This window comes from Gobio gobio (genome assembly GCF_949357685.1).
Source record: "Gobio gobio genome assembly, chromosome: 18".
Classification (NCBI taxonomy): domain Eukaryota; kingdom Metazoa; phylum Chordata; class Actinopteri; order Cypriniformes; family Gobionidae; genus Gobio; species Gobio gobio.
In genome coordinates this window covers 1534479-1595962 of record NC_137111.1, presented here as the reverse complement: position 1 = coordinate 1595962, position 61484 = coordinate 1534479, and the positions used below count along the sequence as shown (strand labels likewise).

The window sequence follows — 61484 nt, the reverse complement described above, 5'->3', positions numbered from 1 at the left end:
AATGAATCATAACATCTTTCCCCTCATAAATTTATAAAAATGAAACTGAAAATATTATTCCAAAATATATTTTTATTATTCAGGAAATGAATGCACTACATTTCAAAGGAAACTATTTATGAAACGTTTCTGCAAGTTCGAATATACTTCAATACTATACTTATTGAATATACTTCATGTTAATGCCATGCATATTGTAAACTTTAGTGAATTAAATGCATTTTAAAAATGTACAGGCTTAACACAATGTAAAAATACAAAATGAGTGCTTAACTAATTAGATGTCATACTGGTTAATTGTTTCATTCTTTTTTATAAGGCAAAAACAGTCAGAAAACAGGAGATATGAAGAGCTTAATAATAATTGTCATTATAATGATTAAACTTCACTCTTACCCATCATCAATCATTTAAGCTCATGTTGTGAAATTTGTCTCAATTGTTTTACTGCACAGTTACCATGGTCCTGCATTAAAATATATTGTACCTTGTTTGCTTCTAATAAAGAAGATTTCTTTCATTTAAATTAAATATTATCTTCGTAATAACTACTTTAGTGTGGCAAATGTTACATTTTCTTTTAACATCTTTCTTCCAAGCAGCATCACTACAGTGTTGTTGTGCTTTCATTCAGCAAAAAGAGCAGATAGTGTCACTCACAAATATGCTCACAGTATACATATTTATAAACAAACAAACAAACAAACAAACAAACAAAAACAGCTGTTATATGCCATCTAATTTTCTGGTGGTGCTTAAACAAGAACTCGAGGCACATTATCTCTTACATTTGCATGAGATTTATGGATGCTGATGAAGGTTCAAATATTTTCAGTGTCAAAATGTATTTTGCTGACAGTCTGAACCATCGATAAAATATTGCATATATAAGTGGATTCATACAGGAATTCATGCATACAATCCAATCCATTACATTAATTATAAGAGATTAATTTTCATTATGCCCAACGGAAAGAGAAGTTAAATAGTATGGCATCCAGCAAAGAAGATAAACCAGTACTACAATCCCTAAGGTTCTTGCAGCCTTTCTTTCTGATTTGGCCTTTTTGTCTGTGACTGAATTTAAACGCTTAGCTTGATAGTTTGCTACAAAGCAGATTTTCACATTTAAAGGAATAATTATAGAACAAGGTACAACTAAACAAACAAAGTAATCTAGTATTATATTTTCAGAATTAAAAGAAAGTATGCATTCTCCAATACATGTGTGGTTCCTCTCTGGATACAGTATAAACTCATTCAACAGATAAACAATATAAATGAAGGATAATACCCAGTTCACAACAATAGAAACAATAGCTCTGTTATTATTGACTTTCATTGGATATCGCAAAGGGTCATTCACAGCAATGTATCGATCCACAGATATAATAATCATATTACCAAGAGCTGCTGTTACAACCACATAAAGAATAAGAAGAAATATAGAGCAAAATATTTCTCCAAAGTACCAGCATGGCTCAATCAGTTTCATTCCCTGCACGGGCATGAGAATCAGTCCTGCGATCAGATCAGCCACTGCCAGAGAGAGGATCAGCACATTGGTGGGAGTGTGGAGCTGCTTGAAGTGCGAGATGGAGATGATCACCAACAGGTTCAGAAACACGGTGAACACTGATGATACAGCGATGAAAATGTACACAATGATGTACTCCGCTTCAGGTCGGATACTTCTGCTACAAGACAAATTGTTGTTTGGAAAGCAGTATTGGATTGTTTGATTGTCCATGTGTGTCACTCCCCAGTTAGACATTTCCATGATTGATCTATCTTGGAGAGTAGACTCTGTGTGAGGATGCCACTGATTTGACTCAGTTTTATACTTACAGAAGCTCAGCGACCACCTCATTTTACCATGGTGTTTGAATATTCAAATCAGCCAACCCACTAGTTCAATATTCATAGACCTATCAAGTCAAGTCAAGTCAAGTCAACTTTATTTATATAGCGCTTTTCACAAAGTAGATTGTTTCAAAGCAGCTTTACAGTGTTAAACAGGAAAATAATGCAGCATAATTTTATTCAGCCGCATAGCCACTCCGGAAAAAACGTTGATGTCATCAGCCCATCTCAACCATCACACAGCGACAGTGTGTGCTTTAGATCAATAATTCGATCAGTAATTTAGTTTAAATGGTTAATTTAGTTTATTATTTAGATTTATTTCAATGTTTATTTGAAAAATTTAGTGTCCCCAACTGAGCACGCCAAGCCAGAGGCAACAGTGGCAAGGAAACCAAAACCCCATCAGGTGACCTAATGGAGAAAAAAAAACCTTGGGAGAAACCAGGCTCAGTCGGGGTGCCAGTTCTCCTCTGGCCAATTAACAAACAGTGTATGATTATTATTATTATTCTGGCAGCTTTACAGCTCAGAGGTCATAATAGATCAGAATATTCGAGGGACCGGGGGCAACATGCTGGAGACGGGTTTATTGAGGATGATGTTGATTAAATAATTATTAAAGTGCAATATTCGAATGATCTGAGTCAACACGCCGGAGACGGGTTTACTGAGGATGCCGTGTCGATGAGGCAGTTGCAGGGGGAGTCTAATCACGGTCTCTCAGACACTTCGGGGGCCTGTGTTGGTCTTCTCTGGGCGCAGGTCCACCATCTGATCTGGATACGGCCCGGATCCGGCTGACTGCAGTAAACCTCGGGGTAAAACAGAGAGACTATCATTAGCGTAGATGCCATTCTTCTGATGATGTAACGAGTACATCAGGTGTTATGGGAAGTGTTCCTGGTTCCGGCTGACCTAGTTAATGCAGCCTAACAATCATTTCATTGAAAAAGTGTTTTATGTTTATGCCACATTAAAGAGATGTGTTTTTAGTCTAGATTTAAACTGACAGAGTGTGTCTGCTTCCCGAACAATGTTAGGAAGACTGTTCCAGAGTTTTGGAGCTAAATAGGAAAAGGATCGACCGCCTGCAGTTGATTTGGATATTCTCGGTATTATCAACTGGCCAGAATTTTGAGACCACAGTAGACGTGATGGAGTATAATATGTTAAGAGCTCGCTCAAGTATTGGGGAGCTAAACCATTTAGTGCTTTGTAAGTAATAAGTAAGATTTTAAAATGTATGCAATGTTTAATAGGCAGCCAGTGCAGTGTTGACAGAACTGGGCTAATATGGTCACACTTCCTGGTTCTAGTAAGAACTCAAGCTGCTGCGTTTTGGACCAGCTGGAGTTTATTTATTAAGCGAGCAGGGCAACCACCCAGTAGAGCATTACAATAATCTAGCCTTGAGGTCATGAACGCATGAACTAACTGTTCAGCATTTTGCATTGAGAGCATGTGCCGTAATTTAGATATATTTTTAAGATGGTAGAAAGCAGTTTTACAGATGCTAGAAACGTGGCTTTCAAACGAAAGATTGGTATCAAAGAGCACACCCAGGTTCCTCACTGACGACGAGGACTTGACAGAACAGCCATCAAGTGTTAGACAGTATTCTAGGCTACTACTTGTGGAGCTTTTTTGTCCAATAATTAAAAATTCATTTTTTTCTGAATTGAATTATCAGATCTACATTCTAATAAACCTTTCATAAAATACATTTTCATAAAAAATAAAAAAAAGCTTTCACATGCTTAATACCAATTCAAGATGGAAGTTTTTTTTTTTTTTTTAATATAATACCAGTATAAAACTATATTAGTATACCGACACATTGGAAGCACTGTATCTAATCCACAAAGTCACAGCCGGTTCATTGAGTGATGTAACTCTGTGAAACGTCGTGCAACAGACGATTTACTGTCAGCTCTATCAATGACACTTCTATCTTTGTAAATCTAGAATCTGAGCTGACGGTTGTTTTTTGTTATTGAAGAGATAGGAAGGTAAATATAACCAGTTTTGGTGAGGGTTACTCTTAAAAGCAATGTTGTGTTTCACCCAAAAAATAATTCATTACATTACTTAGTGATTAAGTAAACCCCCCCTGTTTAACGATTAAACTGAAGAAAACTGAGGTGAGGACTCATGTGCAGTGAAGAAAATTTAATAAAACAAATATAACAGGAAACAAAAACACATAAATAAACACATAATAAACACATAATAAGAATAACAGAATACAACCTTAAACAAACCAACAGGAATCACAGGGAAACAATACAACGACAATAAACAATACAATGATCCAACGAAGACTGAACACAGAAAGGAACTTATAAAGGGGACAAATCAAGCAGGGAAATGAGGGAACACAGGTGGGGCAAATAAAACCAATAACGAGATAACATGGGGGTAGGATCTAGACAAAGACAGGAAAATTACAAAACACAACATGTGCTACACGAGACAGGACAGGCATGTGACATTACCCCCTCCTTAAGGAGCGACTACCAGACGCTCCACTAGGGACTGGAGGGACAGACCAGGGAGGAACGGGAGGGATGGGAGGGACAGACCAGGGAGGGACAGGGGAAACAAAAAGTTCAGGTGGCTAGGGCGGCACGCAGAGTTCAGGCGGCCAGGGCGGTGCGGGCAGAGCAGGGCGCCAGGGCGGCGGGGGCAGAGCAGGGTCCACCGGAACAGGGTCCACCGGAACTGGGACCACCGGAACTGGGACCACCGGAACTGGGACCACCGGAACTGGGACCACCGGAACAGGGACCAGAACAGGGACCACCGGAACAGGGACCACCTGAACGGTCGCAGAGGGAGTCTTTTTCCTCTTCCTCTGCCAAACTCGGGACAAGGGGGAGTCCACCAGAACAGGGTCCACCAGAACTGGGTCCGTCCACTGGAACGGGGTTCGTCCACCGGATCGGTCGCAGAGGGAGTAATTTTTCCTCTTCCTCCGCTTCAAAACTGCCGAACTCAAGACCACCAGAACAGGGTCTACCGGAACAGGGTCCACCGGAACTGGGACCCCCGGACTCAATGCCCTGGCCAACCATTGTAAGGCAATCACCTCCAGAATGGTCTCTGGGCTTGGGACCACCAAAGTCGAGTCCTTCCTCTGCTGAGTCCACATAAGGTCAGATCGTTATGTCACGTATCACTTAGAGAAACTTAGATGAGGACTCATGTGCAGAGGAAATGGGGATTTATATAGAAAATAAAGAGAAATACAAAGTAACAGAATCAAACTCAAACATACCAAACTTGAAATCACAGGGAGACGGAGACGAGACAAGACAAGACAAGACAAGACAAGACAACGATCCGAACACAGACTGCAAACACAAAGGAACTTATAAAGGGGACAAATCAGGCAGGTAATAAGGGAACAACAGGTGGGGCAAATGAAACCAATAATGAGATAACAAGGGGGAGGGATCGGACAGAGACACGAGCACATGGCCCAAAAACAACACACCATATGTGCTCCACAAGACAGGACAGACATGTGACAAGTCCTCATTAGGCTTGTTCGACTTCACCTAGCAATGCGCAGACCGATCAGCGGCTGACTTGAAGCAGTGCATGCTGGTTAGAAATTAGGTCCGACTTTCGGCTGCGCCGACGCCACGGGACAGTGACGTATGTCAACAAAGTGCCGCGAAAGCGATTCGAGAGCAGCCGGCTAACACAGCCGGTGCAGTTTCTACAGAACAGCTGCATAAGGCTGCACGGACTCTGATGACGACACAGCTGTTCCCCGATCGGCCAGATTTACCGCATGACAGCGATCACGTGTGTTTCGTGTTTATTCTAAAACCTTCATCTCCACTAATGCACACCCGGGCCCTTAAAACAGCAGCCAGAAAAAGGGAGCGCAGCTGGAAGAAAACAAAATTAGAGGTATTTCGTAATTCGTGGAAAGAGCACATGATCACATACAGAAAGGCCGTAAAAACTGCTAGATCTGCTTATTTTTCAACTCTCTTGGAAGAAAACAAACACAACCCAAGGTATTTATTCGATACAGTGGCTAAATTAACCAAAAATAAAGCTTCAACTTCTGATGATTGTAAACGGCACAGCAGTAATGACTTTATGAACTTCTTCACATGTAAGATTGATAATATTAGGAAAAAAATGTTAACCATGCAGCCGTCTACTACAGTATCACATCAGACAGAGCATTGTAGTGTCACTGAGGAAAAATTACACTCATTCACTGCTATAGGAGAAGAAGAATTGGCTAAACTCGTTAAATCATCAAAATCGACAACATGTATGCTCGACCCTATACTGACTAGGCTATTAAAAGAGATGCTACCAGAGGTCATAGATCCTCTTCTTAATATAATTAATTCATCTTTGTCATTAGGATATGTACGAAAACTTTTAAGTTGGCTATTATTAAACCACTTATTAAAAAAACGCAACTTGATCCTACAGAATTAGTCAATTATAGACCAATCTCAAATCTACCCTTCCTGTCAAAAATACTTGAAAAGGCAGTGTCTTCACAATTATGTTCCTTTTTAGAAATAAATGGTATCTGTGAGGATTTCCAGTCAGGATTTAGACCGTGTCATAGCACTGAGACTGCTCTCATCAGAGTTACAAATGATTTACTCTTATCATCCGATCGTGGCTGTATCTCTCTATTAGTGTTACTCGATCTTAGCGCTGCATTTGATACTATCGACCACAACATTCTTTTGAATAGACTCGAAAATAATGTAGGTATTAATGGAATTGCTTTATCATGGTTTAAATCATACCTATGCGACCGTTATCAGTTTGGAGTAGTAAATGAAGATATGTCACACCGATCACAAGTTCAGTATGGAGTACCACAAGGCTCAGTGCTAGGACCGCTACTCTTCACCCCGTACATGCTACCACTGGGAGATATCATTAGGAAGCATGGTGTTAGTTTTCATTGTTATGCTGACGATACTCAGCTCTATATTTCTTCACGCTCTGAAGAAACTTACCAATTCACAAGATTAACGGAATGCATAGCTGATATAAAACATTGGATGACTGGTAATTTCCTGCAACTCAATTCAGAAAAAACAGAATTTTTAATTATTGGACAAAAAAGCTCCACAAGTAGTAGCCTAGAATACTGTCTAACACTTGATGGCTGTTCTGTCAAGTCCTCGTCGTCAGTGAGGAACCTGGGTGTGCTCTTTGATACCAATCTTTCGTTTGAAAGCCACGTTTCTAGCATCTGTAAAACTGCTTTCTACCATCTTAAAAATATATCTAAATTACGGCACATGCTCTCAATGCAAAATGCTGAACAGTTAGTTCATGCGTTCATGACCTCAAGGTTAGATTATTGTAATGCTCTACTGGGTGGTTGCCCTGCTCGCTTAATAAATAAACTCCAGCTGGTCCAAAACGCAGCAGCTCGAGTTCTTACTAGAACCAGGAAGTATGACCATTTTAGCCCAGTTCTGTCAACACTGCACTGGCTGCCTATTAAACATCGCATACATTTTAAAATCTTACTTATTACTTACAAAGCACTAAATGGTTTAGCTCCCCAATACTTGAGCGAGCTCTTAACATATTATACTCCATCACGTCTACTGCGGTCTCAAAATTCTGGCCAGTTGATAATACCTAGAATATCCAAATCAACTGCAGGTGGTCGATCCTTTTCCTATTTAGCTCCGAAACTCTGGAACAGTCTTCCTAACATTGTTCGGGAAGCAGACACACTCTGTCAGTTTAAATCTAGACTAAAAACACATCTCTTTACTGTGGCATACACATAAAACACTTTTTCAATGAAATTATTGTTAGGCTGCAATAACTAGGTCAGCTGGAACCGGGAACACTTCCCATAACACCTGATGTACTCGTTACATCATCAGAAGAATGGCATCTACGCTAATGATAGTCTCTCTGTTTTACCCCGAGGTTTACTGCAGTCAGCCGGATCCGGGCCGTATCCAGTTCAGATGGTGGACCTGCGCCCAGAGAAGACCAACACAGGACCCCGAAGTGTCTGCAGAGACCGTGATTAGACTCCCCCTGCAACTGCCTCATCGACACGGCATCTCAATAAACCCGTCTCCGGCATGTACAATTAAATAATACTTAAATCGATATGTCATCCTCAATAAACCCGTCTCCAGCGTGTTGCCTCCGATCATTCGAATATTGCACTTTAATAATTATTTAATCAACATCATCCTCAATAAACCCGTCTCCAGCATGTTGCCCCCGGTCCCTCGAATATTCCGATCTATTATGACCTCTGAGCTGTAAAGCTGCCAGAATAATAATAATAATACGCTGTTTGTTAATTGGCCAGAGGAGAACTGGCACCCCGACTGAGCCTGGTTTCTCCCAAGGTTTATTTTTCTCCATTAGGTCACCTAATGGGGTTTTGGTTTCCTTGCCACTGTTGCCTCTGGCTTGGCGTGCTCAGTTGGGGACACTCAAATTTTCAACTAAACATTGAAATAAATCTAATTAATAAACTAAATTAACCATTTAAACTAAATTACTGATCGAATTATTGATCTAAAGCCCACACTGTCACTGTATGATAATTGAAATGAACTGATGACATCAGCGTTTTTTCCAGAATGGCTATACAGCTGAATAAAATTATGCTGCATTATTTTCCTGTTTAACACTGTAAAGCTGCTTTGAAACAATCTACATTGTTAAAAGCGCTATATAAATAAAGTTGACTTGACTTGACTTGACTAATGCGCACAAATCTGTTTTTTATAACAGTAAAACCTCCTTTCATGTAGTCGCGATGTCATATTGTCATGTTTATCAAAATAAAACTGATTAAAAATGTAGACCCCACTTCATTGATAGTGTAGGCTTATATGTTGAACTTTATTCTTGTACAAACAGACGCTGTATTAAGCAGTACATAAAGTATTACATGACAATAATGTCTCTGAAACATCTGTGTATTGCCAAATATTGCATTTATTTCACTTCAGCTGATAAAGTATGCAAACACAGCGCAAGCGTCACTGCGGGAAGCAGAAAGTGTCCAACTTCACGTCTCCGTTTGCAGCTCCTCCCCCCCTTCACGCGGCTACTCTCGCCGATCAGTTGCATCCAGCCGCAGCCGATGTCGAACACACCTATTGTGAGATTTGGAGTCTGTTTCAAGGTCAGGTGATGGGGGCTTGTCATGGATGACATTGTTAATGGTGGTTGAGACTTCAGATGACCATCACCTGTATATAGACAACTCCAACTCCTGCGAGGACTTCAGATGACGCAGCTCTAAATCAACATGTTCCTTTTGCAACATGCATTTCTTTTTCTATATATCCTAATCATTCTTAACAACATGTATTCTTTACTTCAATGAGCCCATTGTTTCTGCCTTAAACAATACATTGTGCATTAATATATTGTTAGCTAACTGTAGGATTTGTATTTGTACATTTCTGAAATTCATAAATTTGACACAATCTTCTCTGATAACAAATCATGTAGATTAATGCATTTTCTGTAAAGCTGCTTTGAAACTATATGCATTGTGAAAAGCGCTATACAAATAAATGTGAATTGAATTTAATTGAAAGGGTACTGTCCAAGTAACAGTTCTTTTCAGAGAGTGCAAAAACTCAGTATTTCACTATGCATATAGAAATTTAGCTGACCCTTGATGTGATCATGGGCAGCAACATAAAGTTGTTTCTCGACTAATTTGATCTAATACAAACCCGATTCCAAAAGAGTTGGGACACTGTACAAATTGTGAATAAAAAAGAATGCAATCATTTACAGTGAGACATTTTGAAATGTCAAGCCAAATATTGGCTCATTTTGGATTGCAGGTAGCAATAAGAGGCCGGAAAATGTAAATGTACATATAAGGAACAGTTGGAGGACCAGTTTGCAACTTATAAGGTCAATTGGCAAAATTATTGGGTATAAAAAGAGTGGCAGTGTCTCTCAGAAGTCAAGATGGTCAGAGGATCACCAATTCCCCCAATGCTGCGGCGGAAAATAGTGAAGCAATATCCGAAAGGAGTTTCTCAGAGAAAAATTGCAGAAGAGTTTGAAGTTATCATCATCTACAGTGCATAATATCATCCAAGATTCAGAGAATCTGGAACAATCTCTGTGCGTAAGGGTCAAGGCCGGAAAACCATACTGGATGCCTGTGATCTTCGGGCCCTTAGACGGCACTGCATCACATACAGGAATGCTACTGTAATGGAAATCACAACATGGGCTCAGGAATACTTCCAGAAATCATTGTCGGTGAACACAATCCACCATGGCATTCGCCGTTGCCGGCTAAAACTCTATAGGTCAAAAAAGAAGCCATATCTAAGCATGATCCAGAAGCGCAGGTGTTTTCTCTGGGCCAAGGCTCATTTCAAATGGACTGTTGAAAACTGTTCTGTGGTCAGACGAATCAAAATTTGAAGTTCTTTTTGGAAAAGTTGGACGCCATGTCACCCGGACTAAAGAGGACAAGGACAACCCAAGATGTTATCAGAGCTCAGTTCAGAAGCCAGCATCTCTGATGGAATGGGGTTGCATGAGTGCGTGTGGCATGTGCAGCTTACACATCTGGAAAGGCACCATCAATGCTGAAAGGTATATCCAAGTTCTAGAACAACATATGCTCCCATCCAGACGTCATCTCTTTCAGGGAAGACCTTGCATTTTCCAACTTGACAATGCCAGACCACATACTGCATCAATTACAACATCATGGCTGCGTAGAAGAAGGATCCGGGTACTGAAATGGCCAGCCTGCAGTCCAGTTCCCTTTCGAAAGGGTACTCGCGCTGCGTCAGAATGACGGTACGGGGAACGCCTCCAGCATGACAGGTGTCTGAACTACTATCGAATCACGGCAATCCTATTGACCGGTGACAGCCTATGATGTCACCAAGGTGTGACCAGAAAGTATATAAGGGTGCCTTGCAAATATGACACCGCTTTTTCGTCTTCAGGGACTGTTCTGTCTGAATGCTTCGATTATAAGTTAATCCAAATTCATTATTGTATACACACGAGCCGTGTGTTTTCTGCCTGGGATCAAGAGCATGCACAGTCAGCTCTTATGGACTTGTTTGTTTGTTTGTATAATGTGAGCGTTTGTCAATCCGAGATCGCTCCGCTCTCGTCTGGTTCTCTTCCTGAGGGAAGAGGGTTTGGCATCTGAGACTGATTATGCGGTCCCGCTCATGCTGAGGCTGAGCGCGGACGCACGTCACGGGATTCTCGGATAGAGCTCGGTGATCGTCACGGGAAGGCGTTCTTACCTCAGACGATCTGGCGGCTGACGAGACTTATCTGCAAGTGCTCTAGGGATGGCTGTGAGAAGGGAGATTAATCTTCTTAGCCATCCCGACTGTGTATGCTGAACCGTTGAATGTCCTGAAACGTGCTGCAGGCGGACTGCGGCTGCCATGTTGGCGCGTTAGAGGAGAGATCGTTTGTGTTAGATTAAACGATCAATTTCTCCCCGGCCCTAAATCATCGGTTCAGTTGGGCTATTTAGATCGAGAGGGCATGGAATAACCCAAATTCGGCTCATATTCACTGACATCAGCGGTATAACATCAGCGGTATGTCGCTGATGGCGGGAGGATAGGAGAATATTGGTATGTGTCGTCGCCACTGATTAACGGGATGTTTGCAATCTCGCATCTGGGGGGGCAAGGACACTGAGAGCTCCAACCCTGCCCCCTAAACGATGTGTCGCTTTTATGGCAAGGCATACACGGCAGCAGGTCAGCCCAGTGCTACTTACACCATGTCTGTGTTTTATGCGCACCAGGCAGGTTTGCTGAGGGATCTCAATCAGGGGATGTTCTCCTGATGTGGTGGTCGCGCAACAGGCGGAGACTGGGCCCGAGGGCCAGCATCGCTGAGGCGCATCTCAGCGTCTGAGGACCTGCATACCACTGAGATCCGTGTCCCAGGCAGGCGGGAGGCATCACGGTCCCAGGAATGGAGACAGGGCCCGAGGGCCAGCATTGCCTCTTGTGCGTCCCCTTGGTCGAGGGTGGGGCGCAGAGAGGCGGACTCCTGGGAGAAGTAGGAGCTGTGTATCACAAAACGCAGTCAGCGTTGATGATGGGTCTCCTCCCTTAGGGTGAGCTAAGAATTACATTGACCCTTCACTCCTCTTCTTCATCATCTCCCCAGGCACTTCTGACATCCGGCCCGTGATGATGATATTCTAGGGCACGCCTGGCTGGTCCGTGAGTAGGCCCCCTCAGGCCCGATGTAGTGGTGCACCTAAACATACATATTGTGATTTAAGCTTCTGGGTGGATATCATGGCGCGCCGCAGGCGAGCGGGTAAGTCCCCTATAAGAGGGAAAATATTAATATATTTTTTTACTTATGCTCCCTGTAGAGGGATTCGGGGATCGCTGTGACGTTGGATATTTCTGTAGGGCCTGTAGTTCCCCTGTTAGGTGGCTAGAACAATCATTACACACACTAGTCGCTTGGGCTCCATGGTGAGCTAGTGTTGCTAGTAGAGAGCCAGCAAGGGAATGAAAGAGCCGTTCTGCTCGCTGTGGGTGAAAAACAGTTTATAGATCTCCCAAGACCTCAAAAATGTGTGAGTAGCTCTGGTAAGGCACCATTCATTCCTGCGCGAAGGTAGCGTATTGCTAGGCGTATATTTTCTCCTAGTTTTAAGCTGGTGACTGGTAGCCACCTCGGGGTAAGGCGGATGGTATCCTCTCTCAGTATACGTTTTTCGAGAATGCAGGTTCAGACTACGCTAGAACTACAGTTAGATCTAGAGCCAGCTCTAGTATATGACAGGCACTTCTGCCCGAGTGCCTTCGTGCTGGTTAAAAGTTGCCCTCTCGGGCCTCGGGTATAGATCTATATTGGGCTAGGCTTTCTAGGGATTACGGAGGCGTCCGCTAAGAGTGCTGGCGCCCCGGGCAACCTTCACTGAGTGAATGTAGTTTTTTAGTATTCCGACTATAACGACTTAGCCAGTGGTAGTGGGGCAGGGTTTAGGCCATCTTTTGTACAAATACAAAGAGATTGTATGCGTAGCTCAACCCCGCCCCCCAGAGCTAGTGTTTTAGAAAAGTCGCCAGCTTTTGGCAGGCTCTGGCCCTACTTATATATCCTGGCTCCTCTGATAGGGCAGGGTAGATTTGAGTACCCCACTGCTAGCTCTGTATCATTCTGCCTCACCCATGGCTCGGGTTGAGCAGCACTTCGCAACCTTTGTTTTATGTGGGTTTGGTAGTAAGCTCCCTTGTAGCCAGAGCATTGCCATGGCTGACGCCCTCGCACGGTATGGTAGGCCGCTATTAAAAGTAGGACCTCCATGGAGGTGGGTGGCGTATGTGGTCCTCCCCCCGTTTAGAGGGTCCAGGGCGCTTTTTGCCGAGTACCCTGCTATGGACAATGTGATTAGGTTGCAGAGCTGGTAGGCGCTGCCGGTAAGACTGCGCCATCATACAATTGGCTCCAGAAAAAGGAGGCCACTGGGGTGGATCAGCCCCAGGTTGGGGCATATTGAAAGCCAGTTGGCTGTGAGCAGCCAGCTTGGGCAGTCTTGGCAGTAGACTCCAGGTCAGGTAGTAGGCCTCAGCAGGCCTCCTTGCAAGCAAGTCCCGACGTTTGGGGAGGTTAACAATTTAATAGCTGCAACCTAGAAAGGTAGTCAGCCTTGGTAGGCCTCTTGCAAATTCGGCCCCATGAGTATTGCGTTATGTATTACTCCCCAACGATGTCGGCTTCAAGTAGCAGAACAATTTCCCAACTAATAACCCTAGTTAGTAGTTGGATGTTACTTTTACCAACAGATAAGCTACTGTCAGCCCAAGGTTATAGCAGCCAGTTTTTCATACCTGCCACCAGGAAGCCGTCCCTGCAGGCCTGCTATAAGGTAGTAGGCCCCACCGGGCCTCCCCGAAGGGGGGCCCCTGGTCGCCAGTCGCTGTGTCAGCTAGCACGGGCTGCTAAGCTGTAGTTGTGTGGTAGGCCTTACCAGGCCTCCCTGAAGACTTGGCATGAGGTAGCAGGCCTTACCAGGCCTCCCCTGAGGGCACGTTCCTGGGCTTCAGTCACTTGGCAGTTAGTATGAGCTATTGGCAGGTAGTAGGCCTCACCAGGCCTCCCTGATGGCCCGCTATCAGGCAGTAGGCCTCACTAGGCCTCCCTGAAGACTTGGCCTGAGGTAGCAGGCCTCACCAGGCCTCCCCTGGAGGCATGTTTTTGGACTTCAGCCACTTGGCAGTTTGCATGAGCTATGGGCAAGTAGTAGGCCTCACTAGGCCTCTCTGGAGACTTGTCATAGGGTAGCAGGCCTCACCAGGCCTCCCCGAGGGCATGTTCCTGGGCTTCAGTCACTTGAGGAACAGTTAGCACGAGTCGCTAGCAGGTAGCAGGCCGCACTAGGCCTCGCTGCAGGCCCGCTATCAGGTGGTAGGGCGAGTTCCTGAGTCAGGATGCTCGGGTAGCTATCATAGCTTGCTATCAGGTAGTAGGCCTCTCCAGGCCTCCCAAAAGGCTTGCTATCAGGTAGTAGGCCTCACTAGGCCTCCCTGAGGGTGAGTTCCCGAGTCAGGATGCTCGGCTAGCTGGCGTAGCTTGACTATCAGGTAGTAGGCCTTCACTAGGCCTCCCTGAGAAAACAAGTTTCTGTTTTCCAGCTACTTTGACAGTTGGCTTCAGCTGTTATCAGGTAGTAGGCCTCACCAGGCCTCCCTTTAGGCGAGTTTCTGAGTTTGGATTCTCGGCTGCTATCAGATAATGGGTCTCACTAGGCCTCCCTAAGGGGTTGGGTTCTCAGTTCGAGAACTTTTAACTGGCATAACACTGACAGCTAGGGGGGACCTGCTATCAGTAATCTGTCCGTTAGCCGGCAGCATCTGAGGACGGTCTTACCCTAGCGAGACTAGTGTCGATTCTGCTACTTGGTCCCCAAGTGAGGGAATTCAGCCTACACCCTGGTTTACCTACCAGGCAGCCTTTTGAGCTCCCCTCTCTTTGAGGGTCATCTGTGAGCCCGAAGCTGCCGGGGTCTGATCAGACGGTCGTAGGCCCCTCGCGAGGCCTCCCGATTAAATCAGCTTGTAGGCTAATCTGGCCTCCTGAGTGTTTCTATAAAGATAAGAGCTCAGTAGATCCTAGGATCGAGCAGATTAACTCCCCTCACTAGCAAGGGTTGAAAGCGCTATGCTGAGTACCGCTCTCCGGGATGCCCGTCTCTGAGATCCGGTCTGAGGAGGACACTGCCAGTTCGCAGTAACTTGGGCTGGATGCCTCTCCAGGAGGCAAGTGTCCAGAGGCTCTGTTCTCAAACAGACAAGGATGGCCCGGCCGAAGTGTCCCACGGAAGCGGCACCAGGCCAGGCCTCCCTGGTGGCATTAGTGGCTGGCTGGGGTGCCCTAGGGCCCCCTAGCCACATTCCCTTGAAGGAGCCCCCTTCTCTTGAATGGGTTGGATCCAGGCCTTGGAGCGGCCTGGGTAGGAATTCTCTAGTGTTTGAAGTTTCCTAAAGGCTTATAGCTTGGGCTATGACCGTAGGGAAAGCTGTCACTGACAGCCTTGTGTGACCAGAGGGGGAGTGGTTCAGGCATTTCACTGGAATTTGCTTGTCCTGACAGTTGTCACTGCCAGTAGGCATGCACTCCCCTTTGCATGGCGGCGTGGGTATATTGTTCCCTGTAGCGTCAGCTGACTCAGCGCAAGTTCCCTTTCGAAAGGGAACGTCTCAGGTTACGTTTGTAACCTCTGTTCCTTGAGAACAGGGAACAAGATGCTGCGTCGCTTTGCCATGCCTCGGGGCCTGCCTGCCAAACAGTCCCTTCAGACAAAAAGTGGTGTCATGTTTGCAAGGCGCCCTTATATACTTCCTGGTCGCACCTTGATGACATCATAGGCTGTCACCAGTCAATAGGATTGCCGTGATTCGATAGTAGTGCAGACACCTGTCACGCTGGAGGCGTTCCCCGTAGCGTCATTCTGACGCAGCGTCTCGTTCCCTGTTCTCAGGGAACCATGGTTACATACGTAACCTAAGACGATCTTTCACCCATAGAAAACATTTGCTGCATCATAGAGGAAGACGCGACAAATAAGACCTAAGACAGTTGAGCAACTAGAAGCCTGTACTAGACAAGAATGGGACAACATTCCTATTCCTAAACTTGAGCAACTTGTCTCCTCAGTCCCCAGACGTTTGCAGACTGTAATAAAAAGAAGAGGGGATGCCACACAGTGGTAAACATGGCCTTGTCTCAACTTTTTTGAGATGTGTTGATGCCATGAATTTTAAACTTATTTTTCCCTTAAAATGAGACATTTTCTCAGTTTAAACATTTGATATGTCATCTATGTTGTATTCTGAATTAAATATTGAAATTTGAAACTTCCACATTGCATTCTGTTTTTATTCACAATTTGTACAGTGTCCCAACTTTTTTGCAATCGGGTTTGTATATTTTTTTCTAATATATCATTTTTCTGAAATGGTTATTTTGAAGTATTAATGTAGATTGTATTATACAGAACTCATTACTTTAACTAAAGTATTTGTTTCAGTAGTAGATGCCTTTTGCCAAGAGTGAGTTAAAAGCTGCAACCTTGCTGCTGGGTACAGGCTGGCTTTCACCCCAGGTACGTTAATCCCAATGGACTAAATATCTGTTGTGTTGTGATTCATGATAACTTATGCTTTGCTCGTATTGCAGCCTATGTATGCTCTCTGATGGAGCACCTGCATATTTGCAGTTCGTCTTCGTCAAATACAGAAAGTTGTGAGTAACTGAACCTGTGCGTTAGTGATCTACTTCCGGGTACGTATATCTAGTCCCTTGACTGTCATGGGGTTGGGTGTTTTTAACTGATTTTATGAACTTGTCTATTTTAGTGGAGAGACTGCTCGTGAGCACTTTGTCACTGTGGACTGCAGGGCAAATGCTCCGTAGACAACGTTAGGACCTGCACTCCTGTTTTTGTTGGACTGCTGTTTTCCCGTGGCTGTTTTCTTTACTGTTTTGTTTTGTTCTGTTTGTTTCACGCTCATCCTGGTGGCCGACGTAAAGGGTGGCTAGTCTGAGCCGTCATGTAGAGTGATATGTACTATTAACAGTGCGCGTTTAACCTTTCTGATTGTTATATTGCCACCAGCTGCGTGTTTTTGTTCGTTTGTCTTTTTGTTTCGTTTAACGTTTTGATTTGAGTATTTAGTGAGCCCCTCCAGGGGGGTATTCCAGAAAGCAGGTTATGTGACATACCCGGGTATGTTTAAGAGTAAGTTAGCGAATAACCTCAACTTTCGGTTCCAAAACGGAGGTTTCAGGGTAACTTTCAGGGTAACTTTCAGGGTAGCCATAGCAACTCACTCTCTGAACATAACCTCATGATCCAGGGTTAGTTTGCTTAAGAGGTATTTAGATGTGTTTTATATAATTAATATACTGTAGTTATTAATATAACCAAATTTGTTTCAGTTATATAATATACAAAATTTGAATAAAAAATTTATTCAAAATAAGTTTTTTCTTAGCATCTGTTTCCATGGTGAATCATTGATTTGTCGCTCTGAGAATTGTCTTGTAAAATAACCAGGAACATACTCTGGGTTGTCTGAACTTACTCCAGGACTTGATTTTGGAACCAACATACCTCGAGGAAGCAAGTTTTGGGTTAGTCAACCGAGAGTTCAAGGTATATGTGATGGTAAGTTAACCTTGCTTTCTGGAATACCCCCTGGTCTGTTACATGTTTGTTTTACAATATTAAATATAGTTTTTTGTTATATATTTCATGTGATTTAATTTGGAGCCCGATTATTTGGTGTTCATTTGTATTGTTTGCTTCATTTTTTCCTTTTGTTGTTTTCTTTAACACATTGCTGATCCATGCTATGTTCAGGTCCATAAGCCTTTTGATGTGAACCTGACTGAGCATCTATACATCCCTGGCTGACCTGTGGCCAGTAAATTGTTAATTGTTGTCCTCCTTCATGGTTTGAACTTATTCCATTGCAAGTTGTGAATTGAATGTGTGTCAGAGTAAGCCTGAAAGTTTCTTGTTTTTTTTCACATGGTCAACAGTTTTATACATTTTTAAGTAATTATTGTTGTGAAATAAAGACATTTTGTATTCATATCCACGTCTCTTGATTATTAGTGGTAACGAACCTGTGTGCCGTATCTTGGGTCTGAATTTTCCCGTTCACAGAAACGGGGTGGCGTAGTCTGCTCTCATTCTAGTTGTACAATAGTGTCAATTCTCGCCCTTCACCGCCCCGCCACACCTGCATCAGTACAGCTTGTATTGTGAGGACCTGACACATCACTTAGAGCTATTAGCCTAAACACATTTGGGATTGATTGACATGACAATGAATCAAAACATCTTTACCCTCATTCATTTATAAAAATGAAAACGTCTCGGTTACGTATGTAACCCTCGTTCCCTGAAGGAGGGAACGGAGAGGCCACGTCGGAGTACCGACGAATAGGAATCTCGCTCGCGAGAGCCAATCTACTTCGAGTGTAACTAAACGAGCCAATGCACATTGGCATGCAATGATTGCACCAGGTGCTCATGCCACGCCGTGCGGGTATAAATGAGACACAGGTGATTGCATCAAATCAGCCTTTTGCTGAGGAGCCGGGTAGGTAGACAGGCACCCCAGCAGGGTACAGAGGACATGGCGACGGGACGTGGCTCCTCCGTTCCCTCCTTCAGGGAACGAGGGTTACATACGTAACCGAGACGTTCCCATTCAGTCGGTCACTCTCGACGCCACGTCGGAGTACCGACAAATAGGAATCCCTACCAAAGCGCCATGGCTTCTGCCCCCATCCAGTGCCCTGTGTGAGCCACCTGAGCTCTCTTACCTGATGAGACGGGGCTCACACCGGGAAGTCCATCACCGCTGTTCCGCATGACCCGCTCAGTGATTATTGGATAACACTGGGAAAGCGTGCCCTAGAGAAGGGAACGCTGCGGAGCCCACATCGTACCCCGAAGGAGTTATGTGGAGTACAATGCTGAGCCGTAGCCCGCCAGGAGAAGGGGGCTCAGTCCCACTGCAGGGAAGGCTCTCCCAAGGGAAAGACACGGGCTTCCCGTAGGAGCGACCGTGGAAGAAAATATGGGATCCCCGCAGGGTCACTCATTTGGCCCAAGCCCAATACCGGTTCTCAAGGATTCAGCGGCAAGGGGCCTGATGCCAGACGTTCCGCCACGTCCGGCACCGAGGGCGGTGGAGGACTCACAGAGTTTGCTTCTGGAGAATATAAGCGCCGTAGCGCAGCAAGCCGACAAGAGCCGGGGCCTCTCAGTGCTTCTACCCGTTTGAGGTGAGAACACAGGAGGAGACCGGCTCTACACGTAGGCTATAGAATCTAGCGAACGTGTTGGGTGTCGCCCAGCCCACAGCTCTACAGATGTCTGACAGCGAGGCGCCACGTGCCAGCGCCCAGGAGGATGCAACACTTCTAGTAGAGTGTGCTCGCACCCTGAGCGGACAGGGCACACCTTGTGCTTGATAAGCCAAGGTGATGGCATCCACTATCCAGTGGGCCATCCTCTGCTTGGAGACAGCTTTTCCCTTCTGCTGGCCTCCGTGACAGACAAAGAGCTGATCTGAGGTTCTGAAGCTTTGAGTTCTATCCACGTAAACCCGCAGAGCGCGGACGGGACAGAGCAAAGCTAGGGCTGGGTCTGCCTCCTCCGGGGGCAGCGCTTGCAGGTTCACCACCTGGTCCCTGAAGGGAGTGGTAGGAACCTTGGGCACATAGCCAGGCCGGGGTCTCAACACCACGTGGGAATCACCCGGCCCGAACTCTAGGTACGATTCGTCGACCGAAAATACCTGCAGGTCCCCTACCCTTTTGATGTAGGCCAATGCAGCCAACAGCAAAGTCTTCATTGACAGAATCTTTAGCTCTGCTGACTGCAAAGGCTCAAATGGGGCATTCTGAAGTGCTCGGAGCACCAGAGCAAGATCCCAAGAGGGTATGGAGGGGGGGCGAGGAGGATTTAACCGTCTCGCCCCCCTAAGGAACCTGACGAAAAGGTTGTGCATCGAACAGCGATCGAACATCTTCGGGGGTCTTCTCGGCGAGAAGAACACCACTCGACGAACAGGTTCCACTTCAAGGCGTAAGACTGTCTTGTAGACGGTGCTCGTGCCGAAGTGATGGTGTTAACTACCTCTTGGGGTAAGTCACCTAGAACCTCCGCGTCCCGTCCAGGGGCCAGACATGAAGCTTCCACAGGTCTGGACGCGGGTGCCAAAGGGTGCCCCGTCTCTGAGTCAGAAGGTCCTTCCTCAGAGGAATCGGCCAAGGAGGGGCTGTCGCAAGGAGCATAAGTTCTGGAAACCAGGTCCGGTTGAGCCAGTACGGCGCCACCAGCAGGACCTGCTCCTCGTCCTCCCTGACCTTGCACAGAGTCTGTGCAAGTAGGCTCACTGGGGGAAACGCATATTTGCGCAGCCCCTGGGGCCAGCTGTGCACCAGGGCATCCGTGCCGAGTGTACCCTCGGTCAGCGAATAGAACCACTGGCAGTGGGACGTTTCTGGGGAGGCAAACAGGTCGACCTGTGCCACCCCGAACTGTCTCCAAATCAGCTGAACCACCTGGGGGTGGAGTCGCCACTCGCCTGGGAGCGCAGCTCGTGAAAGCTCGTCGGCCACACGGTTGTGCACACCAGGGACATGAATGGCCCGAAGCGACCTCAGACACTTCTGACTCCAGAGGAGGAGATGGCGGGCGAGTTGCGACATGCGACGGGAGCGCAGACCACCTTGTCGGTTGATATACGCACCGGTCGCAGTGTTGTCCGTGCGGACCAGTACATCTTTGCCCCGTAACCGCGCTTTGAGGCGGCGCAGAGCAAGATGCACTGCTAGCAACTCGAGGCAATTGATATGCCAATGCAGGTGCGGGCCCGTCCAAACCCCTGACACTGCATGCCCGTTGTACGTGGCTCCCCAACCCATGGCAGAGGCATCCGTGAAAACCACAGCGTGCCTGGACACCTGTTCCAGGGGCACTCCGGCCCGAAGGAACGATGGGTCTGACCATGGACTGAAGGACTGGCGGCAGGCCGGTGTGATGCTCACCCGGTGAGTGCCGCGTTGCCACGCCCATCTCGGGACTCGGCCGTGTAGCCAATGCTGAAGCGGTCTCATATGAAGCAGGCCGAGCGGTGTTACTGCCGCAGCGGCCGCCATATGCCCCAGGAGCCTCTGAAACTGTTTCAGTGGAACCGCCATCCTGCCTTGAAACGTGTTCAGGCAGCTCAGCATCGACTGGACACGCTCCTCCGTGAGGCGCGCTGTCTGTTCGACCGAATCCAAATCCACACCGAGAAAAGAGATCCTCTGCACGGGGGCGAGTTTGCTCTTTTCCCAGTTGACCCGAAGACCCAACTGGCTGAGGTGTCTGAGCACCAGGTCCCTGTGTTCACACAACTGATCCTTGGACTGTGCTAGAATGAGCCAGTCGTCGAGATAGTTGAGGATGCGAACGCCCTGTTCTCTCATGGGCACAAGGGCCCCTCCGTGACTTTCGTGAAGACACGGGGGGACAGGGACAGCCCGAAGGGCAGGACTCTGTACTGATATGCTCGACCCTCGAACGCAAAGCGCAGAAACGGCCTGTGTCGAGGAAGAATCGAGACATGAAAGTACGCGTCCTTCAGGTCGATCGCTGCAAACCAATCTTAGGGACGGATTAGTGCTGGGCGGTATGACCAAAAATGTATATCAAGGTATTTTTCTAAATTATATCGGTTTCACGGTATATGACGGTATTTTTTCCCCCTATGCATGACCAGATGTTAATCACATTTTCTACTGATTGAGAGAGGAAATACTGCAGTAGATTGACTAGAATGCCCTATTTTACTGTCATGACGAGAGAATTGTAGAAGAATTCCACACTAGAGTTAATACAGGTTTGCAAAGCCCCTCAAAATGATGCTGTGGAGAGACAACCAATAAAACACAGACCTGCAACACACTCATTACAGACACATGAATATTAAAATATGACCACGGAGAGAAAATAAACAGAGTTGAGGGCACCTTATGCATTTAAAAAACCTTATCTTGTTGTTATAAAAATCCTATAACAACAAACTGCCAAAACGAGGGAGAAACGCGGATATTTGCAACACATTTAAGCTCTCTGAACAAATGACACATCAGTTTAGCACAGAAAGAATAAAGCAGTTACTTTTTTGCCCATTCTTCTTTGAATTGTCAGTTTATTTATTAACTTACATCATTCATTGTCTTTTGTATAGCAGAATAATCCATCGTGTCATCGCGGTCGTGATCAGATGTATATGGTTCAGTGTAGCCAAATCAGTGCACATTTCATTTGAAGAAGACCTGATGAAATATGTGCGCATACACGCTTCGAGTTCACGTTTAGAGCACTATAGTATATGAAATATGTCCATAAAAAACTTAAATGCGCTCGCTCTGGTCTATATCTAATATATGATCCATGTGGTGAGCGTTGTTAAACCCATTGCGGCGCTCCGTGCAGAAACCGCTCTCTCTCGCGCGCCGCGTGTAGTTTGAATTCTGCACTGTGATCAAGTGCTGAATCCGAAATCGCCCCTTATAACCTCAAATATAGCATTATTTGGAGGGGACAGCGCTTAGTGGTGTCCGAAACCATAGTGGAAGTTATTGAGTGCACTCATTCTATCCCATTGCACCGCAATAACGAGTGTACAGCTGATGTACACACAACGGTTGTCCGACTTCACGCTCTCATTTTCATTCACTCCTTCAAATAAAGTGATAACGTAGGGAATAGTGAATGAGGGTATAGGGGGCGATCTCGGATTCTGTAATGTAATCTCAGCGGTGCTCTGACTGCTCTCACTAGTACAGTGCAACAGTGAAATGCGTCCCCTCTCAAACAATGACGCGCTGCGCCGCGTTCCGAACATTGTTTAAGCGACACACCGGTATTGCGGTATCATCAAAATTCATATCATAACAAAAATAAATACCGGTATTCGGTATGAACCGGTATACCGCCCAGCACTAGGACGGATGCATTCGAAAATGCGTTTCTGCATGAGCATCTTGAACAGTAGCTTGTGGAGGCTCCGATTCAGGACTCGCAGGTCCAAGATTGGCCGTAACCCACCGGTTTTCTTGGGTACAATGAAGTACGGGCTGTAGAAGCCGGTCTTCATATCGGCTGGAGGGACCGGCTCTATCGCATCCTTCGCCAGTAGGACAGCGATTTCCGCACGCAGGACATCGGCATCTGCAGCATTCACCGAGGTGAAGCGGACGCCCTTGAACCTGGGGGGGGGCGCCGGGTGAACTGAATCGCATAGCCGAGCCTGATGGTCCGAATGAGCCAGCGAGACGGACTGGGGAGCTCTAGCCAGGCTCGCAGAGACCGTGCAAGCGGGACCATAGGGACCACCGGCGTACCCACGGTGGGGCAGCAAGGTGGAATGCAGGTACCGGGCTGGGGCGGCTGTCTCGTGGAGGCGGCCCGCAGCGAGGTGAGAGTGTGCTGTGCAACACTTACCTGATTCCACAGGTGGGCAGGAGGAACGTGAGGAGGTCGTCCACTGCTGCCCGCTGGCGAAGGGGGAGGATGAGTGTGGTCCGGCGTTTGACCGGCCACAACTCTCCGAGCCCCCTGAGGACCCAGAGATGGAGGAAACTGCTCTTTTATTGAAAATTTGGGCGGGCGGGCGGAACAGAAACAAAACGGAACACAAAATTCTCCTCCCGGCCCTCCTCCGGGGGATGGAGCGGTGCGGTCACCGTCTCCAGAAGAGCAGTCCTCCCCATCTCCGGGTCGCCCGTCTCAGGGCCGCTTGCCCTTGCCCCTGCCTTTGCCACCTCTCTTGGCAGGAGCCTGGACGGGCTGGGCGGCCTGCTTGCGCCCGGCTCCACGATGTCGCTTGGGTGGAGGCTGCTGCTGCGACGCGGGAGCGGAGGCAGACGCAGGCGGCCGCCCTCGGCGACGAGCAGACTGAGGTGCTGCCGGCGGCGGGGTGGATACAGCAGCTGACCGCCGTGGCAGGATGTGACTGATGGCCTCAGTCTGCTTCTGTGCGGCCGAGAACTGCTGGGCGAAGTTCTGGACCGCGTCGCCGAAGAGGCCGGTCTGGGAGACGGGGGAGTTAAGGAACCTGATCTTGTCGGTCTCCCTCATGTCTGCCAGACACAGCCAGAGATGGCGTTCCTGGACCACCATAGTGGACATCGCACAACCCACGGCCCGCGCCGTAACCTTAGTCGCACGAAGCGCGAGGTCCGTTGCGGTTCTCAGTTCTTGGAGAACTGCGGGATCGTGACCACCCTCGTGCAGGTTCTTCAGTGCCTAGGCCTGATGAACCTGCAACAACGCCATAGCGTGTAAGGCGGAGCCTGCCTCTCCACAAGCCTGGTAGGCCTTTCCGATCAGATCGGACGAGTACCTACAGGCTCGGGAGGGGAGACACGGGTTCCCCCTGGATGTGGAGTTAGGGCACAGTTGCATAGCAACGGCCCGTTCCACGGGAGGAACCTGCGTGTAACCCTTTGCAGGTCCGCCATCGAGGGTGGTGAGGGAGGAGGATCCACTGGGCCGGTTTCGGGCAGTAAAAGGTGCCGTCCACGACCTAGTGAGCTCCTTGTGCACCTCCGGGAAGAAAGGAACCGGGGTGGGGCGCTGAGAACCAGCACGGGCCACCCCGAGAAACCAATCATCCAACCTTGAAGGTTCGGGACACGGTGGAGGGTTCCACACGAGCCCGATCTTCTCGGCGGCCCGGGAAAGCATGGCCATCATCTCCGGATCCGTATCGGGCACAGCGGATCTTCCCGAAGGAGCCCCCTGCGCCGACACGTCATCTCCAGAGAAGTCTAACCCTCCCTCCGATGCAGCGATGGAAGCTCCGACGCAAGCTCTATCTGTGTTTGCTCTTTCAGAAGGACTCTCTCCTTGGTGCTGAAGCACGCAGGGGGCGAGGTCGCGGCGACACAGTCAGGGGGTGTGTGCAGCCTTACGTGCGCGCTCTCTCACACGAAGGCGCTCTCTTACCAGCCGTAAGAACGGCTTTTCAGCGCTCTCCACCTAGCGCACCGAACCAGCTGTGAGAACAGCCTTTGTGATCCGAAAACCATGCGACCGCTGCTGTGCCGTCACACCAACACCGACTGAAGAGATCGCTTCCGAAAGGCGGCTTCCGTCTTCAGTCAGGACTGCGAAGTAGTGAGTGATATCTGGCGTTACCATCTACCACCCGGCTCCGAAGCAAAAGGTTGATTTGATGCAATCACCTGTGTCTCATTTATACCCGCACGGCGTGGCATGAGCACCTGGTGCAATCATTGCATGCCAATGTGCATTGGCTCGTTTAGTTACACTCGAAGTAGATTGGCTCTCGCGAGCGAGATTCCTATTCGTCGGTACTCCGACGTGGCGTCGAGAGTGACCGACTGAATGGGAACTGAGAATATTATTCCAAAATATATTTGTATTATTCAGGAACTGAATGCACTACATTTCAAAGGAAACTATTTATGAAACATTTCAGAAAAAGTTCAAAATTAAATACACTTCATGTTAATGCCATGAATATTTTAAACTTTGGTGAATTAAATGCCTTTTAAAAATGTACAGTCTTAACACATTGTAGAAATACAAAACTAATTATATGTCATACTGGTTAATTGGTTAATTTTTCTAAAGGCAAAAAACAGTCAGAAAACAGGAGATATGAAGAGCTTAATAATAATTGTCATTAAAGTGAATACACATCACTCTTACCCATCATCAATCATTTAAGCTCATGTTGTGAAATTTGTCTCAGTTGTTTTCCTGCAAAGCTACCATGGCCATGTATTAAAGTATATTGTACATTGTTTGCTGCTAATAAAGTAGATTTCTTTATTGTAAATTAAATATTATCTTTGTAATAACTACTTTTGTGTGGCAAATGTTACATTTTCTTTTAACATTTGTCTTCCAAGCAGCATCACTACAGTTTTAAATAGAGCAGATAGTGTCACTCACAAATATGCTCACAGTATACATGTTAGACACCATATTTAAAACAAAAAAACAAAACAGCTGTTATATGCCATCTAATGTTCTGGGGGTGCTTAAACAAGAACTTTTTACAATTTACATTTGCATGAGATTTATGGATGCCGATGAAGGTTCAAATATTTTCAGTGTCAAAATGTATTTTGCTGACAATCTGAACCATCGATAAAACATTGCATATATAAGTGGATTCATACAGGAATTCATGCATACAAACAAGTCCATTACATTAATTATAAGAGTGTCATTTTCATTATTCCCAACAGAAAGAGAAATTAAATAGTATGGCATCCAGCAAAGAAGATAAACCAGTACTACAATCCCTAAGGTTCTTGTGGCCTTTTTTTCTGATTTGGCCTTTTTGTCTGTGACTGAATTTAAACGCTTAGCTTGATAGTTTGCTACAAAACAGATTTTCACATTTAAAGGAATAATTATACAACAAGGTGCAAATAAACAAACAAAGGAATCTATTATTAGATTTTCCAAATACATATGTAAAATTATGCATTCTCCAATACATGTGTGGTTCCTCTCTGGATACAGTATAATCTCATACAACAGATAAACAATATAAATGAAGGATAATACCCAGTTTACAACAATAGAAACAATAGCTCTGTTATGATTGACTTTCATTGGATATCGCAAAGGGTCATTCACAGCAATGTATCGATCCACAGATATAATAATCATATTACCAAGAGATGCCACAAACACTACATAAAGAATAAGAAGAAATATTGAGCAAAATATTTCTCCAAAGTACCAGCATGGCTCAATCAGTTTCATTCCCTGCACGGGCATGAGAATCAGTCCTGCGATCAGATCAGCCACTGCCAGAGAGAGGATCAGCACATTGGTGGGAGTGTGGAGCTGCTTGAAGTGTGAGATGGAGATGATCACCAACAGGTTCAGAAACACGGTGAACACTGATGATACAGCGGTGAAAATGTACACAATGATGTACTCCGCTTCCGGTCGGATACTTCTGCTACAAGACAAATTGTTGTTTGGAAAGCAGTATTGGATTGTTTGATTGTCCATGTGTGTCACTCCCCATTTAGACATTTCCATGATAGATCTATCTTGGAGAGTAGACTCTGTGTGAGGATGCCACTAATATGACTCAGTTTTATACTTACGGAAGCTAAGCCCCCACCTCATTTTACCATGATGTTTGAATATTCAGCTATCACCCAAACAAATCAAAATTCATAGACCTATCAGATCAGATCTGATCTGATCTACATTGTAACCTTTCATAAAAGAAAAATGTTTTTCAAATTATATTTTATAAAAGCTTTTAATGGTTATAAAGATAATACCAATTCAAGACAGATTTAAAAAATATATTATTATTATTTTCACATGGCTGAACCTCACTCTCTTCAAGGCCTTGCAAATATTTAATGCAGTAATGCATTCAATAACATAGCCTTTATAACACACACCTTCATTTCCTTTTTAAAACACATTTAGAATATTATTATATTCAGAGAGCTTATATTATTTCTTGATCCATAGTGTGATTGTCACATGTCTGTTTACACCATAATTGTCTTTTCTGTTCACTACTTAAATTACAAACTCCAGTGATGGCTCAAACCCCTGACCAGAGTCCAGAGAGGGTTCCAGCCTGTGACCGGAGTCCAGAGAGAACTCTGTCTCCTTCCATCCCGAGTACAGAGAGAACTCCGTCTCCTTCCATCCCGAGTTCAGAGAGAACTCTGTCTCCTTCCGTTCCGAGTACAGAGTGAACTCTGTATCCTTCCATCCCAAGTCCAGAGGGGACTCCATCTCCTTTCTTTCCGAGTCCAGAGAGAACATCGTCTCCTTCCATCCCGAGTCCAGAGGGGACTCCGTCACCTTTCTTTCCGAGTACAGAGAGAACTCCGTATCCTTCCATCCCGAGTCCAGAGAGGACTCCGTCTCCTTCCATCCTGAGTCCAGAGAGGACTCCGTCTCCTTCCATCCTGAGTCCAGAGAGGACTCCACCTCCTTCCATCCTGAGTCCAGAGAGGACTCCGTCTCCTTCCATCCTGAGTACAGAGAGAACTCCGTATCCTTCCATCCCGAGTCCAGAGGGGACTCCGTCTCCTTCCATCCTGAGTCCAGAGAGGACTCAGTCTTCTTCCATCCTGAGTCCAGAAAGGGCTCCGTCTCCTTCCATCCTGAGTCCAGAGAGGACTCCGTCTCCTTTCTTTCCGAGTACAGAGAGGACTCCGTCTCCTTCCATCCCGAGTCCAGAGGGGACTCCATCTCCTTTCTTTCCGAGTCCAGAGAGGACTCCGTCTCCTTCCATCCTGAGTCCAGAAAGGGCTCCGTATCCTTCCATCCCGAGTCCAGAGAGGACTCCGTCTTCTTCCATCCTGAGTCCAGAAAGGGCTCCGTATCCTTCCATCCCGAGTCCAGAGAGGACTCCGTCTCCTTTCTTTCCGAGTACAGAGAGGACTCCGTCTCCTTCCATCCCGAGTCCAGAGGGGACTCCATCTCCTTTCTTTCCGAGTCCAGAGAGAACTCCGTCTCCTTCCATCCCGAGTCCAGAGGGGACTCCGTCTCCTTTCTTTCCGAGTACAGAGAGAACTCCGTATCCTTCCATCCCGAGTCCAGAGAGGACTCCGTCTCCTTCCATCCTGAGTCCAGAGAGGACTCCACCTCCTGTCTCCAGTCCAGAGAGGGCTCCGTCTTCTTCCATCCTGAGTCCAGAGAGGACTCCGTCTTCTTCCATTCTGAGTCCAGAGTGGGCTCCGTCTTCTTCCATCCTGAGTCCAGAGAGGGCTCCGTCTTCTTCCATCCTGAGTCCAGAGAGGACTCCGTCTTCTTCCGTTCTGAGTCCAGAGAGGGCTCCGTCTTCTTCCATCCTGAGTCCAGAGAGGACTCCGTCTTCTTCCGTTCTGAGTCCAGAGAGGGCTCCGTCTTCTTCCATCCTGAGTCCAGAGAGGACTCCGTCTTCTTCCGTTCTGAGTCCAGAGAGGACTCTGTCTTCTTCCATCCTGAGTCCGGAGAGGACCATGTCTTCTTCCATTCTGAGTCCAGAGAGGGCTCCGTCTCCTTCCATCCTGAGTCCAGAGAGGACTCCACATCCTGTCTCCAGTCCAGAGAGGCCTCCGTCTTTTTCCATTCCGAGTACAGAGAGGACTCCGTCTTCTTCCGTTCTGAGTCCAGAGAGGGCTCCGTATCCTTCCATCCCAAGTCCAGAGGGGACTCCATCTCCTTTCTTTCTGAGTCCAGAGAGAACTTCGTCTCCTTCCATCCCGAGTCCAGAGGGGACTCCGCCTCCTTTCTTTCCGAGTACAGAGAGAACTCCGCATCCTTCCATCCCGAGTCCAGAGAGGACTCCGTCTCCTTCCATCCTGAGTCTAGAGAGGACTCCACCTCCTGTCTCCAGTCCAGAGAGAGCTCCGTCTTCTTCCATCCTGAGTCCAGAGAGGACTCCGTCTTCTTCCGTTCTGAGTCCAAAGAGAGCTCCGTCTTCTTCCATCCTGAGTCCAGAGAGGGCTCCGTCTTCTTCCATCCTGAGTCCAGAGAGGACTCCGTCTTCTTCCGTTCTGAGTCCAGAGAGGGCTCCGTCTTCTTCCATCCTGAGTCCAGAGAGGACTCCGTCTTCTTCCGTTCTGAGTCCAGAGAGGACTCCGTCTTCTTCCATCCTGAGTCCGGAGAGGACCATGTCTTCTTCCGTTTTGAGTCCAGAGAGGGCTCCGTCTGCTTCCATCCTGAGTCCAGAGAGGACTCCACCTCCTGTCTCCAGTCCAGAGAGGGCTCCGTCTTCTTCCATCCTGAGTCCAGAGAGGACTCCGTCTTCTTCCGGTCTGAGTCCAAAGAGGGCTTCGTCTTCTTCCATCCTGAGTCCAGAGAGGACTCCGTCTTCTTCCGTTCTGAGTCCAAAGAGAGCTCCGTCTTCTTCCATCCTGAGTCCAGAGAGGGCTCCGTCTTCTTCCATCCTGAGTCCAGAGAGGACTCCGTCTTCTTCCGTTCTGAGTTCAGAGAGGACTCCGTCTTCTTCCATCCTGAGTCCGGAGAGGACCATGTCTTCTTCCGTTCTGAGTCCAGAGAGGGCTCCGTCTCCTTCCATCCTGAGTCCAGAGAGGACTCCACCTCCTGTCTCCAGTACAGAGAGGGCTCCGTCTTCTTCCATTCCGAGTACAGAGAGGGCTCCGTATTCTTCCGTTCTGAGTCCAGGGAGGGCTCCATCTTCTTCTGTTCCGAGTCCAGAGGGGACTCCGTCTCCTTCCATCCCGAGTCCAGAGAGGACTCCACCTCCTGTCTCCAGTTCAGAGACGACTCTGTCTCCTTCCATTCCGAGTTCAGAGAGGGCTCTGTCTCCTTCCATCCCAAGTCCAGAGAGGACTCCATCTCCTGTGTCCAGTCCAGAGAGGACTCTGTCTCCTTCTGTTCCTAGTCCAGAGAGGGCTCCATCTTCTTCCATTCCGAGTCCAGAGAGGACTCCACCTCCTGTCTCCAGACCAGAGAGGACTCCGTCTATTTCCGTTCCGGGTACAGAGAGGGCTCTGTCTCCTTCCGTTCCAAGTCCAGAGAGGACTCCACCTCCTGTCTCCAGTCCAGAGAGGACTCCACCTCCTGTCTCAAGTCCAGAGAGGGCTCCGTCTTCTTCCATTCCGAGTACAGAGAGGACTCCGTCTTCTTGCGTTCTGAGTCCAGAGAGGGCTCCGTATCCTTCCATCCCAAGTCCAGAGGGGACTCCATCTCCTTTCTTTCCGAGTCCAGAGAGAACTCCGTCTCCTTCCATCCTGAGTCCAGAGGGGACTCCGCCTCCTTTCTTTCCGAGTACAGAGAGAAATCCGTATCCTTCCATCCCGAGTCCAGAGAGGACTCCGTCTCCTTCCATCCTGAGTCCAGAGAGGACTCCGTCTCCTTCCATCCTGAGTCCAGAGAGGACTCCACCTCCTGTCTCCAGTCCAGAGAGGGCTCCGTCTTCTTCCATCCTGAGTCCAGAGAGGACTTCGTCTTCTTCCGTTCTGAGTTCAGAGAGGGCTCCGTCTTCTTCCATCCTGAGTCCAGAGAGGACTCCGTCTTCTTCCGTTCTGAGTCCAGAGAGGACTCCACCTCCTGTCTCCAGTCCAGAGAGGGCTCCGTCTTCTTCCATCCTGAGTCCAGAGAGGACTTCGTCTTCTTCCGTTCTGAGTTCAGAGAGGGCTCCGTCTTCTTCCATCCTGAGTCCAGAGAGGACTCCGTCTTCTTCCGTTCTGAGTCCAGAGAGGACTCCGTCTTCTTCCATCCTTAGTCCGGAGAGGACCATGTCTTCTTCCATTCTGAGTCCAGAGAGGGCTCCGTCTCCTTCCATCCTGAGTCCAGAGAGGACTCCACCTCCTGTCTCCAGTCCAGAGAGGGCTCCGTCTTCTTCCATTCCGAGTACAGAGAGGGCTCCGTATTCTTCCTTTCTGAGTCCAGGGAGGGCTCCATCTTCTTCTGTTCCGAGTCCAGTGGGGACTCCGTCTCCTTCCATCCCGAGTCCAGAGAGGACTCCACCTCCTGTCTCCAGTCCAGAGACGACTCTGTCTCCTTCCATTCCGAGTTCAGAGAGGACTCCATCTCCTGTGTCCAGTCCAGAGAGGACTCTGTCTCCTTCTGTTCCTAGTCCAGAGAGGGCTCCGTCTTCTTCCGTTCCGAGTCCAGAGAGGACTCCACCTCCTGTCTCCAGACCAGAGAGGACTACGTCTCCTTCCATTCCGGGTACAGAGAGGGCTCTGTCTCCTTCCATTCCAAGTCCAGAGAGGACTCCACCTCCTGTCTCCAGTCCAGAGAGGACTCCGTCTCCTTCCGTTCTGAGTACAGAGAGGACTCCACCTCCTGTCTCCAGTCCAGAGAGGACTCCGTCTCCTTCCGTTCCGGGTACAGAGAGGACTCTGTCTCCTTCAGTTCCAAGTGCAGAGAGGACTCTGCCTCCTGTTGCTTAAGTCCTTGCTCCAGTGTACGTAGTGCCTCCCAGTGGGGGGGGGGGGGGGGTATTGGCTACCCATCCACTGAGGTGGCCCTGAAGGGTCTGAACAGCCATGGCTCCCTGGACCTTTGTCTTGGTTTCCCGACACTTTTGTTCCCATGTACTAGACTAGATGCCTATATAATGTTATTTCCATCTTAGGTGATCACATATGTGTATTCTTCCATGGTATGGCTTCCCTGTTGGCAAGCCTGTTTCTTTCCTTTGGCAGAGTTGTGGCTTTCAGACGAGATACCAATTCGTCAGTCACTGACTTTAATATTTCCATAATTCCAGAGATGGCCGTGTCACAAACTTTAAACATGGTGGCGGGGAGAACTACTGCTGTGGCAGGTGTGGTTTTATTTGTTTTTTCCCCAAAACAGCTAGGTCGTCTTGTCTTGACATTGATGTAGCACATATTTACATGTACGAGTAATCATTTGAAGTGTATTGTATGTTTGATACACTGTAGAATAGCCTGCAGTTTCCAGGGTAAGTGCTGTCATTGGCTGCATTCGTCTAGACAGCTCTTTATCCCAAATTCCAACTACAAGTCGGTTTCTATATGTTAGTTTCGACTTCACAGAATTCACAGTTCTCACTAAGTTCATAGAGGGTTCTGATGTAGCACGGATCTGTATATCTGTATCTTCTTTTCTCAGTTTTGTAGCAGTCCTGTAGTTTGCAAACCTCTGGCGCCACGTTGGCCACTCCGTTGGACGATCATCTGGCAGATTAAATTTTGACATATTTCTCTTCAGTTGCCTTTATACTTCTGACACCATGTCTGGTATGGATTTAAAAGGAGGCATTAATCATCTCTTGAGGTTGTTTTTACAAGAGCCCGATATAACAACATTGTATTCAGTTAGTTTACATCAAGAACACTCTTAATCATTTTCTTACTCCTTGAGTCCCCCTAGTGGCCTTGTTAGTACAACACATCTCTCAGGTAATTTACAATACCCTGATACATTTTACCCAATCCATCATAACTTTTATCTTGGTCAAGAGATATACTGCAAAACGAGCCCACACATTGGGCCGTCAAGTGTAAAGACATGTTGGGGCTTTCTGCTCTCTTCTTGTGGATTCTAGGGCCAACTGATGATACATACTGAAGATCTTGCCACAGTTTTTGCAGTCTATTGGCTTGCCTTTATTATTCAAACTCTTTTTCTCAGGTGATGGGAATGGGATCTTGGTGGAAAGGTTTAGTTCACTTCTTAGGCCTCACATGATGGGCTTATCTCCACTGCCTGAAGCCCAGAAAGCACCCATAACCTCTTCTATAGAACAAGTCCTCATTGTGAGATTTGGAGTCTGTTTCAAGGTCAGGTGATGGGGGCTGGTCATGGATGACATTGTTAATGGTGGTTGGGACCTCCAGATCCGTTTTTTCTTACACTCTCAGAAAAAAGGTACAAAAGCTGTCACTAGGGCATTACCCTTTCAAAGGACTTTCTACTTTATTAGCCCCTAAAGGGTGCATATTAGTACCCTAAATGGTATTAGTAACTTTTTGAAAGTTACACATCTCTTTAGCCAAGCATTCTCATAATGTATCTCATACTTCAGTTATATCAGTGCACATGATTATCTTTGCTTAATGTTATGAACAGCAACTATGCTAATTATTTAGTTTTTGCTTTTCTGTTTTATCTCCGGATGTCCATCCCAAGGTAATTAGAGATTCCCTCAGCTCCAGTCTGGATCCAGCCTCTTATGAAGACTTCAGATGACCAACACCTGTATAGAGACAATCCCAACTCCTGCGAGGACTTCAGATGACGCAGCTCTAAATCAACATGCACCTTTTGCAACATGCATTTATTTTTCTATATATCCTAATCATTGTTAACAACATGTATTCTTTACTTCAATGAGCCCATAGTTTCTACCTTAAACTAACACATTGTTCATTAATATATTGTTAGCTAACTGTGTGATTTGTATATGTATTTCTGAAATCCATAAATTGGACACAATCTCCTCTGATAACAAATCATGTAGACGCATGCATTTTCTGTAAAGCTGCTTTGAAACTATATGCATTGTGAAAAGCGCTATACAAATAAATGTGAATTGAATTCAATTGAAAGGGTACTGTCCGAGTAACAGTTCTTTTCGGAGAGTGCAAAAACTCAGTATAACTTTGCCAAGAGTGAAGTAAAGGGGCCTTTTACTTCCCTCTTGGCAAAAGAGCTTTCAAAGCATGCAGTTATATGTCCCACAGAATTCAGCTCCAACCTGCTCCCACACAACTGCCTGGAAGTTTATAGTAATCCTGAAGAGCAGATTCATGTGTGTTTGACGGTCTGCAGGACAATGATCCTCCAGGACATTGACCCTACAAGAGCAGTATTGGACACTCCTGTCTTAGTGGGCCCTGTTTTTTTTTTGTTGCCATTTTGGTGGGTTCAATGTTTCACAGTCTCCAGGACAGGATTGAGAAACACTGCTCTAGACAACTTAACTGTGTACGGTATACTCACACTGCAGCTAAAACACAATAAAGGGGTTTGAGTGCTGTTGCGACCTGTGAAAGTGCCCTCTGCATTTACAATATATATGTGTCTTTGTCAACTTTGGTGAAGTAACTGCATTTTAAAAATGTACAGGCTTAACACAATGTAGAAATACAAAATGAGAGCATAACTAATTCGATATCATAATTGGTTCATTATGTTTTATACAGCAAAAAACAGGCACTACTGGGAAAACAAGAGATATTAAATAATTGCAGATAGTGTCACTCACAAATATGCTCACAACATGTTAGACACCATATGTTTTTTTTTTAAATTGAATGTTCTATAAGGAGGTGCTTAAAACAAGAAATTAAATTTGGAGGCACAATATCTCATTTACATTTGCACAAGATTGTAAGTGATCATTTCTCTTCTGGGAACAGGTTGAAGTATGCTGATGAAGGTTCAAATATTTTTAGTATCAAAATGTATTTTGCTGACAGTCTGAACCATCGATAAAACATTGCATATATAAGTGGATTCATGCAGGAATTGATGCACACTATCCAATACATTACATTAATTATAAGAGCATCATTTTCATTATGCCCAACAGAAAGAGAAGTTAAATAGTATGGCATCCAGCAAAGAAGATAAACCAGTACTACAATCCCTAAGGTTCTTGCAGCCTTTTTTTCTGATTTGGCCTTTTTGTCTGTGACTGAATTTAATTGCCTAGCTTGCTGTTTTGCCACAAAACAGATTTTCACATATAAAGAAATTATTACCCAACAAGGTGCAACTAAACAAACTATGGAATCTAGTATTATATTTTCGAGCTTAACATTAATTATGCATTCTCCAATACATGTGTGGTTCCTCTCTGGATACAGTATAAACTCATACAACAGATAAAAATTATATATGAAGGAGAAAATCCAGTTTACAACAATAGAAACAACAACTCTGCTATTAGTGACCTTCATTGGATATTGCAAAGGGTCATTCACAGCAATGTATCGATCCACAGATATAATAATCAAATTACCAAGAGATGCTGTGACAACCACATAAAGAATAAGAAGAAATATTGAGCAAAATATTTCTCCAAAGTACCAGCATGGCTCAATCAGTTTCATTCCCTGCACAGGCATGAGAATCAGTCCTGCGATCAGATCAGCCACTGCCAGAGAGAGGATCAGCACATTGGTGGGAGTGTGGAGCTGCTTGAAGTGTGAGATGGAGATGATCACCAACAGGTTCAGAAACACGGTGAAAACTGATGATACAGCGATGAAAATGTACACAAAGATGTACTCCGCTTCCGGTCGGATACTTCTGCTGCAAGACAAATTATTGTTTGGAAAGCAGTATTGGATTGTTTGATTGTCCATGTTTGACACTCCCCAGTTAGACATTTCCATGATAGATCTATCTTGGAGAGTAGACTCTGTGTGAGGATGTTTGCCACTAATATGACTCAGTTTTATACTTACGGAAGCTCAGCGCCCACCTCATTTTACCATGATGTTTGAATATTCAGCCTACCCACTAGTTCAATATTCATAGACCTATCAGATCTAATCTGATTTACATTCTAATAAACCTTTCATAAAAGACTTCACCTGAAAGTTTTTATATAGTTATATACATAATACCAATTAAAGATTGTAGTTAAATAAAATAAAAATATCCCAGTATAAGACTATATTAGTATACCCGCACATTGAAATCACTGTATCTATTCCCCAAAGTCACAGCCAATTCATTGAGTGATGTAAAGGAGCGAGTATACTTCAGCCGTCCGCATCCGCGCACTACTGCACGTACAACAGCACATGCGAAAGAAAGACAGAAGAGTCACAACAACTCTACTGCGCATGTGTCGAACTCGGCCATCCGCGTTCATCCGGGGTTGAGTATACTTTGAAAGCTGTGCAGACACAACTGCGGGCGAGAAGTGTCCGGATGGAGAAAATGAAGTATGCCCAAACCATAACTCCGTGAAACGTCTTTCAACAGATGATTTAATGTCAGCTCTATCAATGACACTTCAATCTTTGTTAATCCAGAGTTTACAATTGTTTTTTGTTGTTGTTGAAGAGACAAAAAGGTAAATATAACCAGTTTTGGGGAAGGTCACTCTTAAAAGCAATGCAATACAATATTATGTTTCTCCCTAAAAAGTAACTAATTACATTACTTTGTTACTTTTTATGTAATTGCATTACTTATTCCAACATGGCTGAGGCTTGCTCAATGTGTTCAACAACATAGCCTGTATAACACACACCTTTATTTCCTTTTAAAAACACATTTAGAATATTTTTTCCGGTAAATTTAAGGAAGCTGGAGCAGGGGGATTGCTCCTTCAAAGATCACACTAGGGATTTTCTTGATCTAGCGTGCCTCACCCACTACCCTGACTGCTGTGTTTTTTACAAAAGGTTTAAGGCACGCCAGCCCATCGATGGTCCTCGAGGAAGCTTCACCGAATATGTGGAGTCGGTGCTGATGCAGTGCAACTCACCTTTCACCATCTGCATCCTTGATGAGTACGTCACCAGCCACACTCTAGACCCAGAGCCCAGCCAGCCGTCAGCCCGGCCTGCGGCGGAAAAGCCAGAGCCCACCGCTGAATCAGATCCCAAGCCTGTCAAGCAGTGTATGCATCCGTGTTTTCTGCCTATGCCAGAACACGACACACAACAGTTTTGCTTTGTTGTTTGGGAGAAGAGCATGCTTCCCTTGTGTTGCAGCAGGGCAATTGCGAGGACTGTGAAGTGTTAAAGAACTGTACACTCGCCTTGCTTATTTCCAAGGGACATCACCCACAAAGCAATCGTGGGGCTCGCGTATCGATCTGGGTGAGGAGCGAGAGACGGGTCCGTCCTTATTGTTTGCTCTCTCTCCAGATTGGGATGTCCTTTTGCTTGACTCCAAAGCACGCCCAGGCACCTCTTTGGCTTGGGCAGAGGACATTGATTCTCTTGCTTCTGGCATGGATATTGATTTTGCTGCCTCCGAGCAATCCTCTTGCAATGACAAAGAGCAAGAGTAGCTACTCAAGGTGGTCACTCGAGCAAGAGACCCCCAAACACTCTAAATTAGAGGATTTCTGTCCGGTGGCCAGGAGGAGGGGCCTTAATATTGGTTTCTCCCCTTCTTTGAGGACCACCATGAGAAGTTTTCTCATTCATTGGGAAAGCCTCATACATCATGTGTCTTCAACGATGACATATTTGACTGTCGTGGGTGCCAAGGTGTGCAGTTATATGTTGATGCCTCAAGTTGAAGAGATGCCTGTGGACTATCTCTCCCCTGGGTCTGCATCATCACTCACATAGACGTGATACTGGCCCAGTCTCAAGAGCTTGCGCTTCGACTTGAGATGTCATCCTAGCTTATCTCGTCTCTCTGGGATTGAGACTCAATGCCAAGAAAAACGCTCTGTCTCCTGTCCAGAGGACAGAGTTTGGTTCTCGGAAATAATATCTCTCCTCTACAGCTCACCCTGGGCAATACCAAACAGGAGGGACCTTCTGTTTAAGCACAGGGGACAATTTTTCATCCCCGGCCAAGGAAATGGAACCTTCACGTTTGGCCCCTGAAGGGTACCAACTGAGGGACACATCATAGAGACCATTCCCAGAGCTAGGGCTCCCTCCACGACAAATGTGGTGACTTTGAAAGGTGGTGTACTGCATTCCATGAAGACTCAGTCAACTGCCAGATTGTTTCAGTTCTGGAGTTTCTGCAGGAAAAGTTATCAGCAGGCACTTCCCCAGCCACTCTCAAGGATTATGTGGCTGCTATAACGGCTTGCCATGCCTTGTCTGACAGGGTGCCAGTCTGGTACCCTCTGCTTGCCCACTTCATCCATGGGGCCAGGCAACTGTGGACTCCCGTTAGAGATTTGTACTCTTGAAGCTCTATGTCCTTCACCTTTCACAAAGCAGGAGCAGGAGAAACTTCACCAACTTTATCCAGTCCGTACTCTTCAGACCTATGTCCACCGCACTAGCCAGTGGTGTAAGTCAGAGCAACTCTTCGTCTGCTATGGGGGTCGAAACAGGGGGCGGCCATCACCAATCAAACAATGACACACTGGGTGTGGGATGCTATTGCCCTTGCCACAATTAAGCTTCGCCTCTGGGAATCAAGGCTAATTCCACAAGGGGGGCTGCTTACTCCCAAGCTTTGACAAGGGGCGCCCCCTTGCAGGCTGGTCCTCTCTGCATACATACCTTTTCTGCACACATTCATAGAGTTTTACAGCATGTTAATGCTACTCTGGGCTCTTACATTCTTAAGTCAACATCTCAAGCTCATGTCTGAGACCTTTCGCATGTTTGTGAGCCAGACACATCCGGTGTGACGCATTGGCATTCTCATTCCCAAAGTGCTAACTCAAGGCAGCATTGAGAAGATTTTGAAAGGTAACGTCTCGGGTTACTTGATTGTAACCCTGTTTCCTGAGAAAGCAAGTAACGAGATGCTGCACTTCATTGCTGCACTGAGGATGTGCCCAGACTTCTCTACAGACAAAGTGATACCTGAAAACGCACCTGTGGCACATTATAGCCTCTGATGAGCACACATTCCAATGACGTCACCATCAGAGGCTTCCAAGTTCAAGGCCAAGTTCCGTGGCGTGTTCGCACATATTTCACAGCCGGTCACACACAAAAGTGTTCCCAAAGCGCTAACTCAGCGCAGCATCTCGTTCTCACTTTCTCAGGGAACAGTGTTACAGTCAAGTAACCCAAGACATTTCTCACATACAGACAAATATTTGAGTGAATAAAAAAATATAGTCTTTTTATCTAATGGTAAACAAAAATCTCAGGCCTATAACCACTGCACGAGTAGAACTTCTCTGTGTGTGGAAGACCTTTTTAAACTCTCTGTTTCCTCCCTAGGATTAGACAGTATCGTTTATATTGATATACTTTGATGTAGAGGTCTGCATTCCCACGGCAATAGCCCGGCCGCTCCCGATATCCTTTGACAACAATCCGCGCTTAAACTTGAAGTGAACAAAACTTTCTGCAATGGTGGTGTTCACACAGTTCCCAGTTCCTTACCGGTCATCCTCTCCTTAATACAGTGCAGTCGCCCTGTCCCATGTGCAGAAAAACACCCCACAGCATGATGCTACCACCCCCATGCTTCACAGTAGGGATGGTGTTCTTGGGATGGTACTCATCATTCTTCTTCCTCCAAACACGTTTAGTGGAATTATGACCAAAAAGTTCTATTTTGCTCTCATCTGACAACATGACTTTCTCCCATGACTCCTCTGGATCATCCAAATGGTCATTGGCAAACTTAAGACGGGCCTGGACATGTGCTGGTTAAGCAGGGGAACCTTCCGTGCCATGCATGATTTCAAACCATGACGTCTTAGTGTATTACCAACAGTAACCTTGGAAACGGTGGTCCCAGCTCTTTTCAGGTCATTGACCAGCTCCTCCCGTGTAGTTCTGGGCAGATTTCTCACCTTTCTTAGGATCATTGAGACCCCACGAGGTGAGATCTTGCATGGAGCCCCAGTCCGAGGGAGATTGACAGTCACGTTTAGCTTCTTCCATTTTCTAATGATTGCTCCAACAGTGGACCTTTTTTCACCAAGCTGCTTGGCAATTTCCCCGTAGCCCTTTCCAGCCTTGTGGAGGTGTACAATTTTGTCTCTAGAGTCTTTGGACAGCTCTTTGGTCTTGGCCATGTTAGGAGTTGGATTATTACTGATTGTATGGGGTGGACAGGTGTTTTTTTTTTAGATTATGTCTCTCACAGTGGACATGCACCTACGATGACAATTTCAGACCCCTCCATGATTTCTAAGTGGGAGAACTTGCAAAATAGCAGGGTGTTCAAATACTTATTTTCCTCACTGTATGTACTTACATCAAAAAGTAAGTACAATGTACTTACTGTTACAAACAGAGGTGACACGGATAACAGAGGCAGGTGAAAGCAGAGTTTATTTGCAGAACCAGCATGTGAGCAGATGAGGTGAGAGTCAGATATGGCAGTTCAGGTGAATGCTGGATATGGAGGTGATACAATACGTTTCTTCTTGTTGAACAGCGGGACAATGGATCAAAGGAGACGAGGACCAGGAGACAGGACGAGACGAGGAGACCCTCAGGAGACGAAGGAGATCAGGTATGTAGTCAGGTGAGTCTGAGGAAGCAAGCATGAGTAGTAGCATGTGCAAACGATACCGGACAGTGACTGACTGTGAGTGTGGGGCTTAAGTGCAGGTGGTGATTGCAGTGATGATGACGTGCAGGTGTGTGTGCTCAGTATTCAGGTGACAGAGATCGTTGTGGTTGTGAGAGGGTGGAGCCTGGCGTGCTTGTAACACATACTGTGTTCAAATTGTATTGCAAAACACTTTTGCTGATATTGAGGTGGATTACGGGTAAAGTTAGGGACAGGTGTGGTGGTATGGGTAAGTTTAAGGGTAGGGTTAGGGACAGGTGTGGTGGTGTGGGTAAGTTTAAGGGTAGGGTTAGGGAGAGGTGTGGTGGTGTGGGTAAGTTTAAGGGTAGAGTTAGGGACAGGTGTGGTGGTGTGGGTAAGTTTAAGGGTAGAGTTAGGGAGAGGTGTGGTGGTGTGGGTCAGTTTAAGGGTAGAGTTAGGGACAGGTGTGGTGGTGTGGGTAAGTTTAAGGGTAGAGTTAGGGAGAGGTGTGGTGGTATGGGTAAGTTTAAGGGTAGGGTTAGGGACAGGTGTGGTGGTGTGGGTAAGTTTAAGGGTAGGGTTAGGGACAGGTGTGGTGGTGTGGGTAAGTTTAAGGGTAGGGTTAGGGACAGGTGTGGTGGTGTGGGTAAGTTTAAGGGTAGGGCTAGGTGTAAGGGAAGTGTCAACAGTGTAATTACAAATGTAACTACAGAAATTAATTACAGATGTAATTACATGCAGGTATTTTAAAAATGTAAGTACACTGTAAAATCATGTATGTACACCATAAGTGCAATGTATCAAATGATTCATTACAATGTTAGTACATAGTAGTTAAGACCACCTAATATAAAGTAGGTCCAATATTTTTTTATATATATTTTTGGCTTTATAATTTTGAGTGACAGATATGTCATATTTGATTTAGCCTATTTTTCTCTGTGCCATTTTTACGGTGTTGACAGTATCATGATTAGACAAAAAGAACAAATAAAATTATTGTAGGCCTATAGCCAACATTTTATATTTGTTATCCCAGTCACTCTCTTTCTTTAAGGGAAATTTAAATCTGGAAACAAGGTCTAAATTTAGCAGGATCGGTTAGGTCAGGAAGAAAATCATTCTAAGCAGTAAGCGGGTGAATATAGAGTGAATTTTAAGCGGGAGCAGGTGAGTGCGGAATAGAACCTAGCGGGAACGGGGAAAAAAAAGTCATAGATTGTTCAGTAAACCACTGTTTAACAAAAACAACAACAAGGTTTGTTTTTTACAAATCTTTTTTTTATCCACCACTTTCATTTGTAAAGCAACCTCACCTGTTTCCACTTTGAATAACTACAGACTCGTACAAAGAGAATTTTGGATACATTCAGCAATCTCTGTTGCATCGGTGACAAGACTGATGTAGTCAAACACTAGTTTCATAATATGCCAGAAACATACACTATCTGACACTGCAGTTAGATTAAAACACACACAACTTTACTAGAATATTAGTTGTATAAATGTACATGCACATTTATCATAACAACATATTGTTATAGTGACACTTTTGTTTGTTTTAAACCAAGTTCAGTAAAGTTCTAGGTGTTTTGGTCCGGGTGTTTTAATGAGTTACTCCCAAGGGAATGGATCACCATCTCTCCATCAGCACCGATTGCATCAGCACGAGTCTGTTTATCTAACACCTCGGATTGTTAGGCTTCAAACACATTTAATGAGACATCACTACCACTGACAAATAAGTGATAATAGACACTCTGGAGAGGTAAAGATTTCATCAGATAAATAACATTGTTCAGTAAAAGAGCTGATTTTGGCCAGGTTAAATTTGGAACCTTTCCCTGTTTTTCTTATACACTTTCCTTCATGTTAAAGTAATGTAAACATGAAGTTATTTCAAACAGTGTTGTGTTTTTGGTGAATCAGCAAATTACTTGCATATCTATCCGGCCTGAAGTGGAGCACATTATTGTTTACATTTTCATTGTTCATTCCCGATCGTTGGGGGTTAGGGCCCAAAATATGGCTCAAAATCTTCAAGTGTGTGGCCAGCCTTAGTACATACTTCACTTGTGGAAGGAACATCTGAAAATAGTAATGGGTACATTTTAATTAAGCTCACAGGGTTATTTTGAGCTGAACCAGATAAATGAGAGTTATGCCCGGTATACAATGTATGATTTTGGGCTGTCCCAGACAAAAGATGACCAATCGTGGTTATTTCTGTGGCCGTGGCTCCTAAACTTGTCCTATGTCGTGGGAGTGGGAGAAGTTCAAAGACCTGATAATGTGGTTCAATGTGATAATTATCTGACAGTGGCATACATTTATCAGGATCATCTCAGTGTGTTTGCTGACTAGCAATCTAGTCAACTCAATGTGTTTGCTAATCTACTGACTAGCCAATAAAAAATCTATCATGAAATGACATATAGATCAATGCAATATGGTGGTAAAACTTACCTCAAGCTCCATTTGCAAAACTGCCATGTCAAGTAGGCCTGTTTTTCCCTAACCATGACCGCATCCATATTCTCCTCTTTTCCTTCCTTCTCTTTTCTCAGCGCACATAAAAACCACATTTGCCAAAGTGTGATTCGTCTTGCTCTATTTGTCCACATCTAGCACATGCTGATGACGTTTTATTCTTGTATACTAACTTGCGTCGTAGCCTGCGATTCAACAGGTGTCATCACCCACATGAAAAAATACTAAAGCATATTATAGTATATTATAGTAAAATTAAAGTAAAATTACTCTAGTAAATAGTATAGTGTTTTTGAACCATACTATAGTAAAGATACTACAGTAAATTGTAGTATATTATAGTATTTACTACACTTTGTTAATTTACTGTAGTATATTTACTATAGTACGGTTAAAAAACACTATAGTATTTACTAGAGTAATTTTACTATAATATACTTTAGTATTTTTTCATGTGGGCATCATACAGTCTACTTACTTACATGTAGCCAAGTTGATCAGATCCATGTCGTACAGTGTGATTTGTAATGATCTTATAGGATTGCTGGAATCCCACAGTCTGTAGCAGACATTACACACCTGATTCAACGAATCAGCGCATTAGTAGAGAGTGTTCCTACAGTTAAAATGACAAATAAATGCATACTCCGAGAGCGCTCAAAATATATGTTTGATTACACCGCCTGGATGCTCAGAATTGATCGGATGAATGCACGTTTTAAACAGCTTATCGTACACATAAGTCGTTCTGAACTAATGCTCTGCTGCATTGTAACGCACACACATACAGACAGTAATATTCAGAATCCCTGTTCTGTGATTTATCAATAAAATAGCTTTGAAATTGGAACGTTCTATCATATATATCTTAGGAAGTAAAACCCACAGCTTCACTATTAGTAGAGAGACGCTAACAGGTAGATTAAGGTCTCACTAAAGCTGGGCTCAGACTAGAGGAGTTTTTAATCCTAACCCATTATGAAATCTGATTATGAAACATAAGGAGAATATGCACAAATAGTTTTCTCTTACATCTCAAACATGCACACACTACAAGATTTTACCCAGGACAAGCCCCTCACGTGATCTCATGGGGAAGCTGTGAGGAACGAGACTGAGGAATCTGATGCAAGTTAAACAAGTTTATTAATAGATGAGAACAGACAGCAGAGAGCTCAGAAGTAATTCCCATCCGCTTCGAAGGGTAAACAGTCACACGGTACAGTCCTCCACGATTCACAGATCAGCGGTAGAAAACTCGGATATGCGGTGTTCTCTGGAACACAATGAACGTTCAACCGGCTCCAGTCTAAAGGCAAGACACACCGATGAGCAACATAGAAAAAGAGACAATTGTTCACAGGATACACAGTACAGAGAGAAGATGAAGATGCCAGCTCCAGTCTAAAGGCGAGACACGCTGACAGCAGATAAGTCCAAAGTTCCACAGAGAGAATCCACTGGAGAGCGAGAGATCCACTGAGATATTCAAACAGAACAGGAGAGAGGAGAACCGGACCGAGGCAAACACAGTCTCAGCAAAGTCCTGGACGCAAAACAAAAGGTGAATAACAAAAATAAACACGATCAAGACCAACAAGAGCCGGACAATACACGGCAGCGATCACCCGGGAATAAACAACGAACGCGCAATGAACACAGAACATCAGGACATTAAATAGAGATGAACACAAGACAACAGTGGAAAACAATCAGGGATAACGAGGAGGGAGGAGACAGAGAGTGCACATGTGGAACACAAAAGGTAAACAAACAATTAGTGCAGTCGATCACACCGGAATCCTGACAGTACCTCCCCCCCCAGGGCCGGCACTGGACGGACCCGGGAGGAACTCACCTTGTCGACGACGGAGATCCTCGATCAAACCGGGGTCCAGAATGTCCCGAGCCGGTACCCAACACCTCTCCTCCGTATCCCTCCCAGTCCACGAGATACTGATAACCTCTGCCCCTGCGGCGAACATCTAGTAACCTCCTGACCGAATAGGCAGGAGCACCATCCACTAGTTGCGGGGCAGGGGGCTTAGGGGCAGAGACGGGGGAATTAATGTGGGCAAAAATCACTGGTTCAACCCTGGATACATGAAAAACAGGGTGAACCCGACCAAGAGAAGGAGATAACTTAAGCTTAACTGCCACTGGACTGACGACCTTGACAATACTGAATGGCCCAATGAATCGCGGAGCCAGCTTACGAGATGACTCACGGAGAGGCAGATCCTTGGAAGAAAGCCAAACCTTTTGTCCACAAATGTAACGGGGAGGAGGTCGCCGGTGGCGGTCAGCCGCAGCTTTGTTTTGTCTGGAACTTTGTAATAAGAGTGTTCTAGCTCTCCTCCAGGTACGTTTGCACCTTTGGACAAAAGCTAGAGCAGACGGAACCGCTGCATCGGGTTCTTGTGATGGGAACAGGGGAGGTTGAAACCCAATAGAAGATTCAAACGGGGAGAGATTGGTCGAGGAAACGGGAAGTGAGTTGTGAGAATACTCGACCCAGGGTAGCTGTTGGCACCAGGAGTTCGGATAACGAGACGACAGACAGCGGAGCGTACAACCGAGATCCTGATTAGCCCGTTCACATTGTCCATTGGTCTGCGGATGATACCCAGAAGACAAGCTGGCAGTAGCGCCGATCTGTCTACAAAACTCCTGCCAGAAACGCGAGATGATCTGAGGACCCCTATCTGAAACCACGTCAGTCGGAAGACCGTGTAAACGAAAAACATGGTTAATCAGAGCCTGAGCCATCTCTTTTGCAGAAGGAAGTTTGGGCAGGGGAATGAAATGAACTGCTTTAGAGAAGCGATCCACCACAGTCAATATAACAGTGTTACCATCAGACGGCGGTAAGCCAGTGACAAAATCAAGGGCTATGTGAGACCAGGAGCGGGAGGGCACGGGCAAAGGTTTAAGCAGACCAACGGATGGTTGATGAGAGGCTTTATTACGAGCACAAACCTGACAGGCTAACACAAACTGTCTGACGTCCGAACCCATAGAGGGCCACCAAAAACGTTGACGGACGGTTGCCAACGTTCTCCGAACCCCGGGATGGCCGACAAACCTGGACTCATGACACCACCGGACGACATCGGAGCGCACCGCCTCGGGAACCCACAGACGACCCACCGGGCACCCCTCAGGGACCTCCACCCCTCAACCGGCCTCTCTCACCCGCTGTTCGATGCCCCAGACGAGAGCCCCAACCACCCTCCCCTCCGGGATGATGGTCTCGGACCGCTCAGACTCTGTGCCACCGAACAGACGGGAGAGAGCGTCAGGTTTAACGTTCTTAGAGCCCGGCCGGTACGAGAGGGTGAAGTTAAAACGATCAAAGAAGAGCGCCCAGCGAGCCTGTCTGGATGTTAACCTCCTGGCTGAACGGATGTATTCTAGATTCTTGTGGTCCGTCCAGACCAGAAAGGGCTCCGAGGCTCCTTCTAACCAGTGGCGCCATTCACCCAAGGCGAGTCTTACCGCCAGCAGCTCCCGGTTACCTATGTCGTAATTACGTTCTGCTGGGTTTAACCGGTGAGAAAAAAAGCGCACGGATGCACTTTCCCGTCAATGGGTGACCGCTGAGACAAAACGGCGCCTACCCCGACATCAGAGGCATCTACCTCCACTATAAATTGGTAAGCCGGATCAGGAAAAGAAAGAACAGGAGCAGAGATGAAACGGGACCTTAATTCATCAAAGGCTTTCTGAGCTTCGTTATTCCAACGGAAACCTACTTTAGTGGAAGTAAGAGTAGTAAGGGGTCTAGCAATCTGACCGAAATTTCTGATAAAACGCCAGTAAAAATTGGCGAAACCCAGAAATCGCTGTAACTCCCTTACGTGTGTCGGGTACTGGCCAATCAGCGACTGCTTTGATCTTAGCGGAATCGGGACGAATTTCCCCAGCGGCGATAACAAAACCCAAGAACGAAACCGACTCCTTGTGGAACTCGCACTTCTCCGCCTTGACAAATAACTGATTCTCCAATAACCGTTGTAAGACTAGGCGAACCTGCTGGGTGTGTATCTGCATAGAGGGGGAGAAGATGAGAATGTCATCTAGATACACAAAGACAAACTTGTTAATCATGTCTCCCAACACTTCATTTACCATAGTCTGGAAGACAGCTGGTGCGTTCGCGAGACCGAACGGTAAAACGGCGTATTCCCAGCGTCCCGAAGGGGTATTAAACGCTGTCTTCCACTCATCGCCCTCCCTTATGCAAACCAAGTGATAAGCGTTGCGCAGATCTAACTTGGTGAAGACACAAGCTCCCTGTAATAATTCGAAGGCGGTCGACATTAATGGTAAGGGGTACTTATTTTTAACAGTAATGTCGTTTAACCCTCTGTAATCAATACACGGACGGAGGGAGCCGTCTTTCTTCTTAACAAAGAAAAAACCTGCCCCAGCGGGGGAGGTGGAGCGGCGAATGAGACCGGCGGCAAGAGCTTCGTTAATGTATTTATCCATAGCCTCTCTTTCAGGACCAGAAAGGGAAAAAACGCGACCCCTCGGCGGAAAAGTACCTGAGAGGAGATCGATAGCACAATCATACGACCGGTGAGGAGGCAGGGATGTAGCTCGAGCCTTACTGAACACCCGATGTAGATCAGAATACTCCGCCGGAACCCCTGAGACATCGACCACAGGAACCTGTAAAACAGGACAAACAGGACCAGGAGGAGCAGGACCAAGACAAGAGACATGACAAGACGGTGACCATGACAATACAACACTATTCTGCCAATTAACGTGAGGATTATGCCTAGTCAACCAGTCGTGTCCTAAAATGATGGGTGACTGGGAAGAATGTAACAAGAAAAATTTTACATCCTCACGATGATTGCCAGAAACAAAAAGACTTACAGAGGGAGTGCAGTGACTGATCTCTGCCATGTGTTGACCCTTCAACGTAAAAGCAGATAATTTATCAGTAAGGAGCACAGCAGGAATGCCCCAAGACTCGGCTAAAGACACGTCCATAAAACTCGCCTCGGCACCGGAATCCAGCAGAGCCTGTGAGTGAAACACATGATTATCGAAGTAGATGGAGACAGCCAGTAAGGTACGAGATCCGAGAGAAGAACTGATCTGAGACACGCCCACCGATACTCCCGGAACTACCGGCGGGCGTACCCTTTTACCGGGCAGTTTAGAGCCTTATGCCCCGGTTTACCGCAGTACAGACAAAGGCTGTTGACGAGTCGGTGTTGTCTCTCCTCAGCGGTAAGCCGGAGCCGACCCAGTTGCATAGGCTCTCCCGAGGAGGAAGATGGTGTAGAGGTGTTGTCATTCGCACGCAGCGAAGGGTCGAGGAAAAGATGTTGAACCGAGCGACGAACCCTCCGCTGTCTGTGACGAGCCTCGACTCGGAGAGCCAGATCGATGGCTGCTCCCAGAGAGACGGGAAGATCATGAGACGCTATCTCATCCTGTATGTTCTCGTTGAGTCCTCTCAAGAACTGAGCTTTCTGGGCTGCATCATTCCACCCGCTGGAAACGGCAAGGGTCCGAAACGCAATAGCGTAATCTGTGACAGAAGATTTGTCCTGGGTGAGATGGGTCAATTCGGCCGCAGCTAAATCACCTTGCACTGTCCGGTCAAAAAGCCTGATCATCTCAGAACGAAGAGACTCAAATGATGTACAACAAGGTTCCTGTGCCTCCCAGACTGCCATTCCCCAGTCTCCCGCTCTGTCCGTGAGAAGAGTGAGAAGATATGCTACCTTCGACACTCGTCTCCGTCGTAATTAGGAGGATTAACTGCCTGAGGCTCACGTTCGGATCCGCTCGGAATCTCAGCTAAGGGAGTGGAACCCTCTCTCTCTCCAACAACCTGTGCCACCTGCTCCAGTCTAAAGGCGAGACACCCTGACAGCAGATAAGTCCAAAGTTCCACAGAGAGAATTCACTGGAGAGAGAGAGACCCACTGAGATATTCAAACAGAACAGGAGAGAGGAGAACCGGACCGAGGCAAACACAGTCCCAGCAAAGTCCTGGAGGCAAAACAAAAGGTGAATAACAAAAATAAACATGATCAAGACCAACAAGAGCCGGACAACACACGGCAGTGATCACCCGGGAATAAACAACGAACGCGCAATGAACACAGAACATCAGGACATTAAATAGAGAGACGAACACAAGACAACAGTGGAAAACAATCAGGGAAAACGAGGAGGGAGGAGACAGAGAGTGCACATGTGGAACACAGAAGGTAAACAAACAATTAGTGCAGTCGATCACACCGGAATCCTGACAGTAGCGAATGTAAACAGGTATGTAGCAGGTGTGTTCAAAACCAAGGCGTTTCTCCTCAGCTCTTCTCTTTGTCCACACAGTGGTTGTGTTTTAGAACACATGTTATACAAATAGACGTGTTGTTGCAACATCTCCGCTGTTCAACGGATCCGCACACCGCGGCCGCGATTTCAGAAGTGCGCTCATTCACTTCTCTCATTGGCTTTCTATTGTGAAAGAACTGAGGTAATCATCCCGGTTTAAAATCCTACATACATCACACATGTTTGATATGATCAGGGCGGCCCCGGTTTGTGTGAGAGCAGATTGAGAGGTGCAAGATTCACATTACCAGATAATCTGATAATCAAATTATCTGGTAATGTGATCGCCTCACATTACCAGATAATCTGCACCGAACATCAGAACTGATCGAGGTCCTCTGCAAGATTTTTCTCCGATTCCCAGGAGGGGAAAATCGGGGATAAATCGGACTAAAACTCCTGGAGTGTGAGCCCGGCTTAGTGGGCATTCAAATGAATGTAATCTTTACTGTAACTTTATCTGTATCTGATTTAGTACGAGCAGAAATCTGTGAGAAATATAACGACCCAAAGACAAAATAACTGATAAAAATAAGCTGTTATGTAGGTCTCAGCTCAAGTTTCAGGCTTATTTGTTCATTTAATGGATCATAACACAGTTTCTGCCAGTCTGGTGTTAGTCTTGAGTATCTCTAGAGTAGTGTTGATCCTTCATATCTCCCAAGAGTCTTTAGTTTATCATATTTATAAAAGACAGATACACTGTACCGATTCTTGCATAGCTAAAGTTCACAGTCAGACCAGTGTCTTTGTTCTTGTTCTGGCTCTTTCTCCTAAAGCTGCCCTATTGTGTTCTCCACTGGATGTTTTGGTTTGTCAAACAACTCCAGCTTCCAAGACCTACAGAATTTGTGCTAACCCTGACCTGCAATGACAAACCTAACTAGGGTTGGGTATCGTTTGGGTTTTTTTCGATTCCGGTGCCAAACCGATACTTTTAAAACGGTTCCGGTGCCTAAACGGTGCCTGAACCGATACTTTTTTTTTTTTAAAAGGCCACAAAACGAGGTGGATGACATTAAATGGCTTTTTATTTATTTATTTTTTATTTAAATTGAACCATTTATTAAAAGTTTAATGTATACTTAAATGTATGAATATAAATAAATACAAAACACAATTTACTTATTTACAAATTATAATTGACTTATTTACAAATTCACAGTAAAACCTAAGCCACCTAACCCAACTACAACAAGCCTAATATAACTCTTAATTACAATAATAACAGCAGTAGTCTGTATTCTTGATATGCTACTAACCAGCTTCGAGCTTCAGCTCTTTTTTGAAATATGATCATATTCTCTGGCTAAATATTTTAGAACGCATCGTCTTAATGTTTCCATGGCGACGCGTCATGTTTCTCACATGACACACAGCAGCCGCAATAGCGCTGACAGCTCAGCTGTATCGGGTTTATTTCGTTTTTTTTTTTTTTCAAAATATTCACAAACTTCTTAACTGTGTCACAAACTATCTGATGTTCAAATGTGTGAGTGAATGTGTGTTAGTTGATCTATAAAGCGCAATGGGCGGCGCCATGTTAGTTTGCGCCTCAGAATCGGATCTGTCGGATTTACAACACTTGAGAGCATTCTCGTCTCACGAAATAACGTTACATGAAAGTAAGTGACCAGTGAACTGGAAGAAGAACAGAGTAAATTCTATAGTTACTATATAATGTGCATGTATCTGATGTGAATAAAACATGTAACGTTAGTCAAATTATAATCGTCTGAAAGGATTGTCATAGCCACTTTCATAGACATCAGGCAGTGTTTTTTGCTAGTAGCCTACTTATGAGCATTTAAATGTCTGAAACCTGAAATAAACATGATGTCGTTGAAAACACTGAATAGTTGTCATGAGTTGTGATGTGACCAGCACTGAGCGTCTGTCTCTGGCTCAGCCAAAGCGCGAAAGCACGTTTGAATTTTGGCACCGAAATGAGGAACCGAAATCTGCGTTCTGATTCGGTCCGGTACACACCGGTTATATAAGTACCGGTGCCATATTGGAACCGGATTTCGGTACCCAACCCTAAACCTAACATATTTAGTTTGACTGTCATTAGGCAGCACTATCTGGTCTGGTCTTTAAACGACCAAATTCCAAGCACAAAATTCTTTCCACATGAAACTTTGCCTTCCTGCGACATGCATTAAATATTAATTGGGGCCAACTTGCAACTTCTCCTTTCAGGGAATGGTTTCATACATTGGGTATTTCAACACCTTGTATTTTCCTGGTCAGTTGTGAAAGCAGCTGCCATTTTCCAGCTTTGCATGCAGTTTTGAGTTTTGAAAAAAAAAAACAGTCATGGCACTTCTCAGATCGTCTTAGGCTACGTATGTAACCTAGGTTCCCTGAGAACAGGGAACGAGACTGCGTCAGCTGACACTACGGGGGACGCCTCCAGCGTGACAGGTGTCTGAACTACTATGGAATCACTGCAATCCTATTGACCGGTGACAGCCTATGATGTCATCAAGGTGCGACCAGGAAGTATATAAGGGCGCCTTACAAACATGACACCGCTTCTTCGTCTGAAGGGACTGTTTGGCAGGCAAGCCCTGAGGCATGGCAAAGCGACGCAGCATCTCGTTCCCTGTTCACAGGGAACCTAGGTTACATACGTAACCGGAGACGTTCCCTTTCGAAAGGGAACTCGCGCTGCGTCAGCTGACGCTACGGGGGACGATATACCCACGTATGTATATGTGAAGTATGTATATGCCGAGGGGAGTGCATGCCCACTGGCAGTGACAACTGTCAGGACAAGCAAATTCAATTGAAATGCCTGAACCACTCCCCCTCTGGTCACACAAGGCTGTCAGTGACAGCATTCCCTACAGTCATAGCCCGAGCTATAAGCCTTGTCAGGAACCTTAGTGCGGCTGCACGAGGTCCTATTCAGGCCGCTTAAAAGGCCTGGATCCAACCCATACGAAAGAAGGGGGCTCCTTTAAGGGAATGTGGCTAGGGGGCCCTAGGGCGCCCCAGCCAGCCACTAACGCCGCCAAGGAGGCCTAGCTTGGTGCCTTTTTCAACGGGCACTTCGGCCGGGCCATCCTTGTCTGTTCGAGAACAGAGCCTCTGGATACTCGCTTCCTGGAGAGGCATCCAGCCCAAGGGACTGCAGATTGGCAGTGTCCTCCTCAGACCGGATCTCAGAGATGGGCATCCTGGAGAGCGGTACTCAGCATATCGCTTACGACCCTTGCCAGCGAGGGGAGTTAATCTGCTCGATCCTAGGATCTACTGAGCTATTATCAAGTAGAAACACTCAGGAGGCCAGACTGGCCTATAAGCTGATCTAATTGGGAGGCCTCGCGAGGGGCCTACGACCATCTGATCAGACCCAGGCAGCTTCGGGCTCACAGACGACCCTCGAAGAGAGGGGAGCCTAAAAAGGGGCTGCCCGGTAGGTAAGCCAGGTTGTAGGCTAAATTCCCTCCCATGGGAACCAAGTAGCAGAAGCGACCTTAGTCGCGCTAGGGTAAGACCATCCTCAGATGCTGCTGAATAAGGGCCAGATATTGACAGCAGGGTCCCCACTAGCTGTCAGCATATGCCAGTTAACAGTTCCTGAACTGAGAACCCAACCCCTCAGGGAGGCCTAGTGAGGCCTATTATATGATAGCAGTACATGCCAAATGCTCGAGAATCCAAACTCGGAAACTCGGCTGAAGGGAGGCCTGGTGAGGCCTACTACCTGATAGCAGTCGAAGCCCACTATCAAAGTAGCTGTAAAACAGAAGCTCGTCTCCTCAGGGAGGCCTGGAGAGGCCTACTACCTAATAGCAGGCTATGCTAGCTGCCCGAGCATCCTGACTCGGGAACTCCCCCTCAGGGAGGCCTAGTGAGGCCTATCGCCTGGCAACGAGCTCACAGGGAGGCTGAGTGAGGCCTACCACCTGCCAACAGTCCATGCTAGTCCACATGACTGAAACCTTGGGACGTGCCATCAGGGGAGGCCCGGCTTGAGGCCTACAACCCATGGCAAACCTTCAGGGAACATGCCTGCTGCCAGAGGCATCCTGGTCCCGGGGCTCACCCCTAGGGACGGTCAGGAACTCACATCCAGGGGAGGCCTGGTGAGGCCTACTACCTGGTAATCCCACATGTCTGCTGTAATTACATTACCACGTACGCCACCTACCTCATGAAGGACCTAGCTTTAAAGCGGCCTACCATACTGCAAGGGCGACAGCCATGGCAATGCTCTGGCTTCAAGGGAGCTCACTACCAAACCAACATATGACAAAGGTTACGAAGTGCTGCTCAACCCGAGCCATGGGTGAGGCAGAATGATACAGAGCTAGGAGTGGGATACTCAAATCTACCCTGCCTTATCAGAGGAGTACTGCCACCTGGCCAGGACATATAAACAGGGCCAGAGCCTGCCAAAAACTGGCGGCTTTTAAGAAACTAGCTCTGGAGGACAGGGTTGAGCTACGCATACAATCTCTTCGTACTTGAACGAAAGATAGCCTAACCCTGCCCCACGACCACTGGCTAAGTCGCTATCAATTCTGCACAGCACCAACCTGCATTACTAGTGAAAAACCCCAGAACGCAGAGAAGTGGGCGGGCCTTGGCCGGACGACTCTACATGAGAGGAGGCTAACATTAGGGATATTAAAAAACGAATTCACTTATTGAAAAGCTACCCGGGGCGCCAATGCATTTAGCGGAAGCCTCCGTAATCCCTAGAAAGCCTAGGCCAATCTAGATCTATACCCGAGGCCTGATAGGGCCAATCCTATTGCACCAGACAAAAGGACACTCGGGCAGAAGTGCCAGCCGTATACTAGATCTGGCCCTAGATCTCACTGTAGTTCTAGCGTAGTCTGATCCTGCATTCTCAAAAAACTTATACTGAGAGAGGATACAAACCGCCTTACCCCGAGGCGGCTACCAGTTACCAGCTTAAAACTAGGAGAAAATACACCCCTGGCAATACGCTACATACTCGCAGGAATGAGCGACGCCTTCCCAGAGATACTCTTTTTTTTTTTTTTTTACCTTGGGAGGTTAAAAACTGTATTCCACACAGCAAGCAGTTACAGCTCTTAAATATAACCCTCATATCCTTTGCTGGCTCTCTACTAGCAACATTAGCTCACCATGGAGCCCAAGCAACTGGTGTATAATGACCGTTCTAGCCATCCTAACAGGGGAACTATAGGCCCTACAGAAATATCCAACGATCCACAGCGATCCCCGAAGCCCTCTACAGGGAGCATAAGTCAGAAAATATATTAATATTTTTCCCTCTTATAGGGAACTTACCCGCTCGCCTGTGGCACGCCATGATATCCACCCACAAGCTTAATTCACAACATGTATGCTTAGGTGTACCACTACCATGGGCCAGAGGGGGCGCACTCACAGACCAGCCAGGCGGGCCCTAGCACATCATCGCGGACCCACCTTGGCCGGATGTAAGAAGCGCCTGGGGAGAGATGAAGAAGAGGAGTGAGGGTCAATATAATTCTTAGCTCACCCTCAGGGAGGAGACCCATCATGAACGCTGACTGCGTTTTGTGATACACAGCTCCTACTTCTGCCGGGAGTCCGCCTCTCTGTGCCCCACCCTCGACTCTGGGGGGACTCCTCGGACCGTGACGCCTCCCGCCTGCCTGGGACCCGGATCTCAGTGGTATGCAGGTCCTCAGGCGCTGCCAAATGCGCTATTCCTCTGCGATGCTGGCCCTCGGGGCCAGTCTCCGCCTGCTGCGCAACCACCGCATCAGGGAAACATCCCCTGATCGAGATCCCTCAGCAAACCGGCCTGGGGCGCATGAAACACTGCCATGGTGTAAGAAGTATCACCAGGCTGACCTGCTGCCGTGTATGCCCTGCCATTAAAGCAACACATCGTTTAGGTGGCAGGGTTGGAGCTCTCAGCTTCCCAGATGCGAGATTGCACACATCCCGTTAACCGGAGGCGACGACACATACCCATATTCTCCTTTTCCTATCCTCCTGCCATCAGCGACACACCGCTGATGTCATACCGCTGATGTCAGTGAATATGAGCCGAATATAGGTTATTCCATGCCCCCTCGATCTAAATAGGAAGATCAGGAAGGAATGAAAGCCCAACTGAGCCGATGATTATGGCTGGGGAGAAATCGATCGTTTAATCCAACACGAGCAATCTCTCCTCTAACGCGGCAACATGGTGGCCGCAGCCCGCCTGCAGCGCGTTTCATAACATTCATCGGCTCAGCATACACAGTCGGGATGGCTGAGAAGATTAATCCTCCTTCTCACAGCCATCCCTAGAGCACTTGAAAACAAGTCTCGTCAGCCGCCAGATCGTCAAAGGGAAGAATGCCTTCCCGTGACGATTCAGCGCCCTTATATACTTCCTGGTTGCACCTTGATGACATCATAGGCTGTCGCCGGTCAATAGGATTGCCGTGATTCGATAGTAGTTCAGACACCTGTCACGTTGGAGGCGTCCCCCTTAGTGTCAGCTGACACAGCGCGAGTTCCCTTTCGAAAGGGAACAGCTAACATCAAAATCCAGAACCATACACTATATTGCCAAAAGTATTGTGCCGCCCCTCCAAATCACTGAGTTCAGGTGTTCAATCCCTTCATGGCCACAGGTGTATAACTCAAGCTCTAGGCCTGCAGACGCTTCTACACACATTAGTGAGAGAATGGGCCGCTCTCAGGAGCTCAGAGAACTCAATCGTGGGGCCGTGATCAGTGGACACCTGTGCAATAAGGCCAAATATTATACTAAATATTCCACTCTCAACTGTTAGTGGGATTATAACAAAGTGGAAGCCATTGGGAACAACAGCTACTCAGCCACAGAGCGGGGTCAGCGCATGCTGAGGGTCACAGAAGTCGCCAACTTTCTGCAGAGTCAAGAGCTCCAGACCTCCAAACTTCTGTGGCCTTCAGATGAGCTCAAGAACAGTGTGTAGAGCTTCATGGAATGGGTTTCCATAGCTGAGCAGCTCATCCAAGCCTTACATCACCAAGAGCAATGCAAAGCGTGGGATGCAGTGGGGTAAAGCGTGCCGCCACTGGACTCTAGAGCAGTGGAGACGTGTTCTCTGAGTGACCAATCACGCTTCTCTGTCTGACAATCCCATGGACGAGTCTGGGTTTGGCGGTTGCCAGGAGAACGGGACTTGCCTGACTGCATTGTGCCAAATGTAGAGTTTGGTGGAGGGTGGATTATGGGGTGGGGTCGTTTTTCAGGGGTTAGTTTCAGTGAAAGGAATTCTTAATGCTTCACCAAGACATTTTGGACAATTTCATACTCCCAACTTTGTGGGACCAGTTTGGGGACGGCCCCTTCCTGTCCCAGCATGACTGCGCTCCAGTGCACAAAGCGTCGCTCCATAAAGACATGGATGAGCGAGTTTGATGTGGAGGAACTGGACTGGCCTGCACAGAGTCATGACCTCAACCCGATAGAACACCTTTGGGATGAATTAGAGTGGAAACTGAGAGCCAGGCCTTCTCGTTCAACATCACAAATGCGCTTCTAGAAGAATCCCCATAAACACACTCCTAAACCTTGAGGAAAGCCTTCCCAGAAGAGCTGAAGCTGTTAGAGCTGCAAAGGGTGGCGACTCCATATTAAACCCTATGGATTAAGAATGGGATGGCATTAAAGCTCATGTGCATGTAATGGCAGGCATCCCAAAACATTAGTCATATGTAGATTATATAAATAGTCAGAAGCTCTTTTGTTAAGATTCAGTGGTAACTGGGCACAGTAACTCCTGCTCCTATTGCATTTGTTTCTTTATCTTTCGATCCGTCTGTGAAAATATGGGAATTGTCCTTGTATTTACAGTACCTATACCTATAGTGCTCATCTAGTATATCAGAAGTCTTACTATTTTGTCTTATCTTCAGTAATTATATATCTATGTATGGATACCGACTGGTTTAATATGTCATATACAGTATGTTTCTCCAAATTCTTTATTATATAGTCCCACATCTTTTGCTATTTGATCTCGTGTCTGCCTAAAGCTTTCTCCATGCATCCCCTCCTTCTCACGAAAAAGGTTTGGTTTGCAACACCTTTTTTGTTGGGTGGTAGACTCTGTGCCCTCTCAGATTAGTCCAGCCTTTCTCCAGCTTCCACATGCGTTGCACACACTGGGGTGGTTCTTACTGCTCCTAGACAAACTCTTATGGTGATGAAACATGGGGCAACTTTTACGAGAAATGTTACTAGGCGATGTTGCCGTCAATGGGCAACCAGGTAAGACACAGGGCCCATGACCGATCTAAAGTATCCAGATAGAAATTTGTTGCCCATTCCCAATTGGAAAGTGGCCAAGCAACATTGCTTTGTAACATTGCTCAAAAAAGTTGCCCAATGTATCATCACGAGCTTGTACAATATCTAGATCTTCTAGCACAGATTGTGACTCTGAACCATAAGCAATACTTCCATGATTGTTTTCTTTGTAAAGAACATAACATTTGTCTTTTCAATTGAACATTTAAACCCCCATTTTATACCCCAACTTTTGGTTAATTCCATCTTGCTCTTTCTTTATTATATACTCGACGTTGCTTCCTCTTTTCCATAAAGCTCAGTCACCCACAAACAATGATCTTCACATACCTGTTGCAATATTTAATAATATAGCGTTAATCATAATGGAGAACAGAGTTGGGCTTTACCGTTCCTTTTTCTACTCTGTACTGTCTAGATGTCTCTGATCCCATCCTCACTTGGATAGTTCTTCTATCTAGAAAATCCATAATCCAATTAAACATTTTTCCTCCAACACTCAGCACACCATAGGCCTTTTATTACATCATCCTCCAGATATATTATTGGATGCATAGTGCTTTTCCTTTTTCTGAATTTCACTGATCTCTCATTTATCACATGTTCCATTCACCTGCTAATGTGTGATGTAATCGGTCCGTCATCCTGGCATTCTACCTTCTTCCCACACTTTGTAATATAGCAATAGTAATTTCTCAAGACTTTCGATGCTTGGGTGTTTTATCAAGTTGTTCAAAGTCAGATTTCTTGTAGTCCACAATGTTTGTAAAATAATCTACTATATTTGTGTGATCAGGTAAAAAGTATAAATGCCTCACATAGGAACTAATGAGCCAAACTCTGAACTTCGGCCTTTCTGTTTTGTGACGAACAGATGGACGAGGTTTGTCATGTCTCAAATATAATATGTGACCCTGGAGCTCAACAGCAGCCCTGCGTCTCAAGGGTATATCTGTGGCAATAGCCAACAATACATTGTGTGGGTCAAAATTATAATTTTTTCTTTTATGCCAAAAATCATTAGGATATTAAGATCATGTTCCATGAAGACATTTTGTAAATGTCCTACCATAATTATTATTAGTAGTAATATGCATTGCTAAGGACTTCTTTTGGACAACTTTAAAGGAGATTTTCTCAACATTTTGATTTTTTTGCACCCTCAGATTCCAGATTTTCAAATATTGGCCTATTCTAACAAACCTTACATTAATGGAGAGATTATTTCAGATTTCAGAGCCCGTATTTATCAAGCATCTGAGAATTACTGACAAGAAATTCTTGGCTCAAAGCTACGCTTAAAAGTTAGTTATCAAGCATCTCAATCATACTTTAAGTGAAGTGTAGGACGAAAACTTAATTGTCAGACTTAGAGTTGATTTATGACACTTTGCTGTGCCACAAACGGGATTTTGGATGTCATAGGCATGAACCAATCACTGAATAGATGTCCTTATTTAAGAATATTCTCAGAAAAATTCACATTGAATGGTGAAATTCCTAAGAGGAGTATACATTCAACACACATTTGACAATAAAGAATTTTCAAGAGAATGCATTATAATATACACATTTGAAATGAAAGATAAATGTCTTAATTTAATTAAAATTTTTAACTCTTAATTAAAAAATTTAAACTTGTGTGGTGTTAACTGACCTGCCTATATATGGCCTAGATTTTTGGATATAATCAGCCATTATGGAAGAAGCGCTACTGCTTGCTGAATTGTCAAACATTTCAAAAACATTCCCCACATGGAAAGAACCTATATGAGGATATATGCGCATATATGAAACCTATATGCAGTTTATATGCACATATATGATAATATATATGCTGCATATATGTGTATATATGCCACATATAGGCAAAATTGAGGTGCATATATGTGCATATACAGGCCATATAGGTCTCCTGTATTGCTTCTATATATCCACAAATAAGCCCTATACATACAAGATACTTGTATGTCTCCTATAGCTCATGGCAGGATCTGGTCATTTTGTAGCTCATATCTCACTTTGGCAACTGTCATACATGATGCCTAGCTCATATTATCTATTATCAATGCAATAACTAAGAACTAACTAAAAAAAATAATGCAAGAACTTATGTATGTGCGAACATGTGAAATTGGTATCACATGTAATTGGCATGTTATGGAATTTAACTATGGCAATTAGGTGAGAGGAGATGGAAAGCTATGATGTCTCCACGTTTTCCTGAAACATTTACAAGGTCGATTCTTTCTTGTATGAAGATAGTGGAAAAGAAGGAAATGTATAACAACATGGTTTGTCGTTTTTTTTATTTTGTCAATCAAGCCTTTTTTCCAATTTCAAGTCACATCCAGATTCACATTACAGCTCATACACATCCACACATTCACCGTTACATCCACCAGATGCAATGCGAAATGCAATGTTTTCTGTATTGTCTAAATGCAGTTTCTAGATGAATATGGCTGAAAGGTCATTACAGTCTAAATGTAGCAACAGAAAAAAGTACATAGGTGAACATATAGGTGCATATATACGCACATACATGTACCTATATAGGTATATGTATGCACTTGTATATATGTACACATATATGTACACAAATGTGCATATATGTACATACACTGTAAAAAAAATTCAGGTCTCCAATTGAAAATTTTCTAGTGACCGATCACATCTAAATTTTTCAGTTGGCCAAATTGAATTTCTGTGAATTGATGCAATTTAATTCAATTAAAATTCAAGAAATTCAATTTGGCCAACTAAAAAATGTAGATGTGATCGGTCACTAGAAAATTTTCAATTGGAGATCTGATTTTTTTTTACAGTGTATAATATAGGGAAACGGCCAATTTTATATATGTCACATATATTAAAAACCTATATTAAAACATTTATGTTCATATAGATTATTTCCATGTGGGTCTTCCTCTACTAAAAAGATTTGCGTCTCCTCAGTGCCATCACAAGCCCCTTCTGGCAACTCCTGACCACTTGAGAGACCTCTCGAGCTGTCTTAAATAACTGGGAGAGGAAGAGGGATTCTTAGCTTTGAGAAATTTGATAACTTGCTTTTATGTAAATCTGATATATAAATCTCAATTTCAAAACATTTACCCATATGACTGGTTTTGTTTTCCAGGGTCACATATCACCTCTGCCTTCTTTGCTGGACGATTTCAGGGAACTCCTCATTAATACAGAAGCCTGAACCTCTCACGCTTTTAGCTTTATCCACTGAAATCTGACCACACTGAGTCTGGGCTTCCTAGTCGTACAAGCTCTATCCAGCTCTTCAGATTCTCAAATGATCCAGCAGTTTCTCACGGAATCGTTTTCTCACCTTTTCTTCAGATTCAGAAACGAATGCCGTCTATAACAGTATCATGGCTTCTTGATGGATTGACTCTGAGATCAAGCGTTTGCATGTGGTGTCCAGATCAGTCCTAGTTTCACTGCATGGTAAACACTCGTTGAGGCTTGTTAAGGGCAACTGAAGATAACAGAGCGATTGCATGACAGGACAGGCGCAGGATAATTCACTCGAGGGCCAGATTAAATCATGCTGAGGGCCGAATCCGGGACGTAGTTTGCCAATATTGATCTAGCACAAGGTTTTTAGTCATTGTGTTAAAAACTGATGAATGGATGAATTCTTAAAATGTGCATGTTTACAAATATACTTCAGGCTCGAGAAACCAATTGCTGGGTTTTACTTTTACCAAGCTACGCATAATTATCATTAACATTGCTAGCCAATTGCCACTGTTTGCCAAATAATGAAAATCACTTTAG

At 45.7% G+C, this 61484-nt stretch overlaps 2 protein-coding genes and 1 pseudogene across 3 annotated transcripts; all 3 read right to left on the bottom strand.

Moving 5' to 3' along the window:
• Positions 1-784: 784 nt before the first annotated feature.
• On the bottom strand, positions 785-1774 carry LOC307142549 (trace amine-associated receptor 13c-like; annotated as a pseudogene). The gene has a single exon. The product of its transcript is annotated as a trace amine-associated receptor 13c-like (transcript).
• A 24237-nt stretch (positions 1775-26011) lies between these two features.
• On the bottom strand, positions 26012-27004 carry LOC307142548 (trace amine-associated receptor 5-like; the record flags this gene model as incomplete). Its single annotated transcript, XM_079843518.1, has 1 exon — positions 26012-27004. The coding sequence occupies one exon, from the start codon at positions 27002-27004 to the stop codon at positions 26012-26014; it is 993 nt and encodes a 330-aa protein (XP_079699644.1).
• Positions 27005-34770: 7766 nt separating this feature from the next.
• LOC307141696 (trace amine-associated receptor 7c-like) lies at positions 34771-35766 on the bottom strand (the record flags this gene model as incomplete). Its single annotated transcript, XM_079842087.1, has 1 exon — positions 34771-35766. The coding sequence occupies one exon, from the start codon at positions 35764-35766 to the stop codon at positions 34771-34773; it is 996 nt and encodes a 331-aa protein (XP_079698213.1).
• Between the last annotated feature and the right edge of the window lie 25718 nt (positions 35767-61484).